General features: G+C 49.3%; 4 protein-coding genes across 5 annotated transcripts; 2 read left to right on the forward strand and 2 right to left on the reverse strand.

Moving 5' to 3' along the window:
• Window positions 1–4280: 4280 nt before the first annotated feature.
• On the reverse strand, window positions 4281–7671 carry LOC101780302 (serine/threonine-protein kinase PBL27). The gene is made up of 3 exons (XM_004969143.3): window positions 7352–7671; window positions 4745–6772; window positions 4281–4638 (listed from the first exon to the last, which is right to left on the reverse strand). The coding sequence occupies exons 2-3, from the start codon at window positions 6678–6680 to the stop codon at window positions 4517–4519; spliced, it is 2058 nt and encodes a 685-aa protein (XP_004969200.1). The 5' UTR covers window positions 6681–6772; window positions 7352–7671; the 3' UTR covers window positions 4281–4516.
• A 3768-nt stretch (window positions 7672–11439) lies between these two features.
• LOC101780957 (myosin IC heavy chain) lies at window positions 11440–14383 on the forward strand. The gene is made up of 4 exons (XM_004969144.3): window positions 11440–11793; window positions 12432–12750; window positions 13406–13464; window positions 13746–14383. Exons 1-4 carry the CDS (start codon window positions 11559–11561, stop codon window positions 13784–13786), a joined length of 654 nt encoding a protein of 217 aa, XP_004969201.1. The 5' UTR covers window positions 11440–11558; the 3' UTR covers window positions 13787–14383.
• An 11673-nt stretch (window positions 14384–26056) lies between these two features.
• LOC101781366 lies at window positions 26057–27772 on the forward strand. The gene has a single exon (XM_004969145.2). It carries the CDS (start codon window positions 26475–26477, stop codon window positions 27126–27128), a length of 654 nt encoding a protein of 217 aa, XP_004969202.1. The 5' UTR covers window positions 26057–26474; the 3' UTR covers window positions 27129–27772.
• A 305-nt stretch (window positions 27773–28077) lies between these two features.
• On the reverse strand, window positions 28078–31939 carry LOC101781769 (disease resistance protein RPP13). Of its 2 annotated transcripts, none has more exons than XM_022827281.1 (3): window positions 31003–31939; window positions 28590–30774; window positions 28078–28397 (listed from the first exon to the last, which is right to left on the reverse strand). In XM_022827281.1, exons 1-2 carry the CDS (start codon window positions 31800–31802, stop codon window positions 28611–28613), a joined length of 2964 nt encoding a protein of 987 aa, XP_022683016.1. In that variant the 5' UTR covers window positions 31803–31939; the 3' UTR covers window positions 28078–28397; window positions 28590–28610. The 2 variants fall into 2 exon arrangements, with proteins under 2 accessions (XP_022683016.1, XP_004969203.1); XM_004969146.3 differs by having other exon boundaries at window positions 28078–28403; window positions 31003–31934.
• Between the last annotated feature and the right edge of the window lie 39099 nt (window positions 31940–71038).

The raw sequence follows: 71038 nt of genomic DNA on the forward strand, positions 1-71038 counted from the left end.
CGGCGCTGACGAAGTGTAGGTTCAAACGCAAAGTTGGAACACATCCAATACTTCTGCCTATACGTGGCATGTTCATCGGACTTGGCTACCTTGCAAGGATCGCCGCAAAAGCACATAGGCACTGGAACACCACTAGGCAGAGGCAATGGATCGAAGGCATTTCCGGTCATCTTGGCGCCATAACTATGATTTAGTTTATTTCGTTGTAAGAACCAAACGCACTTAACAATAAACCTACAATTAAGGTTTTTTCATTTGATCCACAACAATGAGCACATAACATAACTACGTGCGCTGGGGTTACCTTAGTTTCTTAGCTTTTTCACGCCTCGACATCCTACATTTGCATGAAACCCTAAGTTCAAAAATGCAACAAATATATAGCGAATCGATGTGAAAAAAAGCTACAAGGGAGAGAGGATACCTTGCTCTTCAAGATCCATGGATCAAATGAAAGTTTCCTAAGCTAAAATATCGATTCGTAGTAGGGCGAAGTAGGGAGAGTAAATATTCGAGAGAGTGAAGAAGAATGAGGAGGAAGTCTCGGGCAGGAAGAAGGGCCGGCGCCTTATATAGGAGGCTTGGCGCCAGCCTGGCTGGTGCCAAGATCTATGGCGCCAAGGCTTGGCGCCATGTCAGATGCCCGGTCAGCAGCCATGGCGGGGACCTTGGTGCCATGGAGGCTGGCACCAAGACGTTGTAGCTTGGCGGCTAAGGGTCCATTTTTGGAATTGGTTCCGCCAGGGGCCTATTTGTAAAATTTTTTTGCGAAAAGGGCCAAAAAGAAAAAAAAAGTCAGGCTGTATGACTGTTTTCTTCGTGTGTCCCTTTAGAACAAAAGATTAGACATCTAGAATCCTGAAAATTTTCTACAGCACATCTCAACCTATTATAAGACAAATGGTGGAGGAAAATTATCATGGGATCACATCTCTTCAGAAGTTTATTACTTTGCATATCTTCCTCAAATTAATGTGCTTTTCATGTGTTGTATCCAAACATTATATTGAAAGCTTCAAGCACACTAGATTCTTAAGCGATTGCAAATGATAACCAACTTCAAAGTGTGTTGTTCTTTATTTTTATTTTTTTTAGAATAATCCTGCATTTCCAAACGAGGCGTAATAAGCATGATGGAATGTAAACAGACAAATGAGATGTTGATGCAAGGTGATACAGCAAGAAGACCTCGCTAATAAAGCTGAAGAGGTCATCGGCGAGGAAGATGAGTTCGTTGCCTGAAGTGGACCTTTGTTTGAACCGCACTGGATTGGAGTTGGACAATCAGCACTAGAGGCGGTGGTGACTTGAGGCATCCGTTTGGCAAGTTGAGACAGAGAAGATGAGTGAGGAAGAATGGGTCAGAGAAGAAGACATCCATGAGGGAGGCAGAGTCCACACACTTGTAGCAATTTTTCCATGCAGCAGCTTTTTACTTAAAGTGCCTTCGGCCTGGTTTGGTTCCATTTACTTATTTTTAAGCAAGTGTCACATCAATGTTTAGATACTAATTAGGAGTATTAAACGTAGACTATTTACAAAATCCATTACATAAGTGGAGGCTAAACGGCGAGACGAATCTATTAAGCCTAATTAGTCCATGATTTGACAATGTGTTGCTACAGTAAACATTTGCTAATGATGGATTAATTAGGCTTAATAGGTTCGTCTCGTTGTTTAGCCTCCACTTATGTAATGGGTTTTGTAAATAACCTACGTTTAATACTCCTAATTAGTATCTAAACATTGATGTGACATTTGCTTAAAAATAAGCAAAGGAACCAAACGCCCCCGAACCTCTTCTAACAAGCCTGGTTAAAATTGCGTCAATTGCCATCGTATCTGGTTAATTAAAAAAATCGAAATTTACTCTTTCTACAAGGAATATCCAACATGCGGTATATTTTTGTTAAAAAAAAGTGTCTTCCTCTTTTAATTTAACAAGCCTGGTTAAAATTGCGTCGTCAATTGCCATCATATCCGGTTAATTAAAAAAGTGAAATTTACTATTTCTACAAGAAATATCCAACAGGCTTGGTTTGAGAAATCCACTGCATGACAGCACATTATTTGATAAACTGGTTCAAACTTTTTTCTACACAGGTAACATCCATGTCACCTGTTTGGGTACATGACACCGACTTATACCTTCTCTGAGCATGTAGGAGGACGTCACATAAGTCCACTAACGTTTTGGGAATTGGGAGATGGGGGGTGTGGTTCAGAATCGCCCAACGTGTTCTTTTTCCAAATGGGCAACCCTGAGTGCAGTCTTTCATGTTAGGGAAAAAGCACGGACTGTGCCCTGACATGGAAGCGGCAAGTCTAAAAAACCTTGGAACCGTAGTGAACCTGGCCTTGTTTAGTTGTTAAAATTGGGAGTGTCAAAATTACTGTTATGGCACTGTATCACACTGTAACGTTTCGTTTGTATTTGTGAATTATTGTCCAAACATTGACTAATTAGGCCTAAAAGATTCATCTCGCAAAGTACAACAAAACTGTGCAATTAGTTTTTAATTTCATCTACATTTAGTACTCCATGCATGTACCGCAAGTTTGATGTGATGGAGAATCTTCTTTTTGCATAGTGCCAAAGTTAGGAGTTGGGGGTGAAGTAACCAAGGGCCGCTTCCGAGTGCAAATCCGAATCACCTGGTGGAGTGGAGGTATGCATGCAGCTAGTGGACCACAGCTAAGAGCACGCAAAGGAGGCGTCTGAATATTGGCGCCCTGACCTTCAAATGTTTCGTGTTGCATCAGTTAGTGCTTCTTGTCGCCTGTCATTGCTGCTTACATATACAGTTGCATGTTGCATGCATGTGCCTACTGAACTTTCTGCAAAATTACTCTGCGCACATACTCCGTACGTATAGTTTTTAAGTTTTACAAGATGTCTGCGACACAGGTCTGGTTACAATTTATACATCTATAAAATTTCCAACCATTCTGTACGCGACGGTTAGATATTCTCGGGATGGACTGCTCTAATTTTTTCCAACCATTCTGAAATTTCTCACAATTTTATATATCTATATGCGTGGACGTGTCATCAGTCACTGGCTGGCTGTAAGACTAACAATTTTGTACACAGAGGGTTAGTAAAATTTAGTTTGTAGTTTTAGTAAAATCACTAGTTTGCACGGATTTGTTTTATCCGCTTTTGTCACAAACATCCACTACTTGCATTGCCAGCTAGCTGCTGCGCGCTTTCGCTTCTCCCCACGTGTTATTGGTGCAAGTTTGGCCGGTTTTTGTATGCATTCCCCGCGCGCTCAGTTTGTATCGTCGCACACACATAACACGCTTGCCTTGTCTTTTGTATAGTTTGGTCCTGTCCTTGTAGGTCGCTTGTCATCTTGTAAAGCCAAGCAGATCATGGTCATCATGATCAATCTCGTGTCTATTCTTTGTTGCGTGGTCTCTAGGGCACACAGATAGCCGTTCTCTTATCCTAGTATGTTGGTGAAATTATAGATTTATGATGAGTTGCAATCTAGATATTCCTACGATGAGGAAGCTTACAAAAAGAAACCAAAGATGAACAGAAATATATATGGCTGAATTTCGTGTATTAAATCACCTATTATGAATTTGCCTGTAGGTTTCCTTTTTTTCGAATTACAAGCTCCCCTAGTGTTCCTCCTCAAAAGAAAGAATCAAAAGATTGTCCATGTTTACAACATGTCGGGAACTATCTTTTACTGTGCTCTGAAGTAGCACGTCAAAACTACAATTCGCTCTCAGTGAAAATCACACGTAATTGTACGAGCTGACGCTTCCAACGTGGTGCTCCACAGCCCACAGCCCCCAGGAGAGGCAAGATCAAACGAATTTGGTGGACACCCAACCCCACTAACAAAATACAATACGGGCCGCGTAGTGATCAAAGAAAAGTGGCCTCTCAGTGTCAGTCATCACACGCACAAAGGCAGGATGATATTGGGCCCATATTTCAGGTGTCACAATTTCGAAGCTTATCAGGCCGATGACATGGGGCCCGATATCTCATCTTTGCTGCGGGCCCATCTATGACAATCCATGGACTAATCAGCACATGATAGAACTGAGCTTCTGCTAAGCTTCAGTCTTCAGTAAAGGTTTATCTGTTCTATTGACACGAGCAGAATGTGCAGTACGGCAGAAGCCAGCGAGCATCGATCTGGCAAACCAACGAATTCACTACGGAAAGCTTCTAAACGTTTTAATTCCCCTCGAGAACACGCAAACATACGCTCGCCATTTAGAATTTTAGATCGCTAGATAGGAATAGACTAAGGTTGAAATCCAAAGAATTTTTCTCAGTGCTTAACCCAAAGTATTTTAGTATCAACATACATAGAGAAATTCTAGAGATACCCAGAGCAATCCACTTGCCACAATCAAACCAGCAAGCAAAAGATCTATGCAAATGCGAGATTCTAACCAATAATCTATGGAATCAATCTAATGCAATGCAAAAACCTTTCCCCAACCTCCTGACAATCTCCAGCACAAGCGCCGCCGCCTCGCGGTCCTAGTCCGAGGCGTGCCCGGACGTCGGCCGCTGCGCTGGAACCTCGGGCTTCAAGCCTAGCGTTTTCCTTGCCGTCGTCGGTGGCTTCACCGCGCTCGCCGGTTTCACCTTCTGCCGAGACCCTGAAGAGAGAGAGAACATCAGAACAGCCTTCACCCTGTTGGTCCTCTCCCATCGCGCTCGCTAAGATACGATCAAAATTTGAAAACTGAGACGACTGCACCGCACCTGTTTGTCTGGGTGGCACCTTGCCGTCCGCCTTCCTGACCGGCGTCTTCTTGCCGTCGCTGCTCTCCGGGCGCGACCGCACGGTGCCGCCGGACACCGTGGACGCGTCGTCCGGCGTGGCCGCCCCGGTCCCGTTCTCCTCGCCGCACAGAGAGTTCCCCTCGCTGCCGGAGTCCGAGGCCCTGTCCCTGCCCCCGGCGTGCGCGCCGGCGGCCTTCTCCCTCTCCACCGCCCTGTACGCGAACATCTGGAACGGCACGTCCGCGACGCGCGCGGCGGCGGCGGCGCCCTCGCCGCGCTGCCACGCCGGGATCCTCCTCAGCAGCTGCGCCTCGATGTCGAGGTAGTCGGCGGGCGGCGCGGCCGGCGGCGCGTCGGTCTGGCCCTGCTGCTGGTCCGGGTTCATGACCAGGAACCGCTTCACGTACCGGAGCACGCGGCAGACGGAGGCGAACGGTGGGCGCTGCTCCGGGTCGGCGTGCCAGCACCGCTTCGTCAGGGAGACCAGGTACTTGGGCGCCTGGAACGGGAATAGCGGCCGCTCGCCGGCGCGGATGTTCTTGCTCGTCTTGTCGCCCTGCAGGTGGTTGTCCTCGAACGGGACCTTGCCCGTCAGCAGCTCGAAGCAGATCATCCCGAAGCTGTACACGTCCGCCTTCTCGGTGCGCCTGGCGGAGGGATCGCCGCTCTCCTTCTCGAGCACCTCCGGCGCGTACCAGATGCAGGTGTAGTCGCCGCCGCCGGTTGCGTTGGCATTGGCGCTGCCGTTGGCAGATGCCTTGCCGCCGGTTGTGACGGTGCCTGACCACTCAAACCCGGCGACCTTGACGTGCACGTACCCGTCGGGCTGCCGCGGCTTGACGAGCACGTTGGACGGGTTCAGCTCGCCGTGGTAGATCTTCTTGGCGTGCAGGTGCTCCATCCCGCGCGCAATCTGCAGCATGATGTCGACGGCGACGACGAGCGGGAACGGGACCCGCCGCCGCGGGCAGCTCACCTCCTTGACGTAGCTCCCGAGGTCCTTGGCCATGAGCTGGTCCATGACCACGAAGTACTCCTTCCTGTCCTCGTCGCGGAAGCAGTACGCGGCGTGCGCCACGTTGGGGTGCGCCACCGACGAGAGCAGCGCGGCCTCGGCCTCGGCGTCCCCGATGAAATGCTTCACCGCGAAGCTCTCCCCCATCCACTGCGCCTCCTTGAGCCGACCGCCGAGGCGCCTCCGCACGCTGTAGTCGCCGCTGAGCAGGATGGACGCCGGGTGCAGCTTCCCCCGCGGCGCGGCCAGGACGTCGGCGAGCCGCTGCTCGCTCTTCGTCAGGGGCTTCGGCGCTGTCGGGGACTTCATCTCTTCGAGGAGCTGTGACAGCAACCACCTGTCCTCCTTCCACGCCATGTCCATCCGCGCCACGAGCTCCTGGGGTACCAGGTATACCTTGCCGTGCGCGTTCTGGAACAGCCTGGGCTCGACCATGTCCCTGTCGTACTTCTTGGCGAGCACCATCCGCCTCCGCGCGATCTCGTCGGCATCGGAGCCGGCGATCTCCGCAGCGGCCTCGACGGCCTCAACCGCGACGGCGACGCACCAGAGGATGGCGTGGAGGTGCTGCTCCACGCACTCGGTGCCGTGCGCCACCGCCGCGGCGCGCGCCCACCAGCTGCCGTCGCCGCGCAGGTCCAGGCACTGGCGGACGTAGCCTTCGGCGTCGCGGAACGCGCGGTGGAGCTCGCGGAGCGGGGCCTCGATGGCGCGCCACTTGGTGCCGCGCTCCTCGAAGCGGAGGCTCGCGCGCACCTCGCCCGTGACGGCGGCGAGAGCGTGCGCGCACGCGTCGGCGAGGAGGCGGCACTGGCGCGGGTTGACGCGGAGCTCCGGCTCGAACGCCATGAGCGCGTTTATGCTGCCCACCGCCTCGCCGAGCTGCCGGAGCTGCTCCATCCTTGCCGGCGATCACCGTTCAGACTCCTTGGCGAGACGGGGACGGATCAAGTGCCGTCGTCCTCTGTTTCTTGAAATGGTCTCCTAGGTTTCTGCCGATGCAAAACAAGACGGCTATGTCAAATACTAGTAAAATGCGCGCGTTTCCATTGGGAATGTTAGAATTGCGCGTATGAACAGAGGTTTATCTGCGTTGTTTATGTCGAGAATACAGCATTGGTCTCATTACTACTTGCTTGATGCAGCGAAAAACTGGAGTGTACAGTTAACTAGTGCTGGAAATTGATTTCGGCGTATTTCAGAAGATCCTACAGACTACCGCTAGCTGTTCGTCTTCTTCCTGTTTCTTTCTTCTTTTTCGATTATCTCCTTTTTGGGATTAATTGACGTTGCGTGTGAAATCGAATCAATAGCACAGAAAATTCTCATGAGTAGACTGGTGATTAGCGAGTACAGACCGATATTAAGTTGAGATCACTTTGATAGATTGATTAACCAGGAGCAAGCGCGCAAAATCAAATAGGGGAAATCGAGTTGGATATCCCCGAAAACATACACGACAGGAAAAAAAAACACACGGACAAAATCGGGAAACGAGAGAGAGAGAGAGAGAGAGAGAGAGAGAGAGAGAGAGAGAGAGAGAGAGAGAGAGAGAGAGAGAGATTGCTTACAGGCTTGTTGGAGCGGGGCAGAGGGAGAACTGGAGGACGATCGCCGGACCTGGGGCCAACACGCCAGGTAGTCTTCCTTGGACTTTGAAGAAGCGAAGGCAGCCGAGGACCCCCAGAACAGAAGAATCTTGGAAATCCTTATCTGAACAAGGACGTGTATCTTGCTTGAGGAAGCGGTCAAAATGGAAACTTCCAAAGGAAGAGAGGCTTTTGACGAAGAGACCCCAGCTAAAAGGGACAAGGAGGATGGGGAGGATCGGAGCCTCCAAAGCGCGAGAGGAAGACGACGGCAGGGGAAGAGAGACCCCCGGGAGAAGACGGAAGAGGCGATCGGAGCGTGTAATTTTGGAGGCGAGCCCCGCCGTTTTGTTACTCCCACGTCCGCGTTCGTTTGTTTGGTTTCCTTAACCGCACGGAGTTATGGAACGCGATGCTCCGTTTTCACCCGAGTGAACGTGCGAAGTAACTGCAAGTGCAAGGTGGTTTTTTCAGGCCCCTGTCGCTCTGGGTTCTCTGGGCTTCTGGCCCTGATTCTTGTAAAACTGTTACGGAATTCTTGCATTCCAGCATGGACTAGATTGTTTCCTAACGATTTTTTGTTAAAAGGAAAGGTTTTCTTGTCTCTAAATGGATAGTTTGGCTTCTAAACACGAGTTTATTCCATGCCTCTGTCCCTTGTCCACCATCTGTTGCGATGCAATGCAGTGCATATGCTTTTAACCTGGATAGCTGGATGCGTGCCTTTTGGCAGAGGAGAGACGCTTGCCTTGCCGCCACCGCACAAGAGGTGGCACGGCGCTGACCATTTCTCACGAGTCGCAAGCCACAGTGCATCGCTGACGACTGACGAGGCGACCAGATAAGCATACCAATTCAAGTCAAACAGAATCAAGAGAAAAAGAAAACAGAATGGCAGGAAGTTTGTTTATTCCATCATCTAAAAAAGAAAAAAAAAAGAATGGCATCTTGGACACAAAAGCCCAACTGGTCTCTCCCCACTCTGACAGAAAAGAGCTAGCACTTTCCTTTCACTCGCATTGCGATGCAAATTTGTCATGCAACGAGCAGCCAGACCGAGCCCCAGGAAGAGGCGTTCGGGGAGCGAGACGTGGCCGCCCACGTCCGCCGCAGTGGGACGGCGAGGTGGGAAGTGGGGGCCGGCGGCCGGCGAACCAACCGCCGCGGTAGTTGGTCCATGCGTTGCGTCCTGATCCGGTCCGGTCGGTTACCGACCCAGAAGCGGAACCCGCCTTTCCGTGCCCGTGGCCCGTGGCAGCCCAACGACAACCAAACCCACACGAGGATTCACTGAGAAAGAAAGGATGAGCGTGCCAAAGGTCTGATCCGGCCTGGTGGTGGCTGGCTCACATCAGTCTCGTGTCGTGTGTGCTCGTGCGTGCTATCTTTTTCTTTCTTTCCTGTGAGAAGAATTTCTCTGTTGGCATGGCAATACAATTAATCATCCTTTCGGACAAGCATATCTATCTATACTACTACAAGGTTACTTGAAAACGTTTCTCACTCAAAATAATTAACTTGTACCCCTCACATAGGACGCACCTGACAGGTTGAAGGGGGTTGGAAAGTGTTGAAAAAAGATGAAAACTGCATATTAGAAAATGACTCTGTCATTTCGCCTCTACTTTTTTTCACCGAAAATTTTGTCCACCCGCCCAAGTACCCGTGCTCAATCCCACCTGCGAGACCCGACCTCACTCCGCTAATTTAAGGCATTGCTTTCCTTTCTCTCCCATGTCACAGCTAACATGCCTATTCCCACCGTCGCCTCCCAAGCGATGCCACCTACCTCCGCCGCCGCAACCACCATTTGCCGTTGGGTGTCCTCCGATCTGAGCCGCCCATCCCCGTGTCTATGTACGTTCCCTCCTCCCGGCCTTCCACCATGCCGTCATACCCATCCAGCCCGCCATACCCGCATCTGCTTGTCTCCTCTCCCACAAAACAGCCCTCCCCTTCTATACGGCCTCTTGTTTCCCCTCATCTGCACCACCGACACCGTACCCTACCTCGACGAAGGAGGACGCAGATGCTTCCGTGAATGAGGATACTGGCGTAGCGGCAGCCACCATGCATACATGATGGAGATACTGCGCTGATTCTACCCCGGCGATTGCAACAGCCTGGTAGATGAGGAGGTGCTGCTGCTGGTCTTCTTGCCAGGTGCGTTCCTTGGGATTGGTTACATGCATATTTGTTGAAAATCTTATTGATCGGTGCATAAATGTGTTTTGTTGTAGTTTTAACATGGGCATGCGACAAGAGAATAAACAGATTCAAGGAGGACTATGATCGGTGAGTGTCTTGTTTCTCTGTCCAGATGTTGGGACCTACATCATGAATTTACACGCATAGATTGTGAAAAAAAGTAGACGAATTCATGAACCAATTTGGAATGGATTTGCCTAATAAATTAGAGTAGCACTACGCCCGAAGATCCTGACTTCTGAGGATGTTTTGGTGTAACAGGGATATCAAATTCAATGTTTACCCACTAATGTTACGAAAGTGAACTAAATTTCTCCATCAGAAGTGTGTTTTCAAATATCTGTATTTCCTTAGGTAGCTGTGACTTTCTAACCTACCCCTATTTTTAACTCTAATGCAAATATATCCTTCTCTTTTGTCTTTCGGACACACTACATATTGCTCATCTGTTCATTCAAGGATCACCAGTAGCATGTGATTGGTGATGCACGTGATTGGTGGTTCACTGCCTAGGTAGAAAGGGGTATTGCAATGACTGATAACTTGATACTAACATTGACTGCCATTTATAAATTCTATCATCAAATAATTTCAGCTTTGATGACTGCCCATTTAGAACAAAGTGTTTTCAACAAGCAATAAAAGTGAAATCATGGATTGTGCTGGAGATATTAAAACTGGGATGCAATGTGCTGTTTGAGTGATATTACTGTACACTCTTGATCCCACTACATTTCACGCAGAAACACAATGAGACAGGTAACTGCCATTTTCTATTTTTTCTTCCTTATTGGTTCTCTTGATGATGCACATATACCTGAAAGATGAAAGTGCTTCCATATACTTTTACCCTTATAAGATTTTAGTCGAGGAGCACTTTTGAAGAACTGCACAAAAAAGAGAAGAAAAGATACAATATTCTGTTCGACTTTCTCATCTGAAGATTTTAATCCTGATATTCATGCTTTTTTCTTTTGATGGATCATCGTCCTCCACTTGGTGGTGTGATAAATTAAACACAAGAAACCGAGGGTCTGATAGTAATGGTCGTAATAGGCTAAGAGAAGAGTTTGGGTTAGCACCATTGGTTGTAGAAGAAACAATCTTTGGTGGCGATCACGATATTTTTATTTGTTGCTTACTTTATTTGGTTTTGATTATTCCGTACTTTCATTGTTGGCATCTAAAATTGCAATTGGTCATGGCCCTGAAAATCTTGATCTGGCGGAAAAGAGGAAGCAAAAGGCACATCAAGTTTGATAGGGGAGCGGAAGAAGGAAAACCATGCACCATTGTGGTTATTTCTATGTACCTATCTAGCATCTATAAAATTTTCATTGTGGGTAAATTTGTATTGAACAATATACTAAATATTGTGTCCACGGAAGTCAATGGCAAATATAGCCTTACTTATTTCATTTGGCATATTTACAATTACATACATTATATTATATTTGTACCTCGAATAGTAGAAAATTATGTCCCTCTATCACTATTTCTTTCAAGGAAGATTTGTCTACAACTCAGATGTCCTTTTTTCAATCGGCCATTTATACTTCACGTCGCATAACGTCACATAATCTTTGATGTGACAGTGTTTCCTCTTAAACATTTTTTATGAAAATAACATAGCTTTTAGCAATAAATCCTCCTTCCTGTTTTTTTAAAACACATGCGTGCCGCATGTGCACTCAAGTAAAAAAACTCTATGGAAGTCTCTTTAAATATATTTAGTCAAGTCTATCGCTTCCCAGCAACGCGTATGTATGCATTGAGTATTTGAGTTCAATGAAAAACATAATGACAGAAAAATGATTGGTGTTAATGAAACACGGACCCAACAAAAAGCAGGCATTCGAGGCCCATCACTAACCTGAAGCCCACAGGCCAACCGTTCAACCCCCATCGTCCGTCCATCAGAGCCCGTCGTGTCTCTTCGTCAGTTCGCGTCTCCCCCAAATTTCTCCAAACTCGCTCGCCGATGGACCGGTTCCGGCCGCTCAGGCGGATCCAGGTGGAGCCCGAGCCAGCGGAGCCACCGGCGCCGGCTGCGGGAGCTGGCGGTGACGCGGAGGGGGATGAGTCGCCGGCGCCCGCGGCGGGGCTGCTCATGGGGGCCAAGGTGAGGCGCCGCGCGGCGGTGTACCGCGACTGCAAGGGCGACTACATCGGCGTCCCGAACGATCCCTGCCTCACCAAGATCCTCTCCAAGCAAGGTGCCGTTCCCTGACTCGCGTCCATATTGATCTCTTCGGCTAGTTTATCATTGGTAGACAATGGGTGCGATCTAGCTGGAGTTGAATTAGTTCGGTGGTTGTCGCGTCGTGTGGATCTGATGCGCTTGCCGGCGGTAAACATGTCTATGTTTTTGAGTTTATGCAATATTGGTAGTGTGGATGCTGCAGTGCTTCGGGAATTGCCCAGACACCAGACTCCATCGGCTTCGACCTCATACCAGGGTGAATGGGCCCGTGTGATTTTGATCTTACCTCTTATAACAGATTAATGTGGAGACTGAAGTTCCAACATGTAGCATTGGGCAATTCTACCAAGCACCCCGCTGACACCTTGCTCTAATGCTACTAAGTGCCGGATACTGCTGACATCAATATCATGCTTCTAGCCTTCTAGGTTACCAACATGCCTTATTGTGCATGCACAGATATGAAGAGCTACAATATATTGCATAATCCATATGTGGCATGCATATACTTATTTGTTACAACAAACGTGTAGTATCATGCAAACAATTGCCTTACATTAGCTATTCCTAGTACCATGCACAATCTCATGACCACTTGTTCATGTAGCTATCCTTATGCGAGTCTCTAAATAGATGCTCAATATATTACAGGGGACAATAAAGTTCTGTTTGCAGACAAGGTATTGAAGTTCACTCAATCAGGAAAAATGAAAAGACGCATCCTGGTGATCACGGATTTTGCTCTATACCTTGTTGATCCTGATGCCGATATATTAAAGAGGAGGATAGCACTTGCAGCCGTGGATAAGCTATGCATTAGCAATCTCAGTGATAACTTCTTTGCGATCATTGTGCCGACTGAGTACGATTGTTTAATGGCCAGCACTAGAAAGAAGGAAATTGTTGATGTCATAGTTAAGGCTATCAAGAGCACATCTGAGTATGAACCTGAGGTGGCTTCTGCTAACAGGTATGTTGTTTCTGTTGAACCCTTGACATGCCCTCTTCTAACAGCCATATAATCTGCTGTGAACAATTGCTTCTCAATCCGTGCAATCACCTAGTTTTTTGGGAGCTGCAGCTGCAGAGCTAGAAATCTTAGACCCTTCAAAATTCTGTATGTATCATTGATGCCGCAGGTAAAATGTGTGAAATGAGAACTAGCATTAAAATAGGAGAATAACAACTACAACGTGCCAATTGGGTTGCATCAATATATTTCACATCAACCACCAAAATCCAAGTAATTTTTTGAAACACCGCCCTGAACTGTTCTGCTAATATGCTTATCTTTACAGTACCTTCTACTGATTCAGGTAGTCTGTATGAGTCTCTACCATTTACTGTTCACCTGGCGACTAAGATTATAGTCTAGGCCCTTCTACATCAAGTTTTCAACAGTAGTTCACCTATGCATTGCATACTGTATCAGCTGTAGTTGCTTAATGATCTTCACTGTTTGTAAGAATTCTTAGTATCATCTTTCATCTGAACTTTCTCACTGTTACGATTTGATAGTGGTGCTTGGTTAAAACTCCAAATTGACATCTTTGATGCCTGAAAACATCTACTGCTTTGTATTGCTGATGAATGCCAGTCCAATACCCAGCTTCTTCATCCTGCAGGTTTGAGTATCATGCAGCTGCTGAAGTGATTAAGGTGGTCGAATTTGAGGATGCTGACGGTATGTTTAATATTTTTTTCGACGAACGCATGTTTAACATTGACACTACACAGTGTAGATGCTATGAGCTATCCTTAAGCCATTTACTCAGTTATGTGGAAGAAGCTAATGCATTGCTCTTGTGATCTAATAAAGAATCCTGCACATTTTGCCTCTTTGACCTATTTCTACATGTTTGATTTTGAGAAGGATGTATATATGCATTTCAGTCATATTTTTTTATTGGCGCGTAATTTGATTTTTCATTTGGTGTGTGCTCCATTTGCTGATTTTGTACACAGGAGGCATTAAAACCAGGATTACGAACAAGGAGAAGTCATGATTCAGAAAACCAGAACTCATGGATTGTTGTTCCCTGTAAACTGTATAGGTTTTCAGTTTCAAGCAGCTGTTATCTTCACATGTGTAGCATATACCATGAAGAGACAATTCTTTTGTTGTGGTTTGGTTTTTTACTAGAAAACTGCGTGCCAGCGATCCATTCTGTTAAACCCCTGGAGTGGGTTTGTGGATGTCCTTGTAAACTGGACAAGATCAGGCAAGTAGCGCTACTGCAAAACCCCTGGAGCCAATGGACTGCAGGCAAATCCTAGTGAACTGAGGTATTACACAAGCCTTGGCTCAGCCTTAGGTTTCAGGCACTGACACGCTTCAAAAAGCAAATACTATCAGCAAAGGGCAAGTGTGCATTTTAGCGATGGCTGTACCAATGTAACCTTTTTGACCAGATCAGGGGAGAAGTTCATTCTGAACATTACTTCTGTTTTATCATATTTTATGTTATTGTACATGCTATCAACAAATCAAGTAGTCTGCAACGTGCATTTTCTCTATCAGATACTTATTTGTATGCCCTGTCAAACTGCCGTTGTAATGGCACGACTGACCTTTCCTTTGGATCAACAATTGAACCGATTCATTCTTGTGTGCAATTATCTGATTATAATCGAGCTCCTCTTTCACCAATTATATATTTCGTGCAAGATTAGTCTCCCGTCCCCTATGATTTGCAATTTTTTTGGACCTCTTGTTGAAGTGTAATAACGCGACAGTAAACCTTTTGCTGTCCACATTCAAAATATCGTTTCTTCATCGATGTCCATCACCTTTACATCCTCCTCGGAGGAAAGGAACACAAAATCCGGTGAATGGAACACGTCACGCACAGCCACAGGCCCTACCAACCGTAAGAGGAAGAGCAAGTGTGTATCTGTGCTTCTTCATGGTCACAGTGACAAGGATAGCCATCGGCACAATAGAGAATGCCACTCTTCATGCGTACTTGTAACCTCTGCTTTGCAAACATATACTGGCAAATCCAGCTTAATTACTTCCAATGGAAAATTGGATCCTACTTATACAATTTTTTCCCTTGTATTCATATGGAACAAAATGACTTTTCCTTGTTGGGTGTCCTTATTTCCCCCCCTTGTTGGGTCTGGGAGAGGTGGTGAGGGGCGGGTGGGGGGTCTTGTAAACGCTCTAGCAGAGTTGTTACACAATAATTCCCTTGGGATTTGAATGCAAAAAAGCTGTTGTTATAGATCCGATTGAGGAAGTGGATCAACAATTATAATGGAATGGGTGTGTTACTATATGAAATCTAGGAAAGGAAAGCAGCAGCATCAGATCCGAAGCATTAAAGAAGGGAGTATATCCTACATAGTAATAAAGCCACCAACCCGCCCACGCTGTGATAAAATAAAATTCACTAATAACCTTGTCGCCGTTGTGCTCACCTTCAGTCTGTAGACAAAATGACTGAAAAAGTTTATTGTATTTCCACCTTGAATACATGCAGGCACCGTGCCTGTCCACACAGCAGCCAGTACAGTACCTGGAAAGACCCTGCGCATTTACAGCTAAACACCAACACATTTCTCTGCCATTTCCAAATCTTTTAGACAAAACTGAGACTTTGGCACATGGTGAGCGAAAAGATTTTACACGTTCCAAATCTACTTTCCAACACGACAAGATCTAGATCGGTCGCTCTTTCCATCCAGCAGATTAAAATAGCCGCTCGTGCTGGCCTCGCGTTCCCTCTCACGTTAGCTTTACACAAAATGCAAAATGCCACACGGCTTCAGTGAAGGTGTGTGTGGTTCCTGATGCTATTTTTTTGTTTTGGTGTGTTCTTGTCGTGTAATAGGGTGTTTATCTTTGGGCTTTTTGGCCTATCATCTCTGATCCACCGGGGGGAGAGATATCCTAGGCATATTCTCTGGCTGGATTGGACAACCGTACAAAAAGAGGCAGCGTTTGAGCGTTGTTTTCAGTAATGCCAATGGGCGCTCGTGCCGAATGCAGTTTAGCATACGTGTTTTCCTTTTTTATATTCATATATAAATGTCTTTGTGCATTAGTTCATTCATATTTTAATTTCAGAAGGTGGCTGAAGTTCTCAGAAAAGGCGAGGAAGAAACCAAAGACGACGAGGCTCAGAAACAACAACACAACAACGTGTCTCCACTCTCCACATAAAGTAAAGCCGCTAATCAAAGAAGAGGCATCATCGCCATCAACTCCTTCACCACCTAACAAACACGAAAGCAATACAAACTAAAATAAAATGCACACCAATAATGATGATGAACAAATACTTAGTACCTCGTGTATCAGGAAACGTTACTGATGGTACGCTAATGTATAATTTCTCATTAGCATACGTAACAACGTAATGCAATCTGTCATGCGCAGCTAGCTAGGATGAGTTAAATCCTTGCACGGAGTACTAAACATCCGAAAGTGACGCCAAGTTCCATCTCAGAAATGATGATGAAAACATCGAAACGCGCGGCGTATGAGCCCGTAGCTTGCTTAGATATTTGAGGATCATCTAGAAGAGGCATCGAAACGAGAATATGCGCTCCAGGAACACATTCCCTCCCTTGACGTGGATCCTCTGATTTTGGGGGTGCCTGCAACGGGGTCCTCTGACTTGGACGTGCCAAAAGGTGCATGGACACCAACGAAGGAGGAAATCAACCATCATGCTGCATGGTGGTGGTTCCACGTGTTGGATCGCTTTCATCGCCGTGCATGCTAACGGACACGCGCCGGCTCGATGATAATTGATGAGATGATGCCGGCTCGGATCGGAGTAGTGTAAACCTTTTTTATTTTCAAAAATACACCCGAAGAATGTCTTTTATATATCTGATATTTATTAAGGAAACAATAGTAGTTAGTACAGAAGAAGGATAATTTGGTACAAAACCCTGAAGAACTTTCTGATCGTTTTCTTCCTTCGATTGCTTGCCACACATTATTGGAGGACTTTGATTACACGAAACAGCATGCTGAAACTACACCGTTTTGCAAGTTCTTAAACTTAAACCATGATATTCTTATCTAAATCTATAAATTCTCAAAATGAGGAGGACCTAGATCCTTAAGCCTTTAAAATGGTTGAGGTATATGCTTAATTTTAGAGTCTCTATGGGCCTAGATCTTTACTTTAAGAGGTTGGTACGGAAAAGACGAAAAGTGTGTAAACCCCTAGTTCATTTCACTTCGAGTGGTTTTTCGTTAAAACAACAAAATCACGTGTGATACAAAGTATTGAGTTGCATGCACCAACCAGTTGAACCCAAAAGCTTAAGCTGATAAGGAGAGGTGGAAAATTCACTTATACTTCAATGAGAAATAATACAAAGTTAACCTGCCCCCATTATACCACAAAAATATATGGCATCCATGATTCAAGACCACAACGTGAAAGTACAACTCGATGCCTACACACACTGTTGACATACCCCTCTTTATTTCCGTAGCGAATTATTCCGCGAATCAACACCCGATGACAGATTTGGTTCACATCCAAGAGCACAGCAAATTGACATGCTATTACCAGATCGGCTAACGGAATAATGTTTTCTCCTAGGCTAGCTTGTTTGTGTGATCGATCGGGCAGGAACAAGAACAGGATGAGATTATGATGCCCCTCAGCAAACAAAAGGTTTCTTTGTGTTGGTTTGATTTGATTCACGCCACGTACGACACGCGCGCCTTATCGGATCAGCGCTAAGATTGACCTTTAACAAGCTGTCTCGTCGAGGCCCGGCCGGCATGGAGGAACAAGGAATTTGTTCGATCACCGGGAGAGGCATGCATGGCGAGAAAAGGGCGGCCCTCCGCGGCTGGACAACCACAGCCATAGATCGGCGTGGACGTGCGGTCACAACGGACGCTTGAAAACGACCTTACCTGCATTTGGCATTTTTGCAATCTATGCTTTTGGGTGTGTGCAGTGTTTGAATTAATATGCTTGAGACAGGCTCCTCCTTGATTCCGAAAAAAAATGTTGGCTATAATCGTAATGAGTACGAACTGAGCGTAGCTTAGCTGGTAAAGTCCCTTGTGGTGGAACCTTCCCACCATGATTCGAGTCCTCAATTCGGCACTGGTGCTCGCATTTTTTTGAATTTATTCTAAGATTTAACTGGCGCTACTCTTTCGGTGGTAGGCGACGTGCCTGTCAACAGCGAGGCGCCAGTGGTGACTTCGTCAATCTCAAGGATTTGCCGACCCAGTCTTTTGGAGGTGCTTATAGGGGTAGGGTTGCGTGCGTGTGTTTGTAGGGGTGAGTGTGCGTACATGTATGTGAGCGTCTGCGTCTGTACTGTGCGATTTGAAAAAAATAATCATAATGAGTTCTCCATACGATTTAAAATATAATTAGTTTCAACTTAAACTAAGACAAGAAATGATAACCATACTACCTTCGGTTACTGGCATTAGTCACACCACACTCTTAGGGCATCCGCAATGGACGTCGACATGCTCCGTACAAGGTTCCACGTAGGAAAGAGAATCGAGGAGAGAGAAGAAATTGTCGCTAGCCCTGGCGAGAGCCACTAGGCACATGCTCACATGCTAAACGGGGCCACCAAATGCTTGCTCTCCTTCCTCGCGGCGGACAAGCTCGGGGGCAAGCGCGACGTGGCTTGGCTTGAGAGTGCGGAGATGGGGTCAGGGGAGGTGCAGCCGACAAGAGCGGGCGTGGGATCACTGCGGTCGGCGATCTTCCTGAAAAGGTGATGAGGCAAGCGGGTCGGGTGGCCTCCGGCGGGGCGAATCTCAGCTTCGGCGCATTGGGTAGTGAAGCTCCGTCTCAGCGCGGCACCGCGCCTCTGCTCGGGCCGCCGGCGTGGGGGAGGACGGGCGGACGAGCGCCGACGGGGCCGGGGGCAGGGTGCACCACGCCCGGACGCAGGGCGCGGTAGCCGGCGAGGGGTGGCGGGTCCCGACGCAGGGGACGACGGGCGAGCGCCAACACGGTCAGGGGTAGGGTGCGGCGTGGCCGAACACTGGGTGCTGCGGTTCGGCTGGGGGTAGGGAGCAGTGCGGTCGGACGTCGGGTGCAGCGGCCAACAAGGTGCGGCTGGCGGCGAGCACACAAGCTGACGCGGGTGCAGGGGCGCGCCGCCTTGGCAAGCACGGCAGTGACGCCATGGCTGAGGGAAGAGGCGTGAGAGAAGGAAAGGAGGAGAGGATAAGGTTGGAAGTTAATATGCGGACCCCACGTAAAGTCTTGCTATAGCAAGATTATTGAACAGGTATTCTACATAACGTGTTATATCCTACATGGACACCGTTACAGAGAGCACCTTACTAAGCTATTGCGGGTGCCCTTACTCGTTACTAGCTGGTAGCTCAACAGATTAAGAGAAAGTAAGAAGAAAGAAAGATACGGAAGTCTAAATGACTGATATTTCACAAGTCCTACATCTGATGCGCATGAAAAATTGGAATAAATCAAGCAATGCATGAGTGTGAACGTGCTACGACATTGTTAGGCGTTCACTGTCTCCGATTTTGTCGAGGGTAAGAGTAGATTCTCGGAGCCTGCAGAGAGAACAGTTTTAGAGGAAGAAGGACCGACAGCAGTGGTGGTTTGAGGGCGGGGCAGGGCGGCGAGGCAACGTGAACCGATAGTTGTGGGTAGAGGAGGCGACAATAGTCACCGAATTAGTACAGTTGGGCGGTGGGAGTTGAGTTGGTGAGGATATGGTGATCATCAAGCTGTCGAGGATGTAGGTGGCTACGAGAGCAATGTGAATTTGTTGTAATAAAAAGGGACGGATAGAGGTTGTTGGGGGATTGGGGATATGGTGATCATGAAGCCGTTTGGTATAAAATCTAGCATTTTTTTCACCGATTGGTGCTGATTGCTGAAGTATTTTTCGCAGCGAGAGGCACGAGGCCGTGTCCACAGATCCAGAGACACGGCGCACAAGCCCAACAGTGGACAAACGTGCGACAAAGCAAAGGTTAACAAACAAAGGGGCAAAAACGAGAAAACGAAACAAAATAGTACGCCACGAGCGCCAGAACGTGGGGCCCCCGGCGGCGGCCGCGGCGCGCACCGGCCGGCACCGCACCACGGACGGTGGCGAGCCGCTGCGGTGCCGCCTACGTGGGCCCCTCCCAATCCCCACGACGACGCGGCGCCCGAGGCGAGAGGCCGGCCCTCTCCCCTCCCGCCGCGTGGCTAGTTTACTTGCGGTGCTCCCACTGACGTGTGGGTCCACGGGGCGGACCGGGCCCCGCGGTGGGCAACGTGCGCGCCCGTGTGGTGCTGTGCTGTCCTCGGCACACGCGGCTGCTCGACGGCTTTTGGTTTTCGAGGGTCGAGGGGATAAAAGCGCTAGCGTCACACGCCCATCGTCCCAACTCCCAAATCCTACGCGTGACGCCGCTGCTGCCATAGCGCAGCGCGGGTGCACCTGGATGGGTGACGCTCGTTCGAAGGGAGAGGATGAAAACACGGCCAGGTTCAATGGATCGTGCCGCCTTTGTTCTTTGCTGGTCATCGCCTAGAGTATAGCATGTACCGAAAGGGTGTGTTTATAGTAGCCGGAGGACCTTCGTCCGTCACTCCATCTTATTTTCGGGTAGTGATAATTTTGCTTCCAACCTGCTCTAATTATTATTGATTTATACTATTTCTGAAATAACAAGTGTGACCAAGAGAGAGTATATCATCCACACCTTTTAAAAACATCTCTGAGAGTGTCAAAAGAAATAATCCCAAAATATTGATTTTGAGACCATGCCGCTAGCTGTTGATCGACACCCGACCTCGGCGCTAGCTCTCATTTGCGCACGGCGGCAAAGCGGCAGGATACGGTGAGCACGACAGTAATAACAACGGTGCCAGTACGACGCCGAAATAGGAGGTAACGTAACTGCAAGGTGCGACGTGGGAAAAATAGAGCGTATGGACAACCGAATGCGCAGAGATGGCGCATGCAATGAATTTGGTGCGGGATCGGCGTGGAATTGTATATTGAGAGCGTTGAAGGATGGAAATCTGGCTTCGTAAGGGACGTATTTTGGACAAATATAAATATTGGGAGCTGCTTTGGGAAGTGTTGGAATATAATACCTCTATCTAATATTAAAGTGCGGTTGTTTTTTCCAATCGTCGTGGTTGTTTTGCAAAAAAGTTTCTCAATTTTTTCGTAATCAACCTGCAGTCCTTGGAATATGTCTTGACGATTTTACAAAAAGGTCCCCAAACTTTACTGCAATTGACCCGGGGTTCAGCCTTTGCTCCTGTTCTTTTATCCCGCCCACACAGCGCGCTCGCCGGCGGCGGTGCGGGACATGTGCCACCGCTCCGTCGCTCGCGTGGTCAACCCGCCTCATGCTCACCACGCACTACTGCCGCTCACCCGGGACCTCACACCCCTCTCTCAATAACGTCCATCCCCTTCAGATCCTGAACTAAGGCCTCCACATCTAGCAATTGGGAGCTCGATTTTGCACTTGATTGGAATGATTTGGAGTGGATTATAGAAGGGAGGTGGATGGAAACGAGAAGAAGAGGAGAACGCACTCCTGCTCATGGCGGCCAGAGGCGTTGTGGCCTAGCGCTCGAAGTGGGAATGAGGCTAGGCACGGAAGACGAGCGCTTGCCTGGGCGACACGAGGACGTCAAGATGTGCAATGCGTGGGCGACGGCGAGGATGGGGCAAGATGCGAGTGATGCCGATGGACGAAGAGGCAGCGACTGGCTGGATGATGATGAGTACGGGGGAAATCGAATGAATGGATAGAGCGGAGATTAAGCGGTGAATTTTTTTATTTCCATGTGTGGGTCCCACGTAATAAACATATGATATCAAACCACCCACAAATATCTTTTACTACTACACTTGCAAAGAGAGGACTACTAGGGATAACACACCAACATATTGTGAAGCGAAGTCAATGTATTAGGAACAAGCACAAATAATAACATGAGAGAAAGTAAGTACCCGTAACAAAGCACGGGCATTTCTGCTAGGTATTTATAATGCCCAAAACCTGATTTTTGGCAATGGGTTTGACACTTTTGAATAAACAACTCGTCTAGTTTATTAAAGAAAGCAGGAGTCCCAAAGACAAACAAGAATTTATCGGAACAAAATTCTAACTAGTTTAAATATATATGGGAATCATAATTATTTTTATCATAATAAAGCATCGTTTTTAGCGAATCAGGATAGTGCATAAAAATCAACACCAACTGACCGAATAAGATAGGTAGGCAATATGGCAAATAACAAATGTAGTGATGGGGCTTTGGATATTGTGTTGAAATTTTACATCATTATTGTTATAACTAAATCTAGAGCTCACAAGCCTGCCAAATTGTCCATCTATAAAAATCTCTAACAAAGAAGAGGAAATAGAGATGGCATGGAAATATCACGTTTCAAAGGTCCTAACCCCTGACAGGAGCCACCGTTACACTTGTATAGTATATGCAGCAATAGTCCAGATTAACGACACTATACAGAAGGAGTGACGATCGCATCTAGACAACACGTCGAGCCAGGTGGGCGTGGCAACCCAATGCAGCGCATGTGCAGGTACATCGCCCTTTCCCCCCCCCCACTCCTCCTTTGGCGTCCCACTCGAGTCCAGTAGGTGGGTGAGCAGCGGCGGGGCGGGGGCGGTGTGGCCTCAGCGATTTGCCTTTTTTAGCGCCCCCGCTTGCGTTCTCGGTTTTTCTCCTCCTCTTCCCACGACCGCTTCCCTGCCTCTCCTTCCTACAGAGACGTGGGCGCTGTTCGCGGCGGCGCGCCTCTCGCCTCCTCCCGCGCGCAACGGCCTCCCTCCTCAAAAACCCTAGCGACTCGGCCGCCGCGCGATTTGGATCGTGCCCGGGGCCGCTCGCCTCTCCCGCCGTCCAGTCCAGGTGCGTCGGCTGTCCAATTCTCTCTCGCTCTCTTCTCCGCACGCTGTCGATTGTGTGTTGTTTCGGCCGTTCGGTGCGGTGCTGGGCCGCCGCGGCGTAGGAGCTTGCGTCGGTTGCGGTCTCGAATCTGCGCGTATAGGTATAGGCCGTTTCGGGCGCTTGTGGGTTCATTCCTTGCCGAAAGAATCACTGTTTGTTTTTGTGAAAAAAAAATCACTGTTTCTGGCCGTCTGTTCAGTGCAAAACGAAGCGAGATTTTCGATTTCGGTTTTCCATCCTGTGATTTTGCGGACCCTGAACTCTCACAGTTCTTCTGGGTTCGATTGGCAAGTTTTTCTTAATAAAAAAAGGAATTCTGGTGTCTTTGCTTGTTTTTTTTTGTTGAATGGTCTGTATGCCGCTCCCTTCGGCGTGATGCGGCTTTTTGCCCCTTTTTGTGTGAGCCTATGTTCGGGTTGCGCAATTTGGTGGTAGGAGGTCTCACCATCCATCAATTTGTTGGTCTGCCCCTTTTCTCGTCGCTGAGATTGCTTTTCTAGGATCAATCGGTGTATGGCGCGTGAATTTCATTTGATTTCTGGACGGCTTTTTACCCTAGATTCGTCTCTTTGTTGGGTTGCTTTTGTTAGCTTAGTGAAGAAACTGGAGACCTTCTCACTTGAGACTTTCTCTCACTCATTTTGTCAAGTGTTCCTCATTTGCTTGCCGGAGGACAATTGTATTAGTATGGTACCTACGGTAGTTATTATAGGATAAAGTGAGCATTTGCTTGTCTGTATATTGCATTTTCCTTAGTTGTAATCCTTTTAGGCAAGGGGGATATACATTCGGTTAGAATCAGTACTGTTTTTCTCCTAAACGCTAAGTGCAAATCCGTATGCATCTTTTGGTACCATATGGTCTAGAATACATTCCATCACATATGGAGTTTTGGTGAGTTGTTCAATTTTCATGGATAATACACTGGTTAGTTCCTGATTAATTATCTTATAATTGGAATACTTAATGCGTGATGAATTCCAAGCAATTCCTACTTGTTTTTAAATATTTGGTTTAATATTGGGTACAGGCCTTTCTAACAACTTTTAACATGGCATATTTTTTAACCAATAAAATGTTGTTCCAGATTTGCCAAAATGATATGTACAATATCACTGATGCTAGTGGCATACTGGCATCTAGTGCTAAGGTGTAGTGGTCTACTAAGCACTTCCAAACTCTCGATAAGTGTACTGGAGCATTTACTTGAAAAAGAATATAAGTATCAAATTGAAAATAGAAACAGTTAGGTTCCTAGGACTTCCGTACTCTTGTAATTAGCTGTGGTTAGTATCTGAAATTTGACTTAGATATTTGCTGTCACATAGAACTATTCTTTTTTTTATGTGGCTTATAATTTCTGTGTGTAAAAAGAATACAAGTATCAAATTGAAAATAAAAACAGCTCGGTTCCTAGGACTTCTGTATTCTTGTAACTAGCTGTGGTTAGTATCTGAAATTTGACTTAGATATCTGCTGTCGCATAGAGCTATTCTTTTTTATGTGGCTTATAATTTCTGTGTTTTAAAAGGCCAGCAAGTTTGCCAATTCGTGTTTTTTGTTGACTACAAATAGATGATCAAGAGAAGTTTGATGCTTAATATGATTCCAAATTCAATTCTCTATTTGATAATCAAAATCTTATGAAGACTGATATGTTTTTGCAGGATTGTTGATACCGGCTTTGTTCCTTCTGTTATTTGAAGTTGTTGAACCTGAATAGAGCCCTGCTTTATTTGGTACCATTCATAATCTTTGATACCTTTACTTACGTACTCCTAATTAACAAGATTTTAGTCTTGCTGCTGCAAATTATTAGATGTATTGTTTCTTAATCATGAATTCTTATTATACATGAACCTGAGGTATAGGCTAAATTTCCCTCTGGACGGTTTTCCAAGATCCTTGCTATTGACTAAGATATAGCTACAAACTCGAATTTTACGTGTTCCAGCGGAGATTTATTTTCTCCTCATTTGACATGGCATATATGCATTTGATCTTTGCAATTTTAAGGTTTCATGAAAGTGGTACTGTTAGACTTGCAATGTTGTTATAAAAACACTTAAATTATATTGTTCAATAATATTTTGGCAATGTATGATTACATAAAAATAGTAGTTAGACCGTTAGACTTAGAGTTAAGAATACAAGCTCATCTAGTATACAGACTGCAATGTCCAAATGGGCATTGAAATATCAGGGGAGGCAGCATATTCATAGGTTTACTAGCATCAGTTTTATTCTGAAGGTTCTCTATATGTAACAACTCTGTTTGAAGATAAGTGAGCAGTGGATTTGACTGCTTATTGAACACTAATAGTCAGGTATCGTTCTAGGATCTATCAATCAGAAATCCATGATTTCTAATTTGACTAGATTCTTGCTCTGTTTGGATGCTGATATCATTTTCCTTTGTTATTTATCCCTTGATGTTAACTTTTAGTTGGAGATCTCATATTTCCAGTCCTTTTGCTGCATAGTTTGTAATTGTGATTGACTGAATTTTTCTTATTGACCAGCAGGATTATTAGAGTTCATTTGGCCTGAATGCCACAACTGGGACTTTTCACCTAGAAACTGAGGCTAAGTTCACAACTTCATCAGACCCTTTCATACATAGAAAGTGGCGAGACATGGATCGTGATGATGTAGCTGGTTTTGTCAGTGGAGGTTGCTCGGAGTCCTGACTTTCTAACCCAGTACATGGTAGTAGGGTCATGAGTTGTGATACCCAGAAGACAATTGGTTCTTTTCATTTTCTAGTTGGTTTGCATTTGATGTTCCTCAATTGGAATGGACAAAACTACTCGAGACCTTGAGTTTGGTAGTGATATCAACTCCTTGAAGTCTTACTGCTATTGGAGCACAGCTGAAGATACGGCTCTGCACAAAGATAGCACACCAGATTCCACAGCATATTCCAGCTTTTCTATTTCTAACTCAAAAGCGTCGAAAAGGAAGCAAGGTGCCATGGCTGGAGTGAAAGGTACTGGAAACCCTTTACTTACTCTGGGTCTAGGCTGCTCACCAAGTTCCTCTGATAACAGCAAGCTAAGTTCTGGCACTGCTTGTGTAATGTCTTCATCTTTGTTGAAGGATATTGATGATGAGTCATCAGTAGACCTTGGTCTTAACCTTGGGTTTTATGTTAGCAATGATATCGCACCCTGCCAACAGAAATCCCATGGTGTTAAAAATGCGCCATTGACAAACTCGTCTAAACTGGATCTTCAGTTGAGTTTATCTACTGGTTCGCCTGAATCAGTTGTCATTGATGCAAATATGATGTCACCAAATTGCTTGGAGATGCCAATGACCAACTCCTCCCCAGCCATTGTAGGAGAAGGATCGGTACCGCATAATTGGATTTTTGATCATTCAGTTGTTTCGTCATCATATGCTTCTGAAGCAACATGTTCCTTTCCATTTCCGAAGAAAACTGATGAAGGCAATCCCTCTGCACCTTCTCCTGTTATATCATCAGCTATGTTTACAAGTGTGAAAAGTCCGGGTGCCTCTACTTCTGAGACAACTAATCCCCAATTGCGCAGCAGTAACACTAAAAGCTGTCAGTTCCCAGGATGTATGAAAGGAGCAAGAGGGGCATCAGGGCGTTGCATAGCCCATGGTGGTGGTAGGCGTTGCCAGAAACCTGGTTGCCAGAAGGGCGCTGAAGGGAGGACGATCTATTGCAAGGCCCATGGTGGAGGCAGGAGATGCCAATTTCTTGGGTGTACAAAGAGTGCTGAAGGGCGCACAGACCACTGCATAGCTCATGGTGGTGGTCACCGCTGCAGTCATGAAGGTTGCTCCCGAGCTGCTCGTGGAAAATCTGGCTTGTGCATCAAGCATGGTGGTGGCAAAAGGTGTCAGAAGGAGAACTGCACCAAAAGTGCAGAAGGTCATTCTGGTCTCTGCATCGCGCATGGTGGTGGAAGGCGGTGTCAGTTTCCAGATTGCACAAAAGGTGCTCAGGGAAGCACAAAGTTCTGCAAGGCGCATGGTGGAGGAAAGCGCTGCACATTCTTGGGATGCACCAGAGGGGCTGAAGGTAGCACTGCATTTTGCAAGGGCCACGGCGGAGGCAAGCGCTGCGCCTTTCAGGGTGGCGGTGTGTGCCCAAAGAGTGTGCATGGTGGTACTCAGTATTGTGTTGCCCACGGTGGTGGGAAAAGGTGTGCTAGCTCTGGCTGCACTAAGAGTGCTAGAGGGCGCACAGATTACTGTGTGCGCCATGGAGGTGGCAAGAGATGCAAGTCTGAGGGCTGCACCAAGAGTGCGCAGGGGAGCACTGATTTCTGTAAGGCTCATGGAGGAGGTAAACGCTGCTCATGGGGTCAGGCAGACGCGACCTTTGGTATTGGCGTACAGCAATGCGATAGGTTTGTTCGGAGCAAGACTGGTCTCTGCTCAGCTCACAGCGCTTTAGTCCAGGACCACTGTGTTCATGGTGGTGGTACATTAGGTCCTGCTATCCACCAGTTTGCGATGAATGCCAAACCTACTGAGATGAAAGTTGCTGCAGTGAAGGGAGATCCACATGAGAAGACGATCCTTGGTGGTCCTCTTCGAAATGGTGCTGTTCATCCTTCTGCCCCGGCCCAGCCTATGACCAATGATCCGCTGCCAGAGGGCAGAGTCCATGGTGGCGGGCTGTTGGCTTTGCTTTCGCGAGGCGGAAGCAATACAAGCGCTGGTGGCTCAGAGAATTGTGCTTTAGGCAAGATTGCGTGGATGTGATGGTATCAGGTTCTCCAAGAAATTGGCTGCCTGCAGTTTTGATCAGTTCCCAGAGTTTGTGCTGTGGTGGATTGAGTCAGCCTTTCAGATTCCTCCAGTTGTGTTGCTCTTGTTCGGGTTTGATAGGATCTACCCAGGACGTGTACTATGAAAATAAGAGGGTAGCTCTTAGACCATGGGGTTGATGTATTGTCTGTTATTGTAATTACTTGTTGCTGAAATGTTGTTCTTTGTGTTTATGCAATCCGGTATTTTAGTAGCCTTGTTTGGACTAGATTTTACCATTGGGATTTTTTTTTGGTTCGGTCTGAATAATTTGTGTTTTTAGCTGCTTTTTCTGCTGCGAAGCTTTTATTTTGGTGCTTTGGCCTATCATCTCAAATCCAGTAGGAAGAGATGTAGCGCCCGCTGCTCGTGACGATTGTTGATTGCAATCGAGGCATTTTCCAGACTCTTCACTGGAAAATACATGACACTTCTTGCTTGGCTTTGCTTTATTGATCCCCTATTGTGTAAGTGTTCAGCTTAGTACTGAAATTTTGTAATAATGAACAGGCCATAAGCTTTTGATTTCTAATCGACTTCCCTGATAAAGCAACCTTTTGAAAATATAGTGAAATTATATGGAAGCTGACGGATGAAGCAGCAATAAGGTACATGCGGTACCTAGCTAAAATTTATTCTCTACACATGTTCAATGTTGCCACATGAACACAAAAAGATTATAGGACCGAACTCGTGTTCCCCCACTTCAATGTTAAAGGTTTTTGAATGTAGTCGATATGGTTTATCCAGTCTCCCAGAACAAGAACAGGATGTTGCTGCCACAACACTCAATCATAACTATAAGAGGAACTTATTTTTAGTAGACCCTAAAATTGCACTTCAGCATCTTCTTGGTCACCCGTTTCACAAAGCGGCATCTTCTGGGTCCAAATTAGCACTCTCAGTTCTGCCCCTGCAACTACAGCAAGTAGCAAAAGATGTCAATCCCCGTCCAACTGCAACATAACAGTTCATCTTAAAGAAATAGATTGCGCTAAAATCTCCTAGGCATTTGATAGAAATCCCCTCTTGTCATTGTAAGTGCAAGAGGAAAGAAAAACAGAATCGAGCACACAATTATTGAGAAGATGTGTTGGCTACTAACCAATTTATGCCATCCGCCAAGCTAGGTGTCGCGGTCCTTGCTCTCAAGTGGGGATGGCGTCGTGTCTGCTTCCAGCATGGATATCTCAGTTGCTACCGTGCCATTAGCCTTCCTGGAACTGAAAAACAAGAGATCGCCAAGCTTCCGTTTCCTGTGCACGACAGAGGCCTCAGATCCACTGTCAACCTGCATCTGATTTTCAGCTTCAGGAGATGTTGCCGCGAGGCTGTGGGAAATCTCTCTAGTCTGACCTCCCATCTGCATCTGATCAATCTCTTCTTTCGTCTTGACAAGGCAGATCCTAGGCCGCCTCGGATGCTTCTTTGCAGCTTCTTTCCACTCCTTTCTTGTTTCTTCACTCACTGCATCATCAAGAGCTACCTCCTTAATACGCCCGAGGCGCTCGATTCTTGCGCCACAAAGGCCATTCAGATCTTTACACAGCAGCCAGAGCGACTCGAGGTGTGGCAGAGCTCCCTCCTGGTTCTCTAGGCGGCTCAGGGATCGCACCACGACGCATAGGCGCCGGAGGGCTTTGAGCTCCCCTTGTTCTATGACGAAGTCCAGCTCAGTTGTGATCAGTTTGAGGTAATGCAAGGAACGCACGTTGCTCAGTGCAGCAAGAACATTCCCGCTCAGCTGACCAGAGGACGAAAGGCACAGTTCAGTGACACTGCCTAGCTTGGTGACGAACACAGGCAGGCTGCGTAGCTCGCCCTGTAGCTTCAGCGAGCTGAGGTAGCAGGGGTTCTCTTCCAGGTTAAAATCCAGAAAGTCTTGCGAGCATCCCTCGAAATTCAGGGAGAGTGAGGGAGCATCGTTCACGTCGGTGCCTCTCTGGATGAACTCCTGTATGGGGCTCGAAAGGTGAGAGAAGCAGCTGTTACTGCCATCCGCAGTGCAAAGGCACCATAATTTCAGCTTCGTCAATCTGGTCATATGTCTCATGAGTTGCGGAAACTCTGTGCTCTGGTCGGCGACAAATCCTGCTAGCGTCTCCAAGCTGCTTTTCTTTGACAGGAAGGACTGTAGCTTTCTCATTTCTTGGCGTACATCTGGGAGCCTAAACACCCCAAGCAGATGAATCAAACTTGGAAGCTTTATGGCTTCTATGGGCATGGCAATAATCTGCGTCTTCGCTCTTCTTACGTCGAGCGTCTCCAGAAACTTGAGATTTGAGATCTCTTTCGGAAGCGCTGTAATGTTGCCCCCGAGGCTTAGATACCTGAGCATCAACAGGTTGGATAACTTCTTGACATGCTCATCCTTCAAGGCTTCGCATTCTTCTAGATCCAAGACTCGCAGCAGCTCATATTTGGAAAATTCCACAATATGCATAACTGCTTCTCCGAAGATTGTCAGAGATCGAACAAGGGAAAAATCAACGTTTGAGTTTATTTTGTCCCTTGTAGCACCTTTGCGATGTAGGGAAAGGCGGCGGATCTTATCCGGTAGGCCAGCTTGATCATATAGCGACGTGATGAAATTCTCACGAATGGACTTCTGCAGAATGAACTCGAGCATCATGCCGTGAGTTTGGCATGTCTTTGCCTCTGTGTTGTTGCTGATACCAATGGGCTTGATGATACTCCGGTCCGTGAGCGCCTTGAAATTATCGGTAGCAACATCCATGGCACTACGTCGATGGTCTGCTTCGACGAATCCTTCAGCTAACCATCGTCGTATCAGGCATTTCCTCTTGATCGGATGGCCACTTGGGAAAATGCTCAAATATAGCAAGCAGGCCTTGAGAGCATGGCCAGGAAGGCTGGAGTAGTTTTGGAGAAGGACATGCTTCAGCCTTGCCAATGTCTCCTCGTTCTCCACATGTTCGCCCATGTAGCGGCACAAATTTGCACATCCTGCCGGTGTCATCTGGCACTTGCTCTGCAAGAGCTGGGCGGTGGTAACAAGAGCAAGGGGTAGACCATCACATTTCTTCATGACCTGCTCTGCAGGTGCATAATCTTCCAAGGAGGTTTGTTTGAAGAATAACTCCCTTGATTGTTTGTCGTTAAGAGTTCTCATGACGTAAACATGGCCACCATCGGCGCTGCAGGCGTTTGCAATGGAGTGAATAGCCGTGGTCACGATCACTCTGCTGCTCACGCCCATGTCTTTGGGGAAGGCGTTTTTAATGGTGTTCCAGTATTCTGTCCGCATATCATCGATAACAATGAAGAACCTTGAGAAAAGAAGAGAACATGTTTAATTAGACAGCCATAGTTCTGACATAATAATTAGTAGCAAATGGGGGCAGGTAAACATACTGTAGCTGAACTATTACCATGAAATTAAAGGGGAAAAGGATGAAATAAGGGGGCAAAGCCATGCGTCCATTGCCAATTTACCACTAATGTGTTCAGAAGAAATAACAAACTGTCCAAAGGGGAACGCGTTGTCAATTTCTTACCTTTTGAACTTGAGGCATTCGACGAGGTCATCACAGCTGCCATCATGAACTTGCATGCCAACCTGAACTTGCCGGAGGATCTCCTTGAGAACATCCCCCGCGCCCTTCTCCGATGCACGAACCCAAACCCGTGGGTTGTAGTCGTATTCCTCGCCGACGGCGACACTGTCGTACACTTGTCTTGCAAGAACAGTCTTACCTAAACCACCAAAGCCAACAATGGATATCACCTTGAGCCGATTTGGCTGGCCTTCATCTTCCCGCATCAGCTCCAGAACCTCATCCCGGGGCGCATCCATGCCCACGAGCTCATCTGCGGGGGTGAGCGTGTTAGATGCCACGAAGGTGGATGCAGATGCCTCCGAGGTGCTGGATTGGCTGCCGCTGGTATAAAGCTCTCTGAGCTTGGATGCCTCCTCTGACTTCCTCCTGAGCTCCCGGATCTCGGCGGCGAACTTGGTGCGGACGGACATCGTCTTCATCTGCTGACCTTTCTGACGGAACGACAACGCGCCGGGCTCACGAGTCACGCGGTGCAAGAAGCGGTCGATGCTATCCTCGATGCTGTAAGCCAAGTCGCGCACGCCTTGGATCCAGGTCCTCTGCACGTCGCTGACACGACCATTCCCCCACGAGCTCCGCTCGTGGTCCTCGATGGCAGCGGCGATCATGTTGAGCTCCTTTCGGATGTACTGGATCTCATGCTCCAGGTTCCGCCGTAGCTCATGATTTCCTTGTAGAAACGCGAAGATCTTCGGCGCTAGCGTCTTGAGGACAGCGCTCACCAGCGCAGTCTCCATGCCGCCGCCGCTGCAGGTGCTTTGATCGATCAATACTGCTTTGTCCTTCTCAAGGAATTTTTTGGGTGGAACAAAATGGTGAGATGCAGTGGAACGGCGGAGAAGAGGAGTCAGGGATGCGGCTCCATCACACGGAACACGCCTAATATTCTTTCTGATCCAGCCATTGCATTGACCCTGCCACCACGAACCCCCTAAGTCAACCCGAGGGTCCCATGATCCCTACCAACCAGATACTGGCTGAACCTGACAAGTGGGCTCACTCGATCAGGACGTGTGTGTTGAGGCACGAAGTTAACACGTCAAGGTCCAAACCTACCCGGATATTATGGAATGCGTATTATAGTCCGACTCAAATTACCTTCCATGTAACTACTGAGTAAATTAGATTCAAACCAATTTGCAACTCTTGATCGTCAGCCTATATAAGACGGCCAAGGGCACCCCTGAGGGCATCAGGTCAATCCCAAGCAATACAATCCACGCGCACAGGACGTAGGGTATTACTCTCCGAAGACTCGAACCTGTCTAAAACCCTTGTGTCCCTTGTGTTCTCGCGATCATCTTCAAGTTCTTGGTCTCACAATCGCCCTCACTTACAAATTAACCACTTTGGGCAACCTCTTGGTGGACTACCCGGCTACTAAATCCGACAGTTGGCGTGTCAGGTAAGGATGGTTGCGAGATCCTCTTAGCGACCTCAATGGCTCAATGGCATTCCGTCCCAGCATTGTTTTTCCCGAGAGCATGAAAGACCTCCTCGGCAACCTGATCCAGATCTGTTTCGGGACCATGCCGGCAGATTCCGATCCGACCGCTTCTTTCGTCGAGTCCTCGTCTTCTGCCGACTCGGCGTCTAGCACCAGCTCAACTTCCGTCGGATCCGCTCCAGTAGGACAAGTTCTTCACCCAAGGATCATCACGCCGCTTGCCCAGCAAGTCGGCGAACTCTCTCTCTTCGAGAGGGTTCCAGATCTGCTCGCTATCGCCCACCTACCCATGCTCTCTGACCTGATCGCAGGACTAGATCGCATTAGCAGCACTATTGCTGAGTGCATAGATCTGTCTGAGGCAGTGCTACGTTCAACAAGGTCGGTGCAGGGTCCATCCCGCATCCCCTTTCGTCTGCGGAACTCGTCCACCGAGTACTCCGCCAAGCTCGACCAGGTTTTCCTGATCCAATCTAGAGACCTGCCCGAACCTGCCCAGTTTCCGAACTGTGGTGAATTCCAGGCGCCTCGCATTATTCTAATGCCAAATCCCTATGGAAGCGATGGTGAGAGCAACTTCTCCACGCCCTTCGCGAAGCTTTCGTGGTCTTTGCTGATGAGCCACCCTGTGATAGCGAAACGGAATCTCAAGAAGAAAGCTTTAATGCTAGAAATCAGAACCGTGCAGCACGACGTCAACAGGAGCAAGCCAACGCTCAGCAGCAACCTGTTGCTTACGCAGATTCAGCAGGCAACCAGTGCCGACAGCCGCGCAACAACCGCGATAATGCTGACCAAGGCGGTGCTCGGGACAAGGCATGCACCCTGTACGCGCCCACAATCTACTAGCCGACCTCGAGCAGGCTAGCCACAACATCTTCGCTACACCCCAGGCCAACCTAGGAGCTGCCTTCGCCGACCTGGAAAATCTTCCAAAATCGGACCAAATCCGACGGATCCAGGCGCGACTCCAAGTCGCCAACACTCAGATCGAGGAGCAAATCAACAACCGACCTGCACACTCTCAGTCCACTGCTACCCGGCACTCTCAGAGCCGATCCGGGCATAGCAGGTCCGACCATCGCTGAGGAGACTGCGTAGGAGGTCGGATGGAGCCAATCTGCGAAGAAGAGGTGGACCAGAACACCAACCCACCCGTCAACAATAACACCATCCCACCCGTCAACAATAATACCAACAACGATTGACAGCGCGACAACAATGACAACCGCTGCCGCAGTGGGAGAGGCGATGATGAGGGCCGCGGCCGACTAGGATGGCAATGCGATCTCCGCGATGAGTTGCGTGACCTCTGTCAGCACCGCGACATCCGCCCTGACCTCAACAATCGCTACCACGAGCAGGAAGAGGCTGAGCTCCGCTGCTACACCGAGTACGACCGTGACTACGACGCTCCTGTGCCCAACCGCAACGCTGAGCGCGAGGACCGTCGTCGCCAGGAAGATGAGATGCGCCGCCGCGCCGACTACAACTACATGTACGACGCTCCTGAAGACGCTTACAACCCGCCCAGGCACGATAACGGTGGACGCCATAGGGCTCCTCCCGTCCAGTACTACCTCGACGATGACTACGATGACACGGTGATCGATGGCATCGCCGCCTTCACTCCACGCCTCAAGGCTGTTGATTGGCCAACCACATTCAACCCGTCCATCAACAAAAAGTATGATGGTCGCTCCAACCCCACCATCTAGCTCAAGACATACAACACCATGGTGAAAGTCGCCAACGACACCTACGACTAGATGGCTGCCTATTTCCCAGTGGTGATGGGTCCGGCTCCACTCCTGTGTCTGGAGAATCTCCCGAGGAACAACATCAACAGTTGAGGTCAGATCTCCAAAGCTTTCACCCAAAACTACCAAGCTACCTATAATAGACCTGGCAACACGGAGACACTCTGCCAAGTCCGCTAGAGGATAGGCAAAACCATCAGGGAGTACGCTAATTGCTTCTTCGAGAACCGCACCAGGCTGGCTGGTGTTGAAGACCGCAACATCATCATGTACTTTTGTTCCAGCCTAATGTACTGCACAATGTTCTGCAAGATGTCCGAGGCTGCCCCCAAGATGGTTGGGCAAATGATGGGACTTGTCAACAAACAAGTAGATGTTGAGGAGGTGGTGAAAGTTTAGTTCCAAAGCGTCAAGCACCATCCAGCCGACGACTATGATCAGCCAATCCATGACGAACCCTAAGCACGTCCAGAGTCCCGACATTGAAAACGGGCCCCCGAGGTCTTCACTATTGAAGGCGACTGTGCTAGGGAGACCACCTTCCTCCGGGAAGATTTTGATGGAATCCTCAATGCTCTGTGCCCCTTCCACAAGGACGCACGTCACACTCTTCGAGATGGCACAGTCCTGAAGAAAGAGCTCGGCACCTCGATGGAGTACAAGTGGCCCCGCCGCACCGACTACTGACAATAGGCGCAACTATCAACGCCGTGATGATGGCAACGTTAGCAATGATCGTCGTCGCGACGATCGCTACAACGACAACCGCGACCGCCGCTGCGACGACCGTGACAACCGCGACAACCGTGGTGACCAGAACCGAGAGGAGCGCCATGACCAGCCACATCAGGACTCCCAATGGCTCGGTGCTGACCAGAATGGGGATTTCCAGCGATCGGAGCGCCAAGTCAACATCATCGTGGGTGGCCGCAACGCTTTCTGCAGCAAACACTAGCAGAAGTTACGCCAGCAAGAGGTGCACTTTGTCTCCATGCAGCCAGTCCAGTATCTGCGCTGGTCAGAGCAATCTATAACCTTCTCCAGGCAAGATCACTGGGTCCACATCCTAGATCCAGGGTCCTACGCACTGGTGGTTTGCCCGACCATAGATTGGGCACTACTCCCCAAGGTGCTGATTGACGGTGGCAACGGTCTCAACATCATCTTCACCGAGACCTTGAAGCGCATGGATTTCAATTTCGAGCAGCTCCAGCCCTGTAAAGAGCCCTTCTACGGCATAGTCCCCAGCAAAGGGTCCTACCCGATTGGCTGAGTTGTTTTGCCGGTCACCTTTGGCACACAGGCCAACTACCGCACGGAACGCCTCACATTTGAGGTGGCGAACTTCAAGACCTCCTACCACACCATCCTTTGTAGGCCCATGCTGGCATGGTTCATGGCAATCCCACACCACACCTACCTCGTCCTCATGATGCCGGCCCCAAATGGAGCCCTCTTTGTTTACAGCGATGTGGAGACATCATACAGATACGACACCGAGCCAGTTCAGCTTGTATAAGCCCTGGAGTTATCATCTAAGGCCACAACCATGGTAGCCGAGGCCTAGAAGATGAGCAAGGACTAGTTGACGATCCCTGAGACGGAGCCGACGCCCACGGCGCTGCAACCTGACCGAAGGGTTAAGAAGATCTGCCTCATCCTAAAAGACCCGACCAAGATGGCTCTCATAGGGCCGACATCTTGGAGAAATAGGAACTCGCGCTCACCAGTTTCCTTCGGGAAAACTCGAACATATTCGCGTGGAAGCCATCCGATATGCTTGGTGTCCCCAGGGAGCTAGCTGAGCACTCCTTGGACTTGAGCAAGACTGCACAGCCGGTCAAGCAAAAACTCCATCGCTTCGGCCAAGATCGCAAGGAGGCCATTATGGTAGAATTAAATAAGCTCCTAGTTGCCGAATTCTTCCGTGAATGTAAGCATCCCGACTGGTTAGCAAACCCAGTCCTTTTAAGAAAGAAAATTGGTGAATGGAGAATGTGCATTGATTACACCAACCTGAACAAGCACTGCCCTAAGGACCCTTCCCTCTTCCGCGCATCGACCAAGTCATCGACTCTACGGTGGGGAGCATCCTACTATACTTCCTTGATTGCTACTCGGGCTATCACCAGATTGCCCTTAATATTGCTGACCAAGACAAGATGGCGTTCATAATGCTCTTCAACATCTACTGCTACAACACCATGACCTTTGGGCTAAAAAACGTTGGAGCCACCTACCAGAAGGCAATCCAGGGTTGCCTCGCAACACAACTGCATAGGAACGTCGAGGGTTACATCGACGACATGGTTGTGAAGACAAAGGATGAGGAAAGGTTCATAGTCGACCTCGACGAGACTTTCAACAACCTCCAGGTTTACCTCTGGAAACTCAACCCCAGCAAGTGTGTCTTCGGTATCCTATCTGGAAAACTCCTGGGCTTCATGGTTAGCCAGCGCAGCATCGAGGCCGACCCCGTCAAGGTGGATGCGATCAGAAACATGGTGAAACCATCTAACAAAAAGGATGTCATGAAGCTTACTAGCATGATGGCGGCTATTAGCCACTTCATCAGCAAACTTGGAGAAAAAGGCCTACCCTTCTTCATGCTCCTAAAAAAGGCAAACAAGTTTGAGTGGGACGATGAGGCTAGCAAGGCTTTCAAAGACCTCAATACCGTCCTCACCATTCCTCCCGTCATGACGGCCCCGACTGACTAAAAAAACATTGTACCTTTACATCGCTGCAACGACGCATGTTATCAGCATCGTGCTAGTTGTGGAGCGTCAAGAGCCCGGCCAAGCTCACATGGTGCAATGCCTGGTGTATGACGTAAGCGAAGTCCTCAGCGACTCCAAGACCCGTGACACCCAGGTTCGGAAATTGCTCTACGCAGTTGTGATCTCATCAAGAAAGTTGCACCACTACTTTTAGGCGCACAAGATTCGGGTGGTGTCATCATACCCCATCGGTGAAATCCTTCACAATAGAGAAATGGCTGAGTTGTCAAGTGGTTTGTGGAGCTCGGGAGTCCTATTCGTATCTCCCAACGGCAAGTAGCTCAAGTATGTGCTCCAGATCCACTATAAGGCCACCAACAATGGCATCGAGTATGAAGCTCTTATCCATGGCTTACACATCGCTATTTCTCTAGGAATCAAATGCATCCTTGCTTATGGTGACTCCAAGGTTGTCATCAAGCAAATCAATAAAAATTGGACCACACCAAGGATTCCATGGATGCTTATTGTGTGGAAATCCGCAAGCTTGAGGCCCACTTTGACGGTCTTGAGTTCCATCATGTCCGTAGGGACCACAACGTCGCCGCCGATGTTCTGTCCAAGCTCAGCTCCAAACACGTGCAGGTTCTAGTTGACATATTTATACAAGATCTTCGGAAATCTTCCATCAAAATTCTGGACCCGTACCAGTTCAACGACGCTGGAGGCTCCGGCCGACCCAAAACCCAATAACATCATGATGATTGAGGCAGAAGAAGACTGGCGCACCTTGTTCATAGCCTTGATCACCAACTAGATGATGCCTGAGGAAATGATAGAATATGAAAAATTAGCTCGGCGCATCGCAAACTATGTCATCATCGGCAAGGAGCTCTACAAGAAAGCTGCATCCACAGGGATCCTGATTAAATGCATTCTACGTAGCGAGGGCATTGAACTCCTGCATGAAATCCACTCACGAACATGTGGCAACCACGCCGCCTTGGGTACTTTGGTCAGCAAAGCCTTCCACTCTGGTTTCTACTGGTCGACAGCGGTAGCCGATGCAAAGGAGCTCGTCCAAAGGTGTAAAGGGTGCCAGTTCTTCTCTAAGCAACAACACCTTCCGGCTCAGGCCCTGTGCACCATCCCACCATCCTAGCCCTTCGCATGTTGGGGGCTGGACATGGTCGGACCCTTCAAGACCGCTCCGGGTGGCTTTGCACACATCTTCGTGGCAGTCGACAAATTCACTAAGTGGATTGAGGTCAAGATTGTTACCAGCATCGAGTCGGCTAAAGTCGCTCAGTTCATGGATGAAATTATACACCGCGTTGGAGTGCCAAATAGGATCATAACTGACCTTGGCGTGCAATTTACAAGCTCCGAGTTCTAGGATTTTCCAGGACAACCTCATCAACGTATACTACTCCTTAGTAGCGCACCCGCGCTGCAACGGACAGGTCGAACGTGCGAGCGGAATGGTCCTTCAGTCCCTCAAATCATGCATCTTCGACGACGCATCCGAGTGCACCTCCAAATGGCTACGCGAGCTACCCCATGTCATCTGGGACCTACGAACATAGAAGAGTCAGGCTACCGGCTACACCCCTTTCTTGATGGTGTACGGTTCAGAGGCCATCCTGCCATCCGACGTGGCCTTTGGCACCCCACGCATCCAGTACTACGAGGAAGGCGAGGTAGAAAAGAGTCGGCAGGTCAATATCGACTGTCTTGAAGAGCATCGCGTGACGGCCCTCATCCAGCATGCACATTATGAGCAGCAGATATGGTGCCACCATGATCGGAATATCAAGGAACGCTCCTTGAACGTTAGTGACTTGGTGCTTCGCCGGGTCCAGTCTACTAAGGTCCAGTCTACTAAGGACATGCATAAGTTGGCTGCCCCTTGGGAGGACCCCTTCATCGTCAAAGGACTCATCCAACCAGGCATCTACCAACTCCAATGGGCAGATGACTCCGGCATCCCCAATCCGTGGAACATTGAGCAACTACGGCACTTCTACCCCTAGACATAAAAAGCTATGGACCCTGCTTCCCCTATATATTGAATAAATAAAATGTCTATGGTTCTTTTGCGTACCTACTGCCTTATTGTTCTCCTTCCCAAGCCATCCCTAACGCTCGGGGGCTGTCTAACCTGTTCAACAGCCCGCTCGCTCAGAAGCTCGGGGGCGTCCCCCAGGCGCCGACCTCTAGGTCCCACATCTCTCTCATCCCCTCTCGAGGCTATATGACTAACTTGTGTGGTCGACATCCTATCTTGCGAAACCTAGACAACCTTGCATTCACCCCTCCTACAAGCTTGAGATCCGGTCTCAGCAGGACACTGGTCAGGCGAGGCTAGGCTCTTAGTGGCTATAGACCTCAGCTACATGCTATTCTATCGTATACACCAAGGGAGGGATGGATCTTGTTTTCACCGCATATGATTAAGAACATTACATTAAACATTTCATCACACAGTTTGATACATCTTAAAGTTTTTTCCTACAGGTCCAAGTCACTTACAATGCTTCGCCACATCATGATATTGCTCAGCCACCTTTGGAATCAAGTCCACATTGAAGTCGGCTGCGACTCCTATCACAGCACGCTCCAAGGCCAGCTTTGAGAAGTGTGACGCCAACAAAGTGAAGGCGTTCTTGACACATTCCACTACAGTATGGTGCAGCCTTGAGACGGTCTAGCAGCTGTGTTGGTGCGGTTGGGTTGGCGTCTGGTTGGACCCTCCATCACATAGCCGGCAACCTTTCGCAGCTCCTCTAGTTCTACCTCTAGCCCTGCAATTACACGTTGGTCATTCCGAAGATTACTTATAGCAGCTTCTAAGCAGCGCTCAGTTTCCTTGCACACTTTGGCTTCATAGGCTAGCTTCTGTGATACCATATACTCATGCTTGACCGCTGTGTCATGCGCTTGTTGGAGGCGTGCATTGGAGTCCTCGCACTCCTTGAGGTACCGCTATAGTCTTTGCTCCTTCATCGCGGTATCTGCGTACCCAAACAGGTTCACATCAACATCAAGGTTTCAAGGACAAAATTGATTAAAATAGGTCGGCACAACATACCTTTTATGTGCGCAGCCAGCACATCCTTCTCCAGGTTCTGCTGCAGAAGCTAATCAGCGGCGTCCTCTTTGGCCTTCTTGAGCCTAGCCTCAAGGCGCTTTGCCATCAGACGATAATACTCAACCCGCTGAGTTCCTTTAGCCCTCTTCCACGCGTGGGCGGCCAGATTCTGTTTACACTCCAACATTCAGAGTTCTACTAGGAAACTTAGATTTAAACACAAGTCGGCAAATGAACTTACAAACAACAGCTCGCCGGCGTCTAGGGATATTTTCCACAGCTTGTAAAGGTCTTCCTTATCACGCTCCACGTCCTCCGCCAGGTCCTTGTCAGAGAAGTCCTCGGGGTTAGACTCTTCATGAATCATACCATGACTCTCTGGCGGTGGGTCATCCTTGGGCAGCTCCCTTTGATGAGGCTCAGCTCTGGCCTCCTCATCAGCCTTTTTCTCGACCTCGGGGTCGACCATGGTGATGTTTGCAACCTTGGAGCTGGCTTCATCCTGTTGCGGCGGTGGAGTTGGCGCAACTTCTCTGGTGCAACCATCTTCACCATCTCTGACCTCTATGGGCGGCGGCTCCTCCTCAATGCGACCGCTGGTCGCCTCTGTCTGAGCCGACTAGCTGGTCAGCTGCAAACCATCATCATTGGATAGCACAACAGTCCTGCATCGATAGCACAACAAGCAATTCACGCAAGTCAGTCAGCAACCATGATTGCAACATGGACAATATAAGTAGGTAGCACAGGGTGCTCTTCTTCTTTACTCAGTACTTGGGGTGCAATTGTGGAGGTGGCGCTGATGTATCCTCGCTGGGCGTGTCACGGATCTTTTCCTTCAGCGCCTCCTTGATGCATGCCACGTTGGACGCGGTAGTCTCTTGGAGCTCCGACTTCCTCTTCTTTGCCGATGGTCTTGGTGTGTCAAATTCCTCTTCACTGACCGACTTATTGGTAGGGGTCGTGCTCAGGGCAACCTTCTCCTTCTCCTTCGCCTTCTTGCCGACCATCTTCCTCTTCGTGAAGCTCAGCTTCTGTGATTTAGAGGTGGGCTGCTTGTGCACGGCTTGTCATGTCTGATGCCCAACCGGCTCGGAGCCTTGGACATGGCCGGTTCTCCCTGTCACACCCTTGTCCAACCCAAAGGAAGAGTCCGAATCCCACTGAAGGTCGGCGGGTGGCATGTTGGGCTCGTCAATCAAGTGGATCTTGGGTCGGCTCGCTTCGACCGCTCCAGGTAGTGGCGCTGGGGAGAAGTATATAAATACGTCGTCCTGGTCAATTCATTGATTTCTTCAGCAACATCACAAATAGATATGCAGTACATCAAATCAATGATGATAACAATCTTATCAGGTTGGATGACGGCCTCTTCAATGGGAAAGGTTTGGGGCAGTTCCTGCTAGTGATCCGGCCCTTGAAGAACTTGGCCACCCTGTGGATGATCTCCACCTTGTGCACCTTGCGCTGGACCTCCTAGGTTGAATCTTCTAGCCCTGAGTATTCATACCTAGGGTGCACTCGATGCTTGATTGGTTGAGTCAGTCTCTTACGAGAGTTGACACTAATGGCCCCAACTATCAGTCCCCGAGCTTTTAAGTCAGCAATCTTTGCCAACAGCTCATCCACATGGACCTGCTCCTCCGAGGTTGGCTGTTTTGACCAGTCAAGCGTTGCATTAGCCCATACCCTGTGCGTGGCAGTAGCCCAGACTGCTGATTAGCAATAATGAACCACTCACTATGCCAACCTTTGTTGCACCCTTTCAACTACAGATCAAAATATTCTTGGACCTTTTTGGGCTGCAGCGCGAATCCACAACCACCAACAACCCGACCCTGTTTACCCTTACTAATCATGGGCTTCGGATGGTACAAATACCTCCAGAGGTCAAAATTTGGGAGAATGCCCAGGAATGCCTCACATAGGTGGATGAAGACAACAATATCCAAGATTGTGTTTGGATTCAGATGTACCGGTTCAATCTTGTAGTAGTGCAGAAGACCCTGGAAGAAGTCTCCACACTGGATCCCGAATCCGTGCTCGAAGAACAACGTGAAGACCATCACTTCAGCTGTATCCTCCGACGGGAAATCTTAGCCGGCGGTGGGCTTCCAATCTAGCAACGCCTGTGGCCTGAGGAGGCCCCAGTTGACAGGGCTTGGATGCACTCTTGAGTCATCATGGATTTCATCCAGATGAAAGATGGCTCCGGGATGTTTGCTTGTGCCATTTCTTCGAGCTCCACGCCTTGAGATTTAGATCTAATGGTGGTTAGGGTTTTGCTGCGCATACCATGACGCGGCAGCCCGGGCGGTGGCCGCACGGCATCTTGGGCGGCGGCGGCGGAGTGTTCGTGAGTGGAATGCGTATTGCGGCAGTGTGTCCTAAGGTTTGCAAGCACAGCGGCGAAGTGCTCAGCGGGCTCGAGGCGGCGGTGCTGAGAGTGTTGAAGATAGAAGTGAAACGGCTCTATGACCCTTCGCGCTTTTGAGGGGGATGACAGTGTAACCTATGGACAGAAATTGCGGGCCTCCTGTTATTGTGACGCGACGTGCCAAGCGAAATCTATGGGATTTTCCATTATCATAGTGTGCGTCGCACGGAATTTACGGGTTTCTAACGGCGTGCCTCTATGGCCCCGCTAGTCCTCTTCCTCGGGGGCTGGGCGCCTAATTCTACTGGACGTGCCTTAGTGGCCCCGCTAGTCCCCGTCCTTAGGGGTTGAGCACCTAATTCTACTCGACGTGCCTCCGTGGCCATGCCAGTCCTTGTCCTCGAGGGCTGGGCACATAATTCTTGTCAGCATACCTCCGCAGCTCTGCCGGTCCTCGTCCTCGAGGGCTGGACGCCTAATTCTAGTTGGTATGCCTCCGCGGCTCCGCCAGTCTTCGTCCTCGGGGGCTGGACACCTAATTCTACTTGGCATGCCTCCATGGCTCCGCCAGTCCTCATCCTCGGGGGTTGGACGCCTAATTCTACTCGGTGTGCTTCCGTGGCTCCGCCAGCCCTCGTCCTCGGAGGCTGGTCTAATTCAAGTCGGCGTACCTCGACAGCTCAGCTAGTCTTTGACCTCAGGGACTAGATGCCTAGTTTCAAGTCAGTATCCTCTGTGGCCCCATAAATCCCCAAAAACTAGAAGCAGGGACATATTTTTACTTAGCTTCAATTCTTTTCCCTAGAACGATTACTAGCAATACATATTACATGAGACTTTGAACAGCTCTGGGATAACTGACATCCTAGGATAAGAAGCTACAATGCAGAAAAAGAAAAAAAAATCACAATACAAGAAAGCTGCGCTAAACACTTCCCCTAGAGGTATCCTTGGACAAAGTGGCAGGGTTCATGATACAGCCTTCTCACGAGGATTCTTCTAGCATCGTTACCTCCCAACATCCCCGAAGAGACTATGAAGGGAAGGAGCACCCTGGTTTTCCTCACGAGAATTCTTCTAGCATCAGACTTCTAGGCGGGTGCTACTTCTATCAAACACTATGAGCTTCGAGCCTACAAGCGCCATTATTTGGGCCATGGCTCTTCATGCTGAACGTTGGTCTATTTATAGCCCGACTGCTCGCTAACATCCTGTTGACGCTAAAAATTGGATGATGGCTCCGGCTCCTGCGTCGGACACACGATCCGGGAGAATCTGCTTAGCTCCTGTTCGGGTTATCACCCTGGTGCGGTTCGCGCAGTGTGCCAGTCAATCTGACCTGTTGATTGACAAGGAAGGAAAGGTATTAAATTCCAAAGGTTCGATCGGTAGAAGTTCTGATCTATTTCAAGGATGTATCAACGAATCTGCCGAATTAGTGCAAAGATAACCGGCTATGAAACAGCCGATGATCACATAGCAATTGTAAAAGAAACTACTAGAGTACCCTAAACAATGCTATAGAGACAACACTTGGAACAAATCTAATCGGCGGTATGATAATAAACAATATATTGATAAAGCCTATAGTTCGTGTCTCAAGCTGGATAACTGGTGATAAAAACTAAAATAGCAAGTAAAACCTACAATTCTACTAAATATCGATAACTGATGAATAAATATAAACAAAACAACAGCGATGCTGTTGACGCTAAAAATCGGCCGATGACTCTCGGCGTTGGACACACGACCCGGGAGAATCTGCTTAACTCCTATTTGGGTTATCGCCCTGGTACGGTTCGTGCGGCGTGCCAGTCAATCTGACTTGTTGATTGACAATGAAAGAAAAGTATTAAATTCTAAGGGTCTCGATCGCCTAGAGTTCCAATCTATTTCGAAGTATGTATCAGCGAATCGGCCGAATTACTGTGGGGATGACCGGCTATAAAAAAGCCGATAATCACGTAGCAATTGTAAAGAAACCATTAGAGCAACTTAAACAATGCTACAAAAGCAATACTTGGAACAGATGTAATCGGCTATGTGATAACAAACAAATAATATTGATAAAAAGCCAACAGTTCATGTCTCTAGCTGGATAACTGGTGATAAAACAAAAACAACAGGTAAAACCTATAATTCTAGTTAATATCGATAACTGGTGAATAAATCTAATCAAAATGACAGCGATGTGCCTGAAGTTAAAGCTTAGATATTACTTGATAAGCGGAACTTACAAGTTGGCTGGAGGTCATGCTGATGCAGCCCTGCCAACTCGTACGAACTCGTGAAAGGAAAAGGTTTCGGCGAAGTCGCCGACTTGAAAGTAAAGTGTGAGGAAAAAGTAGATTTGTATTGTTGATTGATGTGTTGTTTACAAGCCTTACGAGGTAGCTATTTATACCCTGTTACAACTGATTTTCTAACCGATTAGGATCTATCTCTAATTTTAAAGATAACAAATATTTACAACCGAACGCAACCCGTATCGGAGTTGGTTATTATTTTCCCATGGGCCAATCTTTATCTTCGGCTAATCATCACCTTGGCCCACTTTAGGCCCACATCAGCCAAGCCGTTCTGACTCCCAATCGGCCAACCTTCATCGCCTCTCTGAGCCAATCGCCTGAAACACTGTATCTCTAATCGGTCGATTCCCAACTGTAGCTTCTTGCTCGCCGCATCGGCTGCCTTTGTCTCCTTTGACGCCGATCCAAACACGTGTCAAAATCCGGCGTCAACACATGCCCCCCAGTTTCGGAGTGAAACATATCTTTTGCTCCGAAATTTCCTCAACTCTAACTCTTGCCCCAAAGAAAGCGCAACAGCAAACGCGGCAAAACCCCTTTTCGCTCCGGAATCTTCTCTCTGATGATTGCGATTTTTTGAATGAAGCACCCGCAAGTAACCGCCCTTCTCAACTTTCACGCAGACAGCGCGGTAAAAATCCTACCTTTACCCTTCTCTCGAACCGTCCCTTAAATACTCGCCTCCTCTGCCGCTTCTTCTTCCCCGAGCACAAAAGCTTTCTTCTCCGGTGAACCATCTCCCAACGCACTCTAGCGCCATTCAGCTTCCAGCTGCATTTCTCTGGCGACTCCTTCTCATACTTTGATCAATCGCGGCAGTCCCCCAAAACTCCAATGGCGATTCCGTCGACAACCATGGCTTTCATCTCAGAGGTAAATACACTGAATCTTTCCCCTTTTCACTTTTCACCGTTTTATGATTCTTAGATCTGTTCTTGGTTTTTCCTCATATCTTCTCAGGAGCTTAGGCAAAGAATCACCGTCCCTATATCCGACGCACCTGGCCTTATCGAACTTGGCCCCATGGGGAATCCAGATCCAACCAAGCTGATTAACTTGGAAACGCACAGAATCTCCTTCAAGCAATCATCCATGGATCTGAACAACTAGACAGGCACTTTTAGATCCTAGCCGAATGAAACCCCAGGTTGGAGAGAATGGTTCTTGAGGATGTCAAACTCCAAGAGAGTTCTTTGGGACGAAGTGAAAATCGGCCACTGCATAAATTTGTCCCTGTCTCAAATGGAGAGGAATGACTCCTTGGTCATTGTGGTGTCTTACTTCTGGTCTGACGCCCTTAATGCATTCCTTTTTGGCCATGGGCTCATGTCTCCCACTCTGGCCGATGTCCTGATGTTGACCGGTCTTGACATCTCCTCCCCCGACACACCCTTTGACCTCTTAATCAAGCCCACTCACCGTCTGGAAACAAAAGGCATCGGCGGGTGGAAAGGCTTCATTGAGAAGAACATGAAGACTGGACCTATCACTGATAGAGAGTACATGGCCTTCTTAATGATGTGGCTAGAGAAGCACTTATTCTGCGGCAGATCGGTCGGTCCCTCCTCCAACACACAAGCCTTGGCCGAAGCATTAGCAAGAGGTTCCACTATCCCTTTGGGAAAACATTTGCTAGGATCGGCCTATTATATGATGCATCAGATTGCCGTAAAGCTATCATCTAGAGAGCCTATTGGGAACCCTGGTGGTCCCTGGTGGTTTATCATCCTTTGGCTTAACTTATATATGAGCAAAATCTCCAGAGAATGGGTCGAGTCCAAGACCTTCTCCAATATTGAATCGGAGGATGACCCATCATCACGACGCCGTTGCACCTCTTTTGGCAAGGCCGTGTCATCTTTTCCTAGCAGCAAGTTTACTCCCTCAAGAATAGCTGAATACTTCAGATGTTTTTATATCGGCTTTAGTGAAGAAACCACAAGCTGGTACCCATACCAGAGAGAGGAGCCACTCTTTGAGAATCCTGATTGCTTTGACTCGGACACCAGTTCCTTTGAAGATAGAATCATGGACATCTTGATGAAGCCCGAGATCTTGCTAGCAAAATTCTTCTCTGGAAAGGATTCTCCGACGTATGAATTTTACAACCCATTGGTGGTAGCCCGGCAATTTGGCCTAGGACAGATGCCGATTGGAATTTACTTCGTCGGTCGTGTGAAGTTCTGAGAGTGGCTTTCAAGAGGGTTTGAATATAATCGGCTGTGCAGCCTGATACCAGACTCCAGCACCATTGACTTGAACAATTGGCTGGTTGCACCCTTCTCCACTCAACAATTCAAATTATGGTGGGGTGAATGGAAACAACATCTTTTCTGTGCGTCTCCTGCAATATGTTGTAACTAGCTGAACCCTGCTCATGTTGACCCAAATGCGGAGGTAACAATCTTCTTGGCCAATTTCTCATTTTCTTCTTTTATACCACAGATCTTTCATTACTGACTTTCCTTTTTTGCGTAGTCCGATAGTCAAGCACCTCCAACACGCAGCCGAAGCGGTAGGCTGATAGAGAATCGTCATCCGTAGACGTCGTACCCGCTCATCGGCTATCACGCTCCATCGATGGAGGACATAGCTACTGGCCAACTGAAGCATAAGCTGAAAATATCCTCCTCAGAGAAAACAAGTTGCCGAGTACGAGCACGTACTGAATCAGCAGCAGCCTTGACGGCCAATCAATCGGCGACGCTATCGGCCGAACCCTCAGCCGTGCCAGCCCCATCAGAAATCCTGCCGGCAATCCAAGAGGCTGACCCCGAAGCAATTTCAGAGGTTGGATTGGCGGCTGCCTCTCTGCTGGTGGAAGCCATACAGGTAATCTCTCATGCCGCAACCCTTCTAAGTATATTGTCAACATTAAATTCCTCCTCTTCTTATTAGGTTGCGCAAATTCTCCCGGAGCAAACCATTCATCAAATGGCCGTTCCTCAAGCAGAGACCGTACCAACAAGCCTTCCAGTTGAGGTAAAGAATGTGACTTTTACTTGATTTTCCCAATCTTTAACTAAAACTGACTAATTTTTTTTTTGCTCGGTGCAGGACATCCCGGACACATCAATCGTACCTTTCAAGCAACCATCGACTGCGCGATTTTCAGAGGTAAGATACCCGATACCCATTCCCAGATCCAATTATCCTTTCAGGCTCATAGAGACTTTTCCTGTCATTCTCCAGGAGGCTGGTCCAAGCACCACGCCGATTATTGTCGAATCCTTCTCCTCTGATGAACCACCCGCGCTGATTCCTAAGATGAGAGCAGCACTCCTGCCAACCCAAGCAGAAGAGATCCGTTTTAAAGAGGTAAGGACCCTCTGTTTTTTACCAGCCGATTTCCCACTCCGGTTGGCTAAAGCACTTTTATTTTATTTCTCACAGGAACAAGACACACCCAACAATAGCGTCTTCTTCTTTGTGGTTGCAGTCTCCGATGACAAGGAACTTGCTTCACGTCAGGTAGCTTTGGGCTCAATACCAGAAGAGATCCGTGCCAAACTCCAGAATATACGAACCCTTCTCTAGGATGACATCGGCTGATTGGTGGAAGATGCCTCGCTGATTCGGCAAATATTCAACAAAATCAAAGGCCGAGTCCCAGAAGATGCGGAAGAAGCTCTTGCACCCATGACATACATCAAGTCAATGCAAATCCCGGTGTTCAGAGCTCTGCGACATATGGACGATCATGCCAAGCTGGCAAAGGCACGCGAAGAAGAGGAATCTTATAAGCACCGAGCTCAAGAAGTGCACCACCGGATCGGCTCCCTTGAAAATTCTCGTCCAAGCATTGTCGGTGCCATAGATCGACTCAAACATCGTAGGGCAGAACTCACCAAGGAGATGGAGCAGGTTGTGAAGGCCATCGCTGCTGAAGAGAAGAAGCTCCAAGACCTCTCGATCGTTATCGTCGATTTGAAACAGGAAAGGCAAACTATCACCCACAAGGTCATCCGACTCCATCGCAACATGCCAGAAGTTCCTGGATTAGCCGATGACGACCAACGAGTACTAGACTCGGCAGATCAGATCCATCAGCGAGCGATTGAGGCCATTAATACCCTACTTGGGTAACTTTATTTAAACTTTAACGCCCTTTGAATGCCTTGTAAAGCATTAATACTTTCAACGTTTCTGTGTGAATACGAACCTGAACGACTGTCTCCGCAGCTTTCTTGACCCAACAGTCGTTTGCTTTGAATGACTCCTACTAACCATTGTTTCTTGTTCCTCTGTCCTATAAATATGAGATCCCCTCATCCTCTCTGGAGGCATTCGCACAACACCCATATATTCGCCCTCTGCTAAGTGCTTTCAAAACCCCAGCTAGGCATCCGGATGGCCTCTTCCTCCTCCATCAATCAGGTACGAAATCAACCTTTGCACTCCCTGGCTGACTTTCACTGTCAACTGACTGCCTATTGTTTCTTCAGCCAAACCGGCTCAGCCCTGGTCTTGAACGGGCTATTGAGATCATGCACTCTGACGAACCGCTAACACAGGCAGACAAAGATCTGATCCAAGCCCATCGTGAAGAACTCAAAGATGACCTCCCCGCCCACATCAAGAAGATTATGGATAATATTGAAGCCAACGCCTCCAGGAAACCATCTCAGCCGCCAGTCGAGAGGAGCCACCAACTGCCCCGCCAAGTAGCTCTTGAAGACACAATGGCGGACGTGGAAGAGAAGAGCACCTGCCTTCTCATCGAACTGGGCCAGGTTTAGAGAGAGATCAACACGAGCAAAGCTCAGTTAAAACACCGTTAAAGTATTGTAACTCAATGAATGTGTTGGTACTTTTATTCTAAGGGCGACTTGTACCAATTCGGCCATGTATCGAGCTAATGTTCTGAATAGCAATCAGCTTATTTGCATGAACGCGTTTCTTGCCTTTTTGTCCTCAAGGCGATGCCCCTCGTATCGGCTATATAAATGCGAGTCAATAGGTATCGGCCGTGAGAACCCGACACGCCATATCATCGGCTAAGTGTCTACCCATATGCTGGGATAGTATCTTTTTAAATATCTTCCATTTAGAGCCCTTGTAAATTCTTCTCCCTCGATGGTCTCCAATATGTATGCATTTCCTAGCGCACATCGACTAATCTTGTACGGCCCTTCCCAAGTAGGTGACCATTTGCCATATTTGGGATTTTTAGCTCCTATTGGCAGGATCAACTTCTAGACCAAGTATCCTTGGGAAAACTGTTTAACCTTGACCTTCTTGTCGTACCATCTGGCGACTCTTTTCTTATTTTCCTCAATACTGATCAAGGCCCTCAAACGCTGACTCGCCAAATCCTTCAACTCCCCTTTCATGAGGATAGAATAATCATCAGCCGCCAACTGATCCCGAAGTGACGTGCGCCTAGACCAAGTTTTCAACTCCCAAGGTAGCACTGCTTCGTGCCCATACACTAACTGGTAAGGAGATACCTTGGTGGCACCGTGGCAAGCCATCCTATAGGCCCACAAGGACTCATTCAGCGTTGTATGCCACCGCCATGGTTGTTCCTCTATCTTTCTTTTAATTAACTTGATGACCCCCTTGTTAGACGATTCAGCCTGACCATTAGCCTGAGCATAATATGGAGAAGAATTTAACAACTTAATTCCCATGTCAGCAGTGAACTCCTCAAACTCTCCCGAAGTAAACATTGACCCCTGGTCAGTCGTAATAGTCTGAGGAATACCAAACCGATAGATAATGTGCTCCTTCACAAATTCAATCATGTTGGCCGACGTCACGATTTTTAGAGGAAGTGCCTCCACCCACTTGGTGAAATAATCAGTAGCCACCAATATGAACTTATGCCCTTTGCTCGATGGAGGATAAATCTATCCAATGAGGTCAATTCCCCAACCTCTAAACAGCCATAGCTTTATTATTGGGTTCATAGCCGAAGCTGGTGCACGTTGCACGTTGCCAAATTTCTGACAATCCTGACACCCTTTATAATATTTAAAGCAGTCCTCGAGTATCGTCGGCCAGTAATACTCATTATTTCTAATCATCCACTTTATCTTGAAGGCCGATTGATGGGCCCCACACACGCCTTCGTGAATTTCTCCCATCAGAGTTTTCGCTTCCTCCACTCCAAGGCATTTGAGTAGTACCCTATCAATCGTCCAATAAAACAAATCATCTTCAAGCAGTACATATTTTGTAGCCTGAAAGTGTATTCATCGATTGACTTTCTTGGACGAATCTTTTAGGTAGTCGGCAATCTCGTTCCTCCAGTCGTCGGTTGCAAGCTCCAGAGCCATAGCGCCTTGAATCGGCCGGTAACCGGAAGCATGCTGGGCAAGCCTATTAGCTTCCTCATTGTAATCCCTAGGAATATGCTCAATAAGTGCGGTCTTGAATTCCTTCAGTAACTGGAGGCACTCTTCATAATAGATCCTCAGAATATCATCCTTGCATTCAGATTTCCCAGTTAATTGGTGCACAATAAGCATGGAATCCCCAAATATTTCCACCGCGTCAGCTTTAACCTCCCTCAACAACTAGATGCCTTTTAGAACAGCCTGGTATTCTGCTTGATTATTAGTGGCAGATGCCTCAATCGGCAGAGAGAAATCATAACTTGCCCCTCGAGGCGATATGAGGATGATGCCGATTCCTGATCCGGCCTCGCACGAAGATCCGTTGAAGTATAGTGTCCACGAGGCTGGTTCGACAACGGTAATTTCTGGTCCATAGTGGTGGGCTACGAAATTGGCCATTACTTGACCCTTGATAGCCTTGGCCGATTTGTACTTCAGGTCGAATTCTGAGAGGGCTAGAATCCACTTTCCAATTCTCCCTTTCAAGATTGGCAGTGATAACATATACTTGATGATGTCATCCTTGCATACGACTACGCACTCTGCCGATAACAGGTAGTGCCTGAGCTTGGTACAAGAAAAATATAGGCAAAGGCACAGTCGTTCCACCGGAGGGTATCTAGTTTCACCATCCAAGAGTCTTCTGCTAACGTAATAAATTACCCTTTCTTTTCCCTCAAACTCCTGGACCAGCGCCGAGCCGATAGCTCGCTCATTGACCAATAGATACAGTCTGAACGGTTTATCATCCTGTGGAGGGACCAACACCGGAGGGGAGACCAGGTACTGTTTGATGTCATCCAATGCTTTCTGTTGTTCCATGCCCCAGACAAACTCTTGGTCGGGCTTTAATTTCAACAATGGGGTGAAAGCTTGAATGCGCCCAGATAAGTTCGATATGAAGCTCCGGATGAAGTTGACCTTGCCGATTAAGGATTGTAGCTCAGTCTTGTCCTGTGGGGCCACAACCTTGTTGATAGCAGCTATAATCTTCTGGTTGATGTCGATGCCGTGCTCCTGAACCATGAAGCCCAGAAACTGACCAGCCGAAACGCCAAAAGCACACTTGTTTGGATTCATTTTCAACCCATGCTTCCTCATGCACTGCAATACCTTGCGCAAATTGGCCTGATGTTGTTGATGCCCCTTTGACTTGATGACGACATCATCAATGTAAATCTCCATCAGGACACCAATAAGCTTATGGAATATATAATTCATTGCCCGTTGTTATGTAGCTTCAGCGTTCTTAAAACCGAAAGTCATGACTACCCACTCGAACAAGCCGAGATGACCGGGGCATCTGAAAGCCGTTTTTGAGATATCTTCTTTGGCCATTAGTATTTGATTATACCCGGCGTTACCATCCATGAAACTGATGACCTTATGCCCCGTGGCCACGCCTATCAAAACATCAGCTGTTGGCATCGGGTAATCATCCATCGGTGTAGCTTGGTGAAGATTTCTAAAGTCGATGCACACACGTAGTTTTCCATTTTTCTTGTATACAGGAACAATATTAGAAATCCACTCGGCATATCAACACTGCCGAATAAACCCTGCTTCAATCAATCTTGTGATCTCAGCCTTTATATCAGGTAGAACTTTAGGATTACAACGTCGTGCGGGCTGCTGATACGGCCGATACCTTGGTTTTATAGGCGACCGGTGTTCGACGATGGACTGGTGTAGACCAGGCATTTCATGATACTCCCAAGCAAAGCAATCTTTAAACTCTATTAACAAACTTGTTAACTCACGCTTGTACTCAGGGTCTAACCTAGCACTGATATATGTCGGTTTTGGCTTGCTACCGTCTCCAAGGTCCACCTTCTCCAATGAATCGTCCGACGTAAACCCGTGCGCCAGCTTCCCGTCTTCTCGGATGAACTGATACATTTAATTTGATTATTCTAGGCCAACTGCTTGGATCGGCTGTAGACCAAAATTGAACACCTGCAGGAAGTCAGTGTCCCAAGTCCTGCCAGATATGCATCTGATGTGCTCGTAGCTCCATTGTTGCGCATCGGCTGCGGCAACACTGTAGACGGAGTCGGCGGTGGCTACTTCAATGGTGTCGCCAATTCACTGGATGAGGCATTGGTGCATTGTAGACGGGATGCAGCAGTGTTTGCATGGATCCAATCTCGCCCGAGCAACATATTATAGGACCCTTTACCATTAATAACAAAGAAAGTGGTGGGTAGGGTCTTACTGCCGATGGTGAGGTCGACGCAAAGTACCCCCCGAGCCGGAGATATGTTGCCTTCGAAATCCTTGAGCATCATATCCGTCTTGATTAAATCGTCTTCTCCCTTGCCTTGTTTGCGGAACATAACATACGGCATGATGTTCACGGCAGCACCTCCGTCTACCAACAACTTAGTGACTGGTAGTCCGTTGACCTGCCCTTTGAGGAACAGAGCCTTGAGATGCTGGCATTTTTCATCCTCGGGTTTCTCAAAAGTGGCGGTCATTGGCTCCAAAGCCAATTGTGCCATCTGCTCCTCAATTTCTGTTGCGTTGTCGCGGTCAACAGGAGCCATGAACTCCACCGGCAAGATGAACACCATGTTGACGTCAGCAGCCGAATCCGTATCATCATTTTCTTCATCAACTTTTCTTCTGGGGCGCCAAACTTGAGATCTGACTCCTCTCTTGTCCACCTCTTGCCTTTGTTCTTCTTCTTGCTATTCCCATTGGCGCAAACGTTGGACCCTCCTTTTTTGGGACTTAGTCAGACCGTCTGGGCTCCATCTGGAGTTCACTGGTTTGCTCGGCGGTTTAGCGTGTTCCCAATCTGGCTCCCGCCCCAAAGGGTCTTCATCAAAGACCCTTGCGTCGGCCATCTCTCCCAGCCGATCATGTGCACTGCTTCTGCCCCCAGCCGATTACGCTGGTCTACTCTGCCCCCCAGCCGATCACGTACTGAAACGTGCCAATCTCTTTGTTCGTGTCTGTTTCTGCTGATCGACTCTAGTGCTCGATCCCTGGAGCGTGATCTTTTGAACAGGCGGCCGCTGCGATACTGACCGTTGCACTCAGGCAGTTATCGACCGACGGTAATCTGAGGTTATTTTCGCAACAGTGAATGAAGAACGGGCATCTCCAGTGATCCTCGTGTCAGCGCATCATCTCCTCACGGCATCTCATGTCCTCCCGTTGCCTTTGGTACTTGTTGAGCAGGTCCCGGGACGTGACAGGCCGATGTGGTCTCTCCGAGCCTTCGCCTTCGGTTTCCATCCAGCCTTTTTCTTTAACATCTTCGGCCGAGGTCTGGTTTCTGGGGTCTACGGTGCCACTTCTTCTGACCAATTCTGACGTCAACACTTTGGTCTGGAGCACGTTCCTTCCCACGTCGACCATGTTAGCAGGGAAGGGGTGCTGGTCGATCTTCATTAGCTTCGCTAGCTTTGTTGGGACCTCGAATTTAAGTCTCCCTTGCTCGATAGCCGACTGAATCTACTGACGGAAGACCTTGCACTCATTGGTGTCGTGAGACGTGGCATTGTGCCACTTGCAATACTTCTTCTTTTTGAGTTGCTCGGTCGACGGAATCGTGTGGTAGGGTGAGAGTTTGATTTGTCCCTCTTGAAGCAGCAAGTCAAAGATTTTTTCGGCCTTAGATGTGTCGAAACCAAACATCTCCGGTTCCTTTTTACCGAACGGACATGATATTGGCTTTTTTCCTTTTACCCACTCCGCCAGGCCGATCTCTGCTTCTTCCTCCGATTCGGACCCTTCCACGTACGCCACCTTTTTCTGAAAATTTCTTCGCTAGTCGAAAGGGCGTACTTCCTGCCGGACAGTCGGTGAACAATTTGGCTCAAGCTCTCGAACTCCTGGGAAGCATACTTTTCTTTGATGTACGGTAGGAGTCCCTGGAAAGCAATGTCAGCCAACTTGGCGTCGGTCAAAACTAGGGTGTAGCATTTGTTCTTGACCTCCTTGAACCTCTATTTGTAGCTGATAACTTACGGACCCTCCTCCAAGATGATATCGGCCGATTAGTGGAAGACGCCTCGCCGATTCACCAGCTCTTCAGCGATATCAGAGGCCAAGTTCCCGAGGAGGTAGAGGAAGCTCTGGCACCCGTCGCATACATTGAGTCGATGTGGATCCCAGTGTTTTGGGCCTTGCGCCACATGGCCGATCGTGCCAAACTAGCAAAAGCCCGCAAGGAGGAAGACTGTGGCGGAACACCTCGGATTAACTTAACTAAAGCACGGTTAAGTCGCCTAACACGCGAATCTCATCTTTTAATCAAGTTAACTCGACGAACCGTCAGATTTCATCCGATTAAACCACTTAAATAGGACCGAGTTAGCATAGCTCACACAAAGGTGAGTGGTTCCAGAGAATACAACAGATCAAATAATTAGTCCGACGTTTCATTACACACTGGTTCGAAATCAGAGTTTTACAAGGTTCAAAAGCAACGGAAGACAAAAACATAGCGGAAGCTAGCGCCGGGGGTCGGATGTCCGTGGTGAGGCCAAACAGGACATCAGTGATCCCACTCCTCGCTGTCCGAGGAAGGATCCCACTCGATCGTCCACCCAGGAGGAAGCTGGGGCAGCCAAGTGCCAACAGCAGCAAGCTCGAAAGTTTCAACTTCACCTGAAAAGAGATGCCACAAACAAGGTTGAGCTTCTAAGCTCAACAAGACTTAACCGACCGGTAGGAAAAAAATTACTCCACCACTTCTAGACATGCAAGGCTATTTGGCTGAGGGGTTTGGTTTGCCAAAAGCAACTATAGTAGGTCCTTACTTTCAAAGTTTTAGCTCAAATTCTAAGCTCATTAACCAATCTACATTGGCAACCTCTGCTAAGAAAACATAGGTCCAAACATTATGTATATATAGCTCAACATCAAGTTCATGTCATCATCAGATTCCATCTTTACTCAATGTAGCATAGCGATCAAGCAGTCTCAAACTGTGACAGGCAGACGAATCGATTCGAGTTCCTTAACCATGCACGGTGAACCTAACCTCACGACATCCTCGCACCATCGAGGGTCGCTTCCTGTGTCGGCCGTCTCCATTAATTCCCTGACCCGTGTCGGGCCCACTTCTCTTGGTGCAAGGTTCCATAGACCCGGCCTCTGCCGTCCTGTGACCACACTTTCCACCACATGCAGCCGCAGGGGAAACTCCGTTCCAGTGACAGTAGATCGAACTGCTCACGTCCAGGTTCAGTTAGGTACTAGGCTTCCCCATTCCATAATGGGTATGAGATTAGTACTTTCAAACACTTGATCACGAACACCACCACTGTCGGACCTTAAACAGATTAAAGTAAACAGACGGGGCGATCAGCTGACCACCAAAAGAGTTCACCAAACCTTGCCCCATCCATCATCCTTATTGTTGTAACCAGAAGGAGAACAACCAACTCCTATAACTCGCGAGTGACAGGAAATCACTCGACTTTTACCGAGTCCTATTAAGCATTGCAACTACTCGGACCCAACAGACTAGTGTTCAGATCAAGGGAACTGAGTCAAGCATCTATGGTTTCAAACAACTCCTATAACGTAAATGCACATACATATGAAGGAAGGCATGTGCAAGTTGAGAAAGTTAGGTTCATGCTCCAGGGCTTGCCTTCGAGCGGGGTGGAGGCAAACTGGTCCTCGGCGGGTTCTGCTTCAGCTCCTGTGGTCGGCGGCTCAGCTACTGCTCCGTCTTCTGGCGCCGGATGTAGCTCGTAGGTGCCGTCGACGAGATTTAGTTCTACATGAATGCAAATGCAGGAGTTAGCACTTAGACGGTTATTTCAACAACACTTGCAAGCTTTAGCCCAGGACTTGTAGCAAAGCTATAGGAAAGGTGTGGAGGAGTCCGACTTCAGTTGGTGGAGAACAGGATAAAAGGGTCGGGTTGGGAGAAACTTATGATTTAACCCTTAGACTTAAGGAATAATTGTACCGGGGTCCTCAGACTTAACACAAAGAAGTCCCCGAAATCTTACACAGACACCCTCGGGTCAAAGGGAAAGATACAGCCGAGCCCTCGAGCGAGGCAGATAAGGGTCGGCGAAACAGGCAGGGTCGGGCGAGATGGAAAAGGGGTCGGGCGAACCGGGAAGGGGTCAGCAGCTTACCTTCGAGTCTACTAGTGAAGTCTTGGGGTCGGGAAGTAACAAACTTAGGCGGAAGGGCTAAGGCGCTAAGGCTTGGATGGCGGCGAGGTTTGACGGTGCTCCAGCGGCGGCGGTGCTTCTTGTGGACAACAAGAAAGCTCTAGCACCGTGCGGAGGAACAGGCGGCTGGTGGGTTGAGGAGAAGCGGTTTCGAGCGGAGAGGGGAACTTCTCAAGAGCTTAAGCGACAGTGCTCAAGTGCGAGCAGAGTATGGTGCGGCGAAGCAGCGATGGCGAAGGAAACTCCGATAGGGGCTCTAGTACTCCCTTTTATAGCTATGCGGAAGAGAGAGAGAGAGAGAGAGAGAGAGAGAGAGAGAGAGAGTTTGAGTAGCGCGAAGATCAGGAAGAAAAGGATGGAGTGCTCTGCCTTGGCAGCGATTGAGTGGCGATGGGCGGCGAAGCAGAGCTTCGGGGATAGGGTCTTTGGTAATTGGGCACTTGAGACAAAGCCGGCGCAGGCGCGGTTTTGCCAAGATTAAGAGTTGGCGGAGGCGAGCAAGGTCTGGTCGCATCAAGTGGCGGATTGTGGGCGGCGACTTGACTGGTGGGTGACAGGAAGGAAGGCACTGCAAGCGAGGTCGCAACAGGTGAGGTGACAGGGCGAACGGCGGCACAAGCGAGCGCAAAACAGCAGCTTGCTGGGGCACATCACTAGCGAGGCGAAAAAAAGGAGCTGTCTCTGCCGGAGCTGTGGTTGGCGAAGGCGGCATCATCGTGGAGCGCGCGCATGGGCGGCGCGACTGTGGAGAGGCGGAAAAGCTGGAAGACATCGGGGCGCGCGGCCGGGGATCCGGGCGAGGTGGTGGGTGCGGGATGCGAGGCGGTTTGGCACGGCAGCGGCAAAACTCTGCCACAGCGGCGACAGGGTGCCTTGGCGCGGCCGGCGAGGGTGCGAGCGAGACGAGGCAAGGTAGAAAGGGCTGCAGGGGCTTCCGCCCGCGATTGGGAGGAAGGTGCGTTGATCTATCTTGTCGTGGCCGGCGACTGGGCGAGGCGGCGTGCGTCGGAAAGATTGAGCCACGCGGCGGGGAAGCTCTGAAGCGGGGCGCACGCTGCTCTGGCGCGTTTGACTCGAGAAAACCGTGGGATCTGGTTTTGGGTCCACCTTCCAGACTCTGGCTCTCCCACAGCTCTAAGATTTTGGAGGAACACTGTTTCGGGACTTAGAGAAGAGCTGCCGTTTGCCGGTTGGTACGGTTTTAGGGGTCGGACCAGTGGAACTGCAGATTGGGATTAGCCTTGAGATTAACTCAGCTGGTTAACCAAGGTCGTTACAAAGACTCTCACAAACATCGAGCTCAAGAAGTGCATCAACGAATCAGCTTCCTTGAAAGATCCCGCGCAGATATCGTTGGTGCCATAGACCGCCTCAACGTCTGTAACGACCTTGGTTAATCAGCTGAGATAATCCTAAGACAAGTTTCCTAAGCTGCCGTCTCCCTCAGCCAACCCCTAACACCCAGCTTAACCGCCGGTTCTCTCTAAGTCCTAAAGACAGTGTTCCTCCAAAATCTTGGAGCTGTGGAGAACCAGAGACGGAGTGGTGGACCCACAACCAGATTCCCGGTTCTCTCGAGTCTAGTGCGCCAGAGCAGCGTGCGCCCCGCCTCAGAGTTTCCCTGCCGCGTGGCTCAACTTCTCCGACGCGCGCCGCATCGCCCAGTCGCCGGTCGCGACAGGATAGATCAGCGCGCCTCCCTGACTAACAAAAAACAAGCACAAACGATTTTATTTCTTTTGCCATGGGGGGTACAACACTTCTGGGGTAAGGCCAAAACACACACTACACGACCGAGTACAACAACACAACTAAAGGGTACAACTCTAAGCTGCGGACCGTGATGGCTTCATTCCCTTGGGCAACTCTGGGCTGGGCACACTACTCGCGGGGCGAGTCTTCTCCCTGGATGGAGTAATCTTCCAAAGGAATGAGGAGGGATGACTCATCTTCTTTTTTCCATGCTCCGCACACGGGAGGGGGCTCTACTACTTCTCCTACCGTGATCTCAATGCCTCTTCTGGAAGCATCGAGAAATGGTGCAACTGGTGGAATGTTGAGGCCCCGACTCCTGTAGAACTCGAGGGCGAGAGGGTTTCCTTTGGAGCAAGGAGGCCCCTCGACCTCCGAGGTGACCATCCGTCTTATGGCAAGTCCTCTGAGATGAGCCTCCTTTAGCTCTTGGAGATGCCGATCCTGAGCTTGCTTAAGGGCTTCTACAGCAGCACCCTCTCCACTTTGGGCGGCTGCAACTTGTGCCCTGGCTTCCCTTAGCATTGCTTGGAGCATCCTTATGTGAACTTCCACCCTCTCAGCGTGACGAATTTGTTGCTTCAACTTTGCGGCCTGCTGATCATAGAGTTTATCCAAACTGACAAGATAAGCGGCCATGTGATATACTGTGGTGTCCTCCTCATGCCATCCATGTTCATCCAAAGCTCTCATCCGGGCTCTCCAACTTGGATGGTCCTTTTCGGAAGGCAGGAAGTATCTCATGGACGTAGGCTCGAGGTGCATCTCGTACATCTGGTACAAGTAACCAAGAGCCTTTCGGGCCGCTACTGGGTAGGTGTCTCGGTGTCGCAAATCCATAGCTGATACTTGAAGCTGCTCGATGTTGGGGTAGCGAGCACTCCTCCCAATGTGGATGATTACTTCGCACTGAGGGATACTGTAGCGCTCGTATTCCCTGTTGGAGTACTCCGGGGGCTCTCGGATGCCAAGACACTTTAGGCAAATGAGCAACAACTTGGGAAAACCGGGCTCTTCCGTGCAGCGGCAGTGAGTCCAATCTCCTTCGGTCATCTGGAAAAGAACCGGGGTGTAAATTAGTTTTGCAATAGAGCAGAGGTAGAAAGAAATTTTGTAAGTCATTTATTTTGGTCAAAAGGGCTATTCCGGTCCTAAGGTCGCGTCCTACAGCCAACGACGGCTCTGATACCACTTGAAGCGTGCCCACATCAGCAGAGACTAAATGTGATGCAAATATCAGTCCCAGGAGGCTGATAGCACATTTATTCAACAGATAGTTCAGTTACTGTACAACTCCCGAGGGAGTGGGCGTGAAAGCCACGCCGCGATAAGAAGAAAATAAATAACAGCGGCTAACCAAGCGACTGCTAAAAGACAGCACTCAGGACTACACGGCAGCAGAAGCATCTTGTGAAGGCCAACACCACAGTCAGTGTTGGGTGCGGACACAACCTCCTACTCAAAGTCCTCAGCGATGAAGTCCGGGTCTTCCTCTGTAGCAACGAAGCAAGGGTGAGTACAAAAGTACTCAACAAGTCCAACCCAATCAAAGGGGGATACAATCAAGAATATGCATAGGGTATAACAAGGATAAGGCTAAGGTTCATTTTGCAATAAAGCTAGGTTTTCAACACATGCACGGGTTCATTTTCGAAAGAGTTTTTGTAAATCTTTTCCTTTAGTAACTCGATCATTGAATGGGGTTGATCCTACAAAAAGGATCCAAATTTTTTTGCTATCGGACTCCCCGTCCGCCATAGCTCACGGCACAACTGCCGGACACTTCCAAAATCCAACACACACACCATGAACACCATTTATTCCCAAGTGCTAGTAATGTGACCAAGCCGTAACTCGTCCAATACCGTGGACACGGCTACCCGAATAGGTTTTAACTCTGAAGAGGTTGTACACTTTTCCCACAAGTAGGGTACCACAGCATGATCACCTTAGTGCCGGTGCGGATCCTAACAAAGCCATTACCCACCTTAGCTAAGACTTACTAGCCAACACGGGAGCACCCAAGGGGTTAACAACCCATCCACGAGGCCGTAACCGGGACCTAAGTCACAAAGATCTTACTCCTTTTCCATGGGCTCCCATTGCTCACCAGCACACCTAAAGACTAACAGTTTAGCTAGTGGGATTTATGCTAAGCCGTTGCCCATACAACGGTCGAGTGGTTGTACGATGGTTGAATTAGGCAAGATGACACATCAACTCGGTCCTTAACCATGACAAGATGGATATCTCCCAACCTTGCTCAACCACTAAGATACGAATCCACAATTTGGTATTTCACACAAGAAACACCCATCCATCTCATCTATGCATTCCCTCTCTTTACACCCGAAAACCCATTTTCTCCTTTGAAAACACTCACACATTTATTCTCTAAATAAACCATTGTAGTCATGATTGAAGTTGAGTAATGAGGTCCTAAGCATTCTAGCAGTAATTATCATCTAAACAGAGCAAATCATATTTAGAGATAATTATAGGACAACAAGGAATTTTCATAACAATCAAGGGGTGGCTATCCAACCATGTCTTGCAATAAAACAATATGCACTTTATAAAACAGGCCAATAGGTTGTGTTTGAAAAACTAGGAATAAATATGCATCAAAGGGTGAGATTTGACTTGCCATCCTAGAAGCCTTCTGGGAGTTCCAGCTCGTGCTGCTGGTCCTCAGGCTCAGGCTCGCGATCAAACTCCTCGTGCTCCTCCTTGGGTACTCCGCGATCTACGGCACACACAAACGGGCACACAAATAAATAAAAGAAAATAAGGTTTTACCCGTTGAGCTCCGAACAGAGAACGCGAACGGAAATTAGGTAGGATGAGTATTTTTGGCAAATTTAGATATGGATCGATGGAAGTATACTAGAGGATGATGTGGTCGAATTTAGGATTAATTGGAGGAAGTTTGGTGCATGAAATGACGAGTTAAACATGGATTAGGGGCTTAAAATGAGGTTTAGGACTGATTTGCTAGAAACCAGGGACCTATCTATAAATATTTCTGGAGGTGGAAGGGCTGATCTGTGAGACAACCTTTGAGAGAGGTGGAGGGGTTATTTCGCGAAATAGAGAAAAGAGGGGGTTAGATCGGAATTGGGGGTGATTTTCTCCTCTTCTTCCTTGGTTCAGGAACAGAGAAGGAGAGGGAGAAGATGGCCGGTCGGCGGCCGGCCGGCCGGGCCTTGCCGGCGACGAGCTGAGGGCCGGGGAGGTGGAGGGAGTTGAGGGGGTCTCATTTTGCCCATTACCTCGGAGACTCGAAGATGGGAAAGGGGCGGACGGTGGTAGCTTCTTGGGTGGCGGCGCACGGCATGGTGGCGGCGGCGGTTGGGCGAACGGGAGGGAGCAGGGAAGGGGTGGTGGTGAGGCTGGCAGTGAGCTGGTGATGGGAAGAGCCAGGGCGTTGCCCCTTTTATAGGTCGGGGGGGTGACGGCCGGCGGCAATGTGGGGGCTGGGCCGGCGGGCAGCGCGCGGCAGGCGCTGGGCGGCGCGGCAGGTGGCGGTGGGGGGGCCGGGCAACTCGGGCGCTGGCGGTAGGGGCGCCGGGGAAGGGCGAGCGAGCGAGTGGTGGGGCTTGGCGCCGGGGGCGGCATGGAGCGGGGCCGGAGGCGGGGGGCTTGGCACATGGCCGGCCACCGAAGCGCGCAGCCCGACAGGGTGCCGACGCGGCCATCGCCGGGCCGGGCGGCGCGGGCCTCGAGGCGCGCGGGGGCTGGGGGGCAGGCGGCCGAGGGGATGTGAGCACCGGGGGGGTAGGCCAGGGAGTAATGGCGCAGGGGGGGCTGGCCATGAGGTGGCCTTGCGTGCGCAGCCAGGAAGAAGAAGGAGGAGGAAAGAGAAGAAGGAAGAAGGAAGGAGAAGGAAGGAAAAAGAGAAAAAGGGAAAGAAATAAATGGGGGAAGCCGGCGGTGATTGCGGAGGGCGGTCGGAGCACGCACGGCGGTCTGTCGACTGGCACGTGGCGAAAATTATGGGAGAGGATAAAATGATGGCTGTCGGCTTGGGTGCCGGGACGACGAAATCGCCAGAAAGAGTTTGGGTTTTCACGGGCTCAACGGTAACAAGATTTTGAAATTAGTTTTTAACGGGTGATTTAAGTTGGTGATTTTTCGCGGATGTTACAACCAGGCCCATCACGGAAAGGGAACACACAGCCTTCTTGATGATGTGGCTGGAAAAACACCTTTTGTGTGGCAAATCGGCCGGCCCTACCTCCAACACACAAGCCCTAGCCGGAGCGCTAGCAAGAGGCGCTATTGTTCCTTTGGGGAAACACTTACTAGGGTCAATTTACCATATGATGCATCAAATTGCTGTGAAGCTATCGTCTGGAGAGCCCATCGGGAACCCTAGTGGTCCCTGGTGGTTCATCAACCTCTGGCTCAATTTATACATGAGAAAAATCTTCAAAGAACGGCTCGAAATCAAGACATTCCCTAACGTCGAATCAGAAACTAACCCGTCGGCAAGGTGCCGCTGCACCACTTTTGGAGAAGCCGTATCCTCCTTCCTAGGCAGTAAGCTTACTCCCTCGAGAACAGCCGAATACTTCAGATGCTTTTATAACGGCTTCAGCGAAGACACGACGAGTTGGTATCCATATCAGAGAGAAAGTTCGACTTTTGAGAATCCTGATTGCTTCGACTCGAGTTCCAACTCTTTTGATGATGGGATTATGGACATTTTGATCAAGCATGGAATCTTGCCGGCAAACTTCTTCACCAGGAAGGATTCTCTGACATACGAATTCTATAACCCGTCAGTAGCAGCCCGGCAACTCGGCTTAGGACAAATGCCCATCGGACTTTACTTCATCGGCCGAGTGAAGTTCCGAGAGTCGATCTCAAGAGGATTTGAATATAATAGAATATGTAATCTGTCATTGGGCTCCAGCACTATAGACTTGAGCACTTGGCTAGTAGCACCCTTTTCTACTCAACAATTCAAGTTATGGTGGGCCGAGTGGAAGCAACACCTTTTTTGTGCGACTCCCGCGGTATACTGTAATCAACTAGATCCTGCTCACGCCGATCCAAACGCAGAGGTAACAAAACTTCCTCGACCGATTCCTCGCTTTCACTTTTTATGCCACAGAACTATCATTATTGTCTTCTCTTCTCTGCGCAGGTTGATAGCCAAGTGCCCCCAACGCACAGCCGGAGCGGCAGGCCGATAGAGGCCCATCATCCGTACACGTCGTACCCCCTTATCGTCTACCATGCCCCATTAATGGAAGATATAGCCACCGGCCGATTGAAGCACAAGCTCAAGATGCCCACAACAAAGAAAACGAGCTGCAGGGTACGAGCCAACCAATCGGCCACGACATCGGTCGAGCCCTCAGTCGCACCAGTCCAAACAGGTGTTCTGCCGATGATTCAGGATATCAACCCGCAGGCGGAATCAGAAGCTGGATCAGCGGTTGCATCTCTTCTGGTGGAAGTTATACAAGTAATCTTACATACTTTGGCTCCTTTAAATGCATTGCCAATACTAAATTCGCCTTTTCTTATTAGGCTGCACAACTTACTCCGGAGCAAACTGCTCCTCAATTGGCCGATCCTCAAGCAGAAACTGTACCACCAGCAAGCCTTCCAATTGTGGTAAAGAACGTGCTCTTCACTTAGTCTCCCCAATTTTTTAACTAAACCGGCTGATTCTTGGCACAGGATGCACCAGACACGTTGGTCGTACCCTTTGAGCAACCATCAGCTGCGCGATTTCCAGAGGTAAGATGACCAAGACCCATATTTGGATTTAATATTCCTTCTATACTCACAAATACTTCCTCTTGCACGCTTCAGGAGGCTAACCTGGACAAGGATGATGAGAATAACCGCACCCTCAGAGCGTCCTGCGCAGCAGCTTCTCCGCACTGGATGATGAATCTGTTGACATGCTCAACCGTGGATGTGTCATCTTGACCCGAGAATTTAGTGAAGTCGGGAAACTTGTACCGATGAGGGAACGACAACTGGTCGTAGGCGGGTGGGTACGGCATCCTGTATGTGTAGGTCTACACCTTTGGCTTCAGTCCAAATTGATCTTGTATTATATCAGCTATTCTTGCGGTCCAATCTATCTGCTGCTGTTGCTGCTCATGCGCAATTGGCTGAGCCATCGGCGTATGCTGTTGAACCTGCAGCACCGTGATTGGATGGAAGACTGGAGCGTGCTGCAGATCTTGCGGCTGGACTGTCGGGTGAGGAGCCGGCGGCTGCTGACGAGTGGGATCCACGTGTCGTAGTGCCTCTACTGTCTCATCGTATCATACCATTGGCGCCACAGTTCTGAGAGGATCTTGGATGTCTGCCCCCCTGCCGATTTTCGGAGCAGCCTGTTGATATTGAGGGACTATCAGCCGAGAAGCTGATGGAAATGGCGTCTGCACCGAAGATTTTGGAGCGTGAACTCCTAGAGGCGCCCCGTAACCAGTGGTTGGATCTAGATTAGCAGATACACTCGTTGCTCCCCACTGCGCCGATGTCATCAACGGCGGTTGCACGGAAGGGACAGGTGTAGGGTGAAACGGTACTTGCGTTAGGATAGGTGGCGCACCACTATAACCCAGAGGCAACGTGGTGTTGTACCCCTCGGTCTGCATATGCGTCGGCTATGGAGCCGATTGGAACATGTTGGGTGCCACCGAAAAGCCTTTGACCGGTGCGCTGATAGGTGGTGCGTAAGCTGGTCCTTGATACCCCTGTGCTACACCATTGGCCATGGAGCTGATGACGGCGTTGTACACCGTGTGAGTCATCACCTTGGACTAATCAATCATAGCCTGATAAACAGACTGCTGGATCATCTCGAACATCTTCCCCGAGTCTTCGGCGATGGTGATCTGGCGAGGAGTTGGAATAGCGCTCTTTTTGACAGGCTTCCCGCTTCTGGTTTGACTGTAGGATTGCAGGCATGCCTTCTTGTAGTCTTCCAGAGCCTTTGCCAACTCATCCTTCTGGTCATCCTTGAGATCTGCCTTAGTGACTTCAATGACGTTGTCTTCCGAGATTTTAGCAGCCTTTGACATAATGGATCTTGCTTTGGTCCCACTGGGCGTGCCAAAAGTGTATTGACGCTAAAAATCGGACGATCACGCTTGACCATCCTCCGTCCCAAGAGTGCGCCATGGCAGACGTCCTGGGACAACTTCCTGAGGTGTTAGAGTCTGCTGAGACTCACACCCCGTCGGACCACGGCGCAGAGGCTCAGGCGCGGGCAAAGGCGCATGGTGATGTGCTACGGCAACGACAGCTAGCCGCATAGCCGCCACCGCCGCTAGCGCGTCCGACGTACCATTCCACGCCACATACGTGCAACCCAGGAAGAAGGGCCTGGGGCCGCGCCTATCAGGTGTAGCTCAACATCAAGGTTGGAGGGGACAACCCTCCACAGTTTGCTTGGACTGGACAGAACATCACCGCTGCTGCGATGCTTCTGCGCAGCCTCCTCAAGCCAGCTGACCCCAAGGAGCAGGCCTGTGGCGGATCCACTTCGGATCTACTCGGTTAAACACGATTTAGCCGCCTGATACGCGACGCTCATGTCTCAGCCGAGTAAACACGAAGTGCCGTCGGATTTCCTCCGATTTAACCACTTGAACAGGACCTTTTTAGCAGACTCACACGAAGGTGAGCGGTTCCAAAGAGTACAACAAGTCCACCGAGTTAACAACTTAACCATTCAGTTTGGTTGTGAAATAACATCAGAGTTTTACAAGGTTTCAGAGAAAAACACAGAAGGTAAAACACTAGCGGAAGCAATCGTCGTGGTCGGACGTCCTGGTGAGGCCGGCCGGGACATCACTGATCCCTCTCCTCGCCGTCCGAGGAGGGATCCCACTTGACCGTCCAACCCGGAGGGAGCTGGGGTGGCCAAGTGCCAGCAGAAGAAGGGTCGGGAGCAGCAACTTCACCTGAAAAACAGGAGCCGCAACAAGGCTGAGCTACTAAGCTCAACAAGACTTAACCGACAGGAGAGACTACTCCACACTTCTAGACATGCAGGGCTTTTTGGCTGAGGGTTTGTTTGCCAAAAGCGCTAAGTAAAACCCTATTTTCAAGTTTTAGCTCCGGTTCTAAGTTCTTTAACCAGTCTAGGTTTTGCAACCTATTCTAAGCAATCATAGAACCAAACAAGGTATATATATATCAACAAACCATGTCATCATCAGATTCCTCATTTACTCAGGGTGACATAGCGATCAAGCAGTCTCAAACTGTGAGAGGCAGATGAATCGATTCGAGTTCTTTAACCATGCATGGTGAACCTAACCTCACGACATCCGCGCACCTGGAGGTCACTTCCTGTGTCGGCCTTCCCCATCAATCCCCTAACCCGTGTCGGGCCCATTTCCTTTGGTGCAAGGTTCCACAGACCCGGCCTCTGCCGTTCTGTGACCACGCTTGCCACCACGTGTGACAACCAGTAGGGGAAACTCCGTTCCAAGAATAATGGGGCGACCGCTCACGTCTAGGTTCAATCCGGTACTAGGCTTCCTCATCCCATACTAAGTATGAGGTTAGTACTTTCAAACACTTGATCACGAACACCACCACTGTCGGGCCTTAGCAAGTTTTCATAGACAGACGGGGTGATCATCCGACCACCAAAGAGTTACCCAAACCCTGCCCCGTCCATCGTCCTTATAGTTGTAACAGAAGGGTAGACATCCAACTCCTATAACTCGCGAGTGACAGGGAATCACTCGGCTTTTACCGTCTCCTAATTAAGCAAGCAGCTACTCGGTCCAACAGCTAGTGTTCAGATCATAGGAAACTAGGTCATGCATCTAGGGTTTCAAACAACTCCTATACGTAAATGCACAAACAGGTTTTAAGGAAGGCATGCGCAAGTCTGGTAAAACAACACCGGGTTTTCATGCAACCGGGGCTTGCCTTCGAGCAAGGGGGAAGAGAATTGCTCGACTTCGGGGGCGGCTTCGGCTTCTGGGGGCAGGAGCTCAGCTACAACTTCGTCTTCTGGTGCCGGGTGTAGCTCGTAGAAGCCGTCGGCGAGGCACAACTCTACACGAATGCAATGCAAGAGTTAGCATAGACGGTTATTTCAACAGCAACACTTGCACGTCTGAGCCCAGAAACTCGTGACAAACAGCAGGAGGGTGGGGAGGTTCAAAGGAGCTGGTGGAGGTCAAAAGGTAAAGGTTGCAAAGGAACTTATGATCTGATCCTTCAACTAGAGGATTTGGTATACTAGGGATCCTCAGACGCAATCGCTGAAGGGTTCCCAAGTATTACGCATACACCCTCGGTTTGAAGAAAAGATCACAGCCGAGCCCTCGGGCGAGGCGGATAGGGGTCGGCAGAACAGATAGGGTCGGGCGAGACGGAACCGGGGTCGAGCGGATAAGAGGGGTCGGGCGAAGCGGACTGGGGTCGGCAGCTTACCTTCTTCCTACAAGGAAAGCTTGGGGTCGGGAAGAAGCAGACTTGGGCGGAGGGACTAAGGCTTAGAACAACGGCTAAGTCCGGCAGTGCTCCGGCGGCGGCGGTGCTTCTTGTGGATCACAAGTGAGCTCTTACGCAGCACGGAGGAGCAAGCGGCTGAGTGGCTTGGGGAAAACGGAGGGGAGCTGAGAGGAGAGTTCCTCAGGAACTTAGAGTATGGTGCTAGGAGCTTGAGCAGGGAGCAAGAGAAATGGCGGAAGGCAGCAATGGCGGAGGGAACTCCGGCGGGCTCGCGCATTCCCTTTTATAGCGGCTGGGGCGGGGAAGGGAAGCGGCGCAGGAGCGAGAAGGGGAGCGGCACGAAGGCCGGGGAGAAGCAATGGAGTGCTCTGCCGGGGTGGCGATTGAGCGACGAAGGTGGTGGTGCAGGACTTCGGGGATGACGCCAGCGGTCATTGGGCTCTGGCGTCAGGGCGGCGCAGGAGCGGGTATGCCGGTGGTTGAGATTTGGCGAAGGCGGGCGTCGCCGTGCGGTAGATTTGATGGACGCGACCGGTTTAACGGCGCTAGAATCGAGGGCGCACAGATGAGAAGACAGGCAGCCGCGGGCGCGCGGGCGAGCGCGGAGCAACAGATTGTCCTGCGGCTTCTAACAGGGCGGGGAAAGGAGCTGTTGCTGCCGTGGTCGGGGTTGGCGAAGGAGGAATCGTCGGGTAGCGAAGACCAGGCGGCGCGACTGTGTTCGAAGTGACGGAAAAGACGGGCGACATCGGGCTCTGCAGCCGGGATCTGGCGGTGTGATGATGGGCGCGGGAGGCGAGGCGCTGCAAAAAGGTTGCAGAGGGGCTTCCGCTGCCATTGGGGAAGGGGGCGCGAGAATCCATTCGGTCGCGGGTCAGAGACGAGGCTAAGCGGCGGGCGTCAGAGAAGATGAGCCACGCGGCGGGGAGACTCTGAAGTGGGCATGCAACTCGAGTGCGCCTGTCGTGGAAAATCTGGGGGAAAAGATCTCGCGGTCCACTGGTCAGATAGAATGGACGTTTGGGAAAGACTTAGAAGGATCCGACGGTGGGCTGGTTTTGGCGGGGTCGGAACCGAAGCAAGGCGGGGAGGGGTCGGGTCTCAGGGGTCGGAACCGGTCGGAAGGTTGAACACTCAGCTTAGGCGCGGGAAAACTAGACAGATGATCCGGGGCTAGGATTAAGATTAACCTGGGAAGATTTGGGGCCGGTCGTCACAAGGCCATCTACCGGAACCTCCTAGCGTTGGTGGAAACCACCACCGTACAGCAGGAGGAGAGCTCCGCATCGCGACAGCGGCACGCAGTCTCTTGCCCTACCAGGGTGCTGGGGGCGCACCAGCCAAATTGCTCAGTCCACTCTCCCCCACGGTCGCGTCGCGCCGGGCACAGCGCCATAGCAGCACCTCAGCCTGACCATGCACTGGCACCAGTGCCGCATCGTCAGCCCATGCGCGAGCGGGTTGGGCTGAACTGCGATGCGCGTAGAGTCATTCACGCGTGGCACCTGGTGGGGCACGAAGCCGACGTCGACAAGATGGCAACAAGGGCCACTGACGTGGTACACGACCGCTCCGACGAGGAGCGTAAGGATGTGCACCCCAAGCGCATTCTCCATCCGAACGACCGAAACAATACCTGAAGCCCTAGCCCAAACAATCGGGACCGCATGCCTTTGGACGAAGCATTCGGAAAGCGCCTTTCCCGCAGCACTTCCGGCCACCCACCAACATCGCCAAGTACACTGGGGAGACAAACCCCTACGTGTGGCTTGAAGACTACCGTCTCACCTGCCGAGCCGGTGGTGCTAATGATGACCACTTCATCATCCAATACCTCCCCATCTGCCTAGGGGAGTTTGTCCGAGCCTAGCTCGAGTTCCTTCCGCTCGACAGCATCCGCAACTAGGCAGACCTCAAAAAGGTCTTCGTGGGGAACTTCTAGGGGACCTACGTCCATCCTGGGAACACCTGGGATCTCAAGAGTTGCAAGCAAGAGCTCAACGAGTCCCTGCGTCACTATATTCGCAAGTTCTCTAGGCAATGCAACTCCCTTCCTGACATCGACGACGTGGACGTCGTCAGCGCATTCCTCATAGGGACGACCTGCAAGTTCCTGCTCCACAAGCTCGGCTGCATCAAGCCCCGGATGACCCGCGACCTGCTGGACATTGCCACCAACCACGCCTCCGGTGAGGACGCGATCGGGGAGGTCTTCAGTGATGGTCAGGACAAGGGCAAGGCCAAGAGCGAAGATCGGGATGAGGGCCCTCTACTCGACAGGGCAAGAAGAAAAATAAGGATCAATGCTGTCTAACCCATCCAGTCGTGGTCGCGGTGACTGACTGACCGAGCAAGCCACCTCAGCAGGGCCGCAACGACCACTTCGAGAAACTCATGGAGAGTCCCTGCACCAACCACGCCTTCCCCATCAAGCACCTGTACAAGGATTACGAGCTCCTCAAGCGCTTCCTGCGGTAGGCCAGCAAGTCGAAGGAGCGCAAGAGCAAGGAGGTGGTGGCTAGCAAGGAAGACGTGGCAGGCAAGGATGGAGATAGCTTCCCCAAGACCAAGACC

This window comes from Setaria italica, chromosome V (genome assembly GCF_000263155.2).
Source record: "Setaria italica strain Yugu1 chromosome V, Setaria_italica_v2.0, whole genome shotgun sequence".
Classification (NCBI taxonomy): domain Eukaryota; kingdom Viridiplantae; phylum Streptophyta; class Magnoliopsida; order Poales; family Poaceae; genus Setaria; species Setaria italica.

Coding starts and splice junctions, on each gene's coding strand:
- LOC101780302 (XM_004969143.3), bottom strand. CDS start 6,680: ATGGAGCAGCTCCGGCAGCTCGGCGAGGCGGTGGGCAGCATAAACGCG. Junction 4,639..4,744: donor GGTGCCACCCAGACAAACAG/GTGCGGTGCAGT, acceptor CTCTCTCTTCAG/GGTCTCGGCAGAAGGTGAAA.
- LOC101780957 (XM_004969144.3), top strand. CDS start 11,559: ATGGACCGGTTCCGGCCGCTCAGGCGGATCCAGGTGGAGCCCGAGCCA. Junction 12,751..13,405: donor GAGGTGGCTTCTGCTAACAG/GTATGTTGTTTC, acceptor TTCATCCTGCAG/GTTTGAGTATCATGCAGCTG. Junction 13,465..13,745: donor CGAATTTGAGGATGCTGACG/GTATGTTTAATA, acceptor TTTTGTACACAG/GAGGCATTAAAACCAGGATT.
- LOC101781366 (XM_004969145.2), top strand. CDS start 26,475: ATGGTGGTGGTCACCGCTGCAGTCATGAAGGTTGCTCCCGAGCTGCTC.
- LOC101781769 (XM_022827281.1), bottom strand. CDS start 31,802: ATGGAGACTGCGCTGGTGAGCGCTGTCCTCAAGACGCTAGCGCCGAAG. Junction 30,775..31,002: donor GAATGCCTCAAGTTCAAAAG/GTAAGAAATTGA, acceptor TCTTTTCTCAAG/GTTCTTCATTGTTATCGATG.